This window comes from Nyctereutes procyonoides, unplaced genomic scaffold, assembly GCF_905146905.1.
Source record: "Nyctereutes procyonoides isolate TBG_1078 unplaced genomic scaffold, NYPRO_anot_genome, whole genome shotgun sequence".
Lineage (NCBI taxonomy): Eukaryota > Metazoa > Chordata > Mammalia > Carnivora > Canidae > Nyctereutes > Nyctereutes procyonoides.
The window spans coordinates 32,698,237-32,770,325 of NW_026575024.1; positions in this window are offsets into that span (position 1 = coordinate 32,698,237).

The following is a 72,089-nucleotide window of genomic DNA, read 5'->3' on the forward strand; positions in this document are numbered from 1 at the left end:
ATTGTCGTTATTTTGAAACTGGAAGTGATAGGAGAAGTTTTAAAAATTACAAATGTGTTATTTTTCATATTTTTGAGTGGAATGTTATTTTCCATAGATCTTAGGGACTTTTCTGGAGTTAACCTGAAAGGGACAACACTTAAGGAGATGTTTAGAGGCCATTATTAAACTTCCTGATACCTCTGAGATAATAGCCCATATTTATTGTGATTTAGCAACAAATTTATTTGTAGGAAAATTTTTCTAGCTACCTCAACTTTGGGAATAAAGACAGAAACCCAGAGGGGATCATAAAATTTTTTTGAGCAGCCAAACAGATGTTACAAGTTCTGTAATTGAGTTTTAACAAGAGGATTTTGCAAATTCAAGAAATAGCTAAATGTTGTTTATACATTATCCTTAAGATGGCAGGGAAGAGTTTAATTAAGTATAGAAAGATCACTAACAGAGGTGGAAATCTTTGGTTATGTGGAAAGTGATATTGGATATATGAGATATTGGATATTGGATATATGAGATATTAAACATTATACTGTTTAATGGAGTATAAAAAACAAGTTGGATTTGAAATTGTAGATGATTTTGGAGAGACAACAATTAATGCAGGCCCAGGAGGGTTTTTCTAAAAAGTAATATTGTTAAATAAAAATATATTTGAACATAAGCCTTGAGAATGTCCTCAGCCCTTTGAAGCTTTCGGCTATGTGATACATGTCTTTTACCTCCATTTCATTACCATTTTTGGATCCCATCGTTAAACACATTATTTAGCAGTATAGGTCAAATTCTTTTCAAACAAATGCCACTAAAATGCAAAAAAGATTTCCAGATATCACTAATTTTACATGGCATTACATGCAATAAAATTCCAGAACTATAAAATAACTTCATTAAACCTGAGAGTTTATTGTATAAGAGAATTTGGATTGTGCCCAAGTTATCTGAAGTGTAATACTGTTATCCACCTGGGTTGAGCCTAACTTCCCATGAGCTTTGGCATTGAGGTAGGGGGTCTTGAGCTAATTAGTCACTTTTTGCCAGAGGCCAGGGATTAAATCATGTTTCCTGGAAACTATAATTCTATAGATATGTTTTCAAAGTTTTATACGTTTCAACAGTGTCACTCATCTGCAAAGTTTCATGGTATTTTTTCCATCAGTATTTGACTGCCTGGGTATAAAAGGAAGGAAAGTATATGATTGGATTGATCTAGGGTTTGGAAGTGTAGGAAAAGGACAATCAGTAGGAGCAAAGTCGGAAGAACAAACCAGGTTGATAAGACTGCTTAGGAAAGGAAGCCAAAAAGAGGCTCTTTGAACAGAGGAAAAGGGAAGCTACTAGGACTAGAGGACATCATGAGTGAAGGAAGAAGATGGAAGAATGTGCTCAGAAGAAAGAGTATCTGGAATTAAAATTTCAGAAGTGGAACAATCCTGAAATTCTGGTTATGGTCATGGAAGTAGATTAGCAAGTAGTAGAGATTTTAGTAATGCATGCAGGCAGACAGAGCACCATAGGTATCTGGTAATGGCTGTGTAGTCTAATTGGATGTTGCCAGTTGGCAAGAGCTATGGTGATCTAAGAAGACTGTGATCCAGGTACCAAAGTCTCCAGTTGATGGAGGGAGTATTCTAGGAGCCAGTAGGTATCAGTCCTGTAGACTGGCAGGCAGTGGTGGAATTAGGTGTCATAAGGCTTTGTAGAGAGGGAGTTTGGCAGGCTTGGAAGGTCGCAAGGAACAAGGAGAATGCTGATGTTGAACTTGTCCATGAATGTTGGGAGATTGAATAGTCTTCCATTAATAAAGTTGCAAGGGGGAATGGAGTGAATTTGTGAAAGGGCAGATTTTGCTTAGCAGGGGGACACATGTTGATCTCCAGTTTCCTTAATCTATAAGACTCTTGGGATCTGTTTTCCACATTTGAATTCTCACCACCGTCTATGGCAAAGTGGCCAATGCTACAACCCGCATGAAGAGATCTGGTGGCTTGGTTTTAACACCTTGTTTGAAAGCCAGCAGCCTGAATCGGCAAGCCTCATCCTACCCCGTAATGTCCCACAGCTGTGAATTCTCCAGTTAATTATATGTTGGGTAATGAGGATTGCTTTTATCTGTACTAAATTTCAGTTTTAAGTTTTATTAATGGGCTTTCATTTTGGCACTTGTGGGAAAAGGGCAGTGAAGAGGCCTATTAAATTTTCTCTTAGGTTTTTATATATCTTCCTTCTTTCCAAATAGAATAATAAATATTTGCTTCCTTTCTTCCATAGCATTCTCCCATTGCTTTTAACCCAGATGCCTTGTCCAACATTTCTGAATCCCAGGTATGCCACTCATTAGTTCTTGGGCTTCTCTGTGCCTCAGTTTCCTCATTTGTAAATTGATGATGATAATATTATTTACCTCAGAGTCTTGTTATGAGGTATAAGTGAACTAGTAACATTTGGAAAACAGAACAGGGTCTGGCAGTAATAAGCCAGATGAAAAGTATTTGTTAAATAATAATACTGTGTATATGATTCATTAGTAGTAACACTTGCTGAGAACTTGGCCACAGAAAACAGCAACATAAAGCTATGACTAGTGTTGCCCTCTTTTAAAGACAAAATTCGTCCTTTCCTTGGAGTTCCTCATTGTGGTTCTGCAGACTTGCATATCTCTAGTAGAATCTTGTGAATAGATACATTCTCAGTATCAACTTCATAACTTCCTCTGCTTCTGTCACCATGGGCCACTTATCTCTCTACTGTCTCACACTTGTTCCAGCCAAAGATTAGGAATTTCAATCAGTCTTAGTGTGGATTAGAAAGCCTTCTTCTGCTTTGGTGTGCTATAAGCCTCTCAAGGCTAGTGGTTGGGCCATTAAAGGGCCTGAGTTGAACTTAATTGTTAACCCACTTCCTAACCAAACTTCTAACTCAATTAGCACTTATTTGACTGTCTAAATCTTTGGCTTGAAGCACCCTGCCAGTTTGGGTGGGAGCTTTTGGTATGAAAAGACACCCTTTTCCTGGGAACTCAGCCCGGACAAACCAATTCATTTCACACTTCTTTCCAACCGCCTACAAATGGGAAGCAAATCTTCATCCCAGTTCATCTATTGGGATTGCAGCCAGCAGGCTGATAGATCCCATCAGCCAGTCCATCTCTTAAGTTTCCTGGTCTTTTTAAATATCTATAATGGCTTTTGAATAACACCTTTACTTTAAATAGCCTTTTCATTGGGAGGCTTCTGTGCTTGCTGGCAATTCCTTTGGGGAGAGCAACAATTTTGAAGATGATATTTGTGTCCCTCTTAATGCCATTTTATAACTTGAGCGTTAAAGATTGTTAAGCAAACAAGTAAAGCCTTTGGTTTTGTACTAACATTTTATGACTGGTGAATTCAGTGACCTTCTACTTTGGCTTTGATCTTAATTATTTTAAATATCATAGGGTCTGATTCACAAGGCAGTAACGGCAGCTCATTATTCCTGGCATGATTAGCCTAGGTTAGAAATTAGCTTTGAGGCCCCCGGCACTATGCTCTAATACTTTCTGAAATGGAACACCTGTGTAATGGCTGCACAAATCATTTGGTTAAATCAGTCTCTAATTTAATGAGCTCTGACTTCACATTTGTGTTGTGATCTTTAAGAGTTAAATATGTATGCATAGTTTTGAATTTGCCATGTTGTACAATTATATGCATGCTCAACTTGTGTAACTCATTGCTACTAATTTGTATAAGAAAGATTTGCATAGATAAACATCTGTAAATTGAAAAATCTGCCTTTACTTTAAAAGGAACAAAAAAGAAAACGATAGTAATCTATTTGCACATCAGCCCACTTGCCAGTATCTAAAGAGCAGCAACAGAGTGTCCTTATGATTTATTCTCAGAAACTGGATGAAGTCACAAGTGAATATGAAATTTTTGGTATTTACACCAGAAGTTCAAGATTGTACATGGCCAGTTGCTATTTAGGAGGTTACCCTTTCATTTTGTGGTCTCTGGATCATCACATCACCTGGGAACTTAGAAATCCAGAACCTCAGGCCCCACCCTTGGTCTACTCAGTCAGAGGCTGTGTTTTAATGAGATCCTCAGAAGATTTGTAAGTACAGTGAAGTTTGAGAAACACTAATTAGCTTACTCTCCTTAAGCTGATACTGAATTCTGCCCCCATTGTTGGTATTTAAGGCCACAGTCCTAGAGAGATCAAACAAGACAGTTCTAACAAAAGCTAATATAATGTGGATTTCTAGCAACATCAGAAAATCCTGAATTCAACCAGATCTGGCTCTCACCAGAGCCATCCTACCATCCTTTTCCAAGCCCTCATCACCCTTTGTCTTGGTTATTTGCAAGAGCCTCCTAAGTATTCTTGCTTCCACCTTACCTGTTACTCTGTCTAGCTTCACCACTTGATCATAATCTCTTCTCCATACTGCAGAGTAATTCTTTTAAAACTTGAATTAGATCCATCCTCTCTGCCTAAAACCTTCTATTGGCTCCCTGTGTCACTCAGAGTGAAAGCTACTGTTACATGTAGATACGGTCTGCTCATACATTTTGAGCCAATGAACATACTTAGAGTCATGTGAATTCTTCCTGGAGTGGATAGATATTGGGCATCATATGGTGTTTACTTCTCTGATCAAATTTTAATACAGAGTTATTTTTCACTTCCCTGAATCTTTGAAACCACTAGGGTTTGTGTCACTGAGCTTCCTTCACTGAACAAGGCAAGGGATTGCTATTGGCTGCCCAGTTCTCTTTGCTCAGAATTCTAGGATATCAGGCTATGGGGAGGAAAGGTGGCATATGGAAAGAGAACATGTTGGAGGTGTGGTGACTGGAATTTGGCAGCTGCTCAAAATAGTACCTGGCAAAGCCTTTTGCTCGATAAAATTGTACTTCTTGCCTTCCCTCTTGCTTCCTTTCTCTCTTGCTACATAATTTTTCTTTCTTCTAATTTTCTTCATCCCTTCCCTTTCTTCCTCCCTCTTTCTCTCTTTTTCTTTGTGTTTTCTTCATGTTCCTTTGAGATCTGAAGTATATTGCGAGTTGCTGACTATATTCACTTTTCTTCATATTTCTTTTCTTATTTAGAAGATAATTTAAATTGTTTTTGTTCATATTTCTTTAAATATGTGTGCTAGCACTCAAAGATCTAGAATTTTTCTATAGTAATTTAATGGATCTCCAAAAAGGAAAACCCACACCTTTGCTGTGAATGTTCAACCCCATTTGAGCAATGCTACTCAATTAGTTCACTTGCAAATACCTGTCTGTGGCTGATTTCTTTTTATGGGCCAAAGTTTTTGCAATCAGGTTTCATAAAGATCATTTGAGATTTGTGCAGATGGTATTTTTCATGGATGGCAGCAACAGTATCTCCCATCCCACATGTTCTGGTATCTTGACAAGCTGTCTTTAAGAGGTAAAGTCCACATCCCCTCTCCTTGAACCTGGATGGGCCACTGTCATTGTCTCAATGAATAAAGTAAAATGAAAACAAGTGCTTTGTGACTTCTGAGGCTGGGTTATAAAAATGAGTACTTCAGAACATCTGAGATGTCATGCTGTGAGGACGCTCAAGAAGCCCATGGTGAGGCCACATTGAGAGAAACCATGACCCCTGGCTCCTAGTTCCAGCTAAGCTATTAACCAGTACCCACCATAAACTGAGCTAGCTATGGCAATCAGCCATTTTAAGAATGGCTCCTCCACTTACTGGTTGAATTGCACAGAGCACGGATGACACTTCTCATCAAACCATCTCAAATTTTGTATTCATAAGCATAATAAACAATTGTTACTGTCTTAAATTTCAGGATGACTTATGTGGGAATAGATAACTGATGCAAATATATATGTTGCTTAGCCATTTATTTTTGTATTTAGCCAAAGAGTTTGAAAAACACTTAATGATCCAATAGTACAACCCACTTATTTTATAACCAGTACCACCCATTGAGAATGGCCATTGTCTCACCTTTTCTGAAGCATTTACTTTGTCCCAGAACCATAATTTGAATGCAAAAAATCTCTGGAACTCTGCCCAGGATTAGTTTAATTTTCTAACAACTTAACACATTAGGAAATTATGGGCTACTGTCTTCATGCCTTTTTCAGACTCCTAGGAGCAGTGATGGATGACCCCAAAGAGGCTTTATATCAGGAATGAAAGTAGCAAGTGTGAATTCACGCTCAGTTACAGCCATCATCTAGGAGGCTTTAGCTTTGTCAAGAGGCAGGGAGTGCCTCAAATAAGACATGATACAAAAAGGGAGTATGTCTTCAGGGAGGAGTAAGATCGAGACTAGTAGAACTGAGCTGCTCTTCAGAGAGCCCAAAGAACTTGGATAGCAACTAAGTTGAGAGAAGGGTTTTGTATTTAACGTACAAACCATCTTGACAGTTATTAGTAGCCCATGGCTCCAACCTGCTAGGTATGGGTCTAATGTCGGCAAGTTCTGGGCAGAGGCAGTGCTCAGTGCCAGGTAACTGTAAGCAAAATCCACCCATGTGGAGGTTAAGGCCCTCCCTAGTGTCTTCAGTTCAGCCTTTTTTGGGGGGAGAGGCCAGCCAGGGTCAGGTAGCTTGTCTGAACTGTGGTTCAGAACAGCACTCTCAATTCAAAGGGGAACTGAATCACCAGCCAGTAAGGAAGCCAGACAGAACTGGCTTTCCTCAAGGGGGCTAATTTGTGTTATTTTTGTTTCTCTATTTATTGCATAATATTGTTCAGAATGTTTCTCAGGCTCTAAAAAGCAAGATGGAAAAGTGTATCAGTCTATAACACTGTTATCTGTTTCCTAAGATGGTCATTTGTTTTTCTTAATGTTCTGCTGGTGTCAACATGAGCTCTCAATCACTCATTTATTTGTCCTTGCAAATTGCATAGACTCATCTTAATTATAGATCTGCAAAAAATTTTAGAAGTCATTCCTTAGGTAAATTGGTCTTTCTACCAGTTTGCAGAGGTGGTGGAGGGAAGGAAGCAGGCTAGAAGCAGGTGAGCTGCAAAGAGGATTACCGGGTGATTCTGTGGCAGGAAGAAGCACAGGAAGGGGGCTTGAGAACACCAGGCAAACGCTGAAACATCCTTAAAAGCAATTTGGGACAGTTAAGTTCTCCTATAGAAGACAATAAGAAATGAAAAAAAAAAGTTTATGTATGTGTCTATCTTATTTACCATTGTATCTCCAAAAATTAGGGCAGTGCCTGGCATAAGGTAAATATTCAAAAAATATTTACTGGGAGAAACAAACACACACAAACCCTGCAGCTCCACCAGCACATCTCTGGGATAACCCCAGGCCACTGACCCTAAGTTTTCAGCCCCTACAACCATCTTCCAAAGTCTCTTCTGTTTCTCTCTTTAAAATTATTAATGATAAAGAATAGCAAGAGCCCTTTGGATCAGAAATCCCTGTCAGTATTAGGGAGGAACAAATTCTTTTGACCATCTTCTAATTGATTAATTGGATCTTCCAGATGTATTGAGATGGAGACTACACATTCTAAGACATAAAAACCAAAGTGTTCCCAGCCTCCTGCCTCTTTCATAAAGCCCCTTTTTAATTTTATGCTTTTAATAAAGGTCATAATCAGGCAGTTTTTGGGATCCTTAGCCTTCTTTTGGGGAGGCTTCTTCCTCTAGTGTCAAATGTCCAGAGTAGGGACCTGTTGTCCCCCCCCCCACACTTTAAATAAAGAAAAACAGAAGTTAATTCACTGGAGAGATCTGTGGACATGGCCAGGTTACAGCTTCCCGGGGGCAAGGAAACCTGACCCTCTCTTTAATAAGCAGATGGTTGACCTTGGTGACATCCACTTACCACTTTTCCTTTCTCATTTGAGGCCCTGGGAGGTGGGTTTCCTCTCTTTTCTAAGAGATATATTATGAAATTCTGAACACAGTTTCAGGACAGAGAGTAAGTATTAAAATGAAGCAGAGTTTCATGCTTCAGTTCTTTCACATGTTGTAATATTCATAGATCATCCTATTTAATGAAATGGTCCTGGCCTTGTAGTTCCATATTCCAGTAATAGAAATCAGGCTCATTTTGTTGCAGATTCAGGAAGATTCTAATGTGTGAGAGCTGGTTTTGTGCCTCATGCCACATTGCCTCTGTAGACCTTAGATTTCACCCTCAGCACATTCTGTGCTGTTCCTTAGAGGGTCCCCATAAGATGGAGCTTTTGCCCCCAGTGAAAACAGATCAATTCACCTTGCAATTGGGTATTCCTCTTTCCTTATTTCACCATTCCTACCTCCTATGGGATTGTTTCTCAAATATGCTACCCACACCCAAATCCTTATCTCAGGCTGTACTTTTGAGAGAACTCAAATTAAGACAAACTTTTTTGTGAAGGTGCAGACAATGCTGCAAATTTTATATGAACCACACAGAAAGTGATGTGCTAGTTATCAGCTTTCCCAGAGAAAAAACCTTAATTTGTAGCATTTGCCAATTTCTGTGGTGTAAATGCTCCCGCTGTGGCCAATATCAAGCCACCAGGATGGTAACTGCTAAACCCATAGTGGGATGAGATGTGTGCCATCAGCCCTCCACATGTATGTTGGCTCCAACTCATCACTGCCATAGCCTGGAGCAGTATAATCCACATAACTGATCATCAAGAAATATCAATTGAGACTGAATACTACTAATGTTCTGTTTTCTGTTAGATGCCCTAACTCATTGTAGTGCATATTACATTATTTTAAACATTAAAAATGCACATTTCACCTGCATACCTATATTCGGAATATAAGTCACCAATATTTGGAACTGCCTTTGTGTAATCATGTTGCATAAAGAGCAGTTGCCATCTCACCAGATGGAAACAGGTGGCCTACAGTTGAGACAATTTGAGGACAGTTTAGTGAAAGAGCTTTTTTTTTTCCTTTTTAAAGATTTATTTATTTATTCATGATAGACAGAGAGGGAGAAGCAGGCTCCATGCAGGGAGCCCGACGTGGAACTTGATCCCGAGACTCCAGGATCACGCCCTGGGCCAAAGGCAGGCGCTAAACCACTGAGCCACCCAGGGATCCCGTGAAAGAGCTTTTAACAAAGGAATAGGCAAGGATTAGAGAAAATGAGATTTTATGTAGTGCGCTTGGATTTGTGTTATTAATCCTAGGTCTGAAAGGGCAGAGAAGGTATGGTTATCAGAACTGGGGACAGAGAGGGCTGTGTGGCAAGAGACAACCGACAGGAATTGAAGGTTTGCAAAAAACATAGCCAGCCCACAGTAACTTACCAGGAGGTTGCAGGGATTATTATTTAGGCAGCTCTGTCCTCCTTTCCAGTCTCCTACTTACGCAACCCACTGGCAAAACCATCTCTGCCCTTGAGAAGCTTATAGTCTGGTTCTAGTAGGGCTTGTACATTCATTTGAGCCTCAGGCACAAGAACACATTTTCACAAAATGAACTAATTGAGGCCATAAATAATTAGGTTACCATAACATTAGGCTGCAGTATGAAATAGTAATAGTACTTGGGCTGTTTGGAATGGACAGGGGAAGTAGAATCAAATGCATTGCTGATCTGTTTGCTGGGAAAGCTGTACTTTAACTAATGAAAGTACCACAATTGAAATTGGAAGAGTGGAAATTTATGAGGCAAGTATGCCAGGGAACATTCTGAAGGAAATCCAAGGGAAAGGTGTCTAGACAATATTAAGGAGTGGCTGGACAACGCCGTCAGCTGGTGACACAAATAACTATCTGTAAAGTTAGCAGCTCAAAATGGTTGCCATAGATACTCCTGGAATGGAACAATAGGGTTTCTAGCAATGCTTTTCTGCCAACATACTAAAATGTTTTAAGGAAATCTCCTTGATTTTATTTTTTAATTCTTGACTACTGACCTCTCCATATGGAAAGCCGCAGGTTTTAGAATATGGGCCCAGGAACACTATTCTACTCTGACCTAGATTTTGACCTCATTTTCCTTTTTAATCTTTGGTCAACAGGTTTCATAGAAATTATAAAATCCAAGACTTGGATTTTGATCTTTAGCATTGCTTTCTATTAGTCAGAATGTAGGTGTAGGGTGAGGTGGAAGAAGAGGGGCTTTCAGTAATATTCAAACAAATCAGTTCTGGTGACCCTCAACTTACAGTCACTGGATTCTTGGCAGCTGAAATTTCTATTTGAGTTTCAATCAGTGTTGCTTGTAGGATATACAACTTCCTGAAACTTGAATGACTCATGCCAAGTTGTCATACCATGCAGCCCTCCCTTTCTGAGACCACAGCTTTGGTAAGACACATTTCTTGGAGGCACTAGGAATGTGATTTAACCTCATCTTTATAACAGAGAACAAAGTGGATGGTGATGTGCTGAACAAAAGAGCAGAGAGTTTATCAGGATGTTTTTGGTTATAATTAAGTGATGAGCCAACCCAAACTGGCTTTTACAATATAGAGTCGTATTGGTTTTCACATTTGTAAAGTTTATAAGCTTCAGTCCTGGTTTGTTTTTGGTTTGTTGTTCAAGAGTTCAAGATCCTTTATTTAAGGAGTTTCTCATTTCAGCCCTCTTCTCTGGGTTGTTTTTGTGTTCATAGTACCAAAAGAGCTATTGTGCATTACATCCACGCCTTCATCACTCAGAGCTTAAGGTCATGGTTCCAGAATCCTCAGGGAGTTCCCAGAAGTCACTATGATTAGTTTGATTTAAGTCATACACCCACCTCAGATCAATCCTGTGGTCAGAGCAAAGGAGAGATATCTTCTTCACATACAATCTGTGCCCCTGGAACCATATTCACATAAGGGAAGGCATGGAATGGGTGGTAGAGAGATCAACATGGCACTCATTGTAAAAAGTGAATGTGGGATAGAAAGGAGAAGAGTGGCCCAAAGGGGAGTTTGACAATAACAGGGTAATTTTATTCTGCACCTGGTTTAGGCAATACAGAAACTATGTGAATTAGAGGCAGTATCACTGAAATTAGTTAAAGTGGCTGTATCAAACAATAAGAAAAATTTTAGTTCCGTTACCTATAAGTGATGTGGTTTTGGGTAATTGATTTCTTTTATTTACAGTTTTTTCAACTGTAATATATGGGTGATAATTACTATTGTGTGGGGTTGTATTGATAATTAACTAAGATAGTTTTTGTAAAAGTCTCTACTATAGGATCTTGCATAAAATAGGCACAAATTATATGGTAGAATTAGTGACCCAAATGATAACAATAATTTATTGGTACTATATTTATTGTATCCTATACAGTCCCAAGGTGATGATTACTATATTTTAGAGTTGTTTTGGTGATTATAAAAGATAATACCCCCAAAAGATTTAGAATGCATGGGAAGATCATTAATAGTTAATATTATGTAACATGTAATCAGTGCCTTGCTGGGTTATACTTTCAATTACATTGTCAATGGTGTCTCTTAGCAACTTATTCTCATAAGCTACTTTTATAAACTCAGGGGTTTTAGGTAGTAGGTCAGATGAAAGCTGTACATTATGGCAGCATTTAGTGTATTTATATTTTTGAATTGTCTTACCTTGCAACACTCAAAAAATTGTAACATTTCTCATATCCTGTTCTTCCATATTCACTACTACCTGTTGGTTATTTATCTCTGATACTTGTATTGTTTAATTCCTATGGCAGTCTTATTTTTAGTTCTGTTGTTTTTCTTCAGAAGTTTTTTATATTCAGTGGTTAATTTCATTCTTACAATCCATATGATTTTTCTTCTCATCTTTCCTAAGCATGTTTTTTTTTAAATGAATGTTTGCATTGACACAATTTTGAATTTTTTTTAATTTTTTTTTATTTATTTATGATAGTCACAGAGAGAGAGAGAGAGGCAGAGACACAGGCAGAGGGAGAAGCAGGCTCCATGCACCGGGAGCCCGATGTGGGATTCGATCCCGGGTCTCCAGGACCGCGCCCTGGGCCAAAGGCAGGCGCCAAACCGCTGCGCCACCCAGGGATCCCGTTCCTAAGCATGTTTTACATGATTTTTCTGTTTTCTTTTCTAACTCTCAACCGTTTTAATACATCCTAAAACATTTAACCTTTGCTTATGTCTCAGAAACATATATAATTATTCAATAAAGTAAATAAATGATTAGAAACCCATAGTAGTCTTAAAAATGTTTTGTGCTATTGTAAATTTTAAATAAGACATGAGTTACTTTTAGACAGTATTAGAAATTCTACCTTTTAAAGATTAAATAAATAAATTTTCAGAAATGCAAACAGTTCTTATTAAATGCCATTACCTGTCTCCTTTAAGCATTGACATTTATCAACTAACAGACTTGTCTTATCAAGCAACCACAGTATACTTGGACATGCTTTTGCTGACATCTTCATGTGAAAATCCCTGCTACTGAATCTTAAGGACACATGCATACATGGACACATATTCTCCTTATAGGTTGTAGACCAGATGAGAAATGATTTGCATTAAGAGATTCATGATACAACGCATTTACTTTTTTTGGAATGTGATCACCGATTAAATGAAACTTTGGGGGGCTTAGTGCTATTAGGAAGTAATAAAGAATGCCAACTAAGTTCTTTGCACTAAGTTCTTTGTACCTTTTAGATAAACGTATGCTTTACAAAGCATGAAAATTTAATTCCAAGATGAAGCCATTAAAAGAAGAAAAAAAAAATCCTAGTGCTGATGAAATGGTGGCCCCAGTAAGCACAGGGATTTTAAACATGACTAACCACAAATTATTTACAACCAAAACAAAGAGGATAGCAGAAAGGCATTCCCTGATTAATGCCTCCAAACTCATGGTGTTGGACCAGATTTTTCTCTAAAAAGTCTACTGTAAAAAATTCTTGGAGACTCTACTTTCAATGATACATTTGATGAAGGGTGCCCTTTTGTGGCAGCAGGGTGGAGGGTGGTATGGTTGGGTTTTGGTGAGAAGGATCCTCTTTTTGCTCTAATCTATTTCAGTAAAATTAGAGCACTATAGTAAGGAAAGAGTAAATAAAATGAAAATAATAAAGTAATTGAAATAAAATTAAAATTATCTTTATATAGCATATTATAATTATATATTATATGAATTACAATTTCATGTCTTCAAACTTGGAATTGCTTTGTTTAATCAATTTAGATGCATCTTAGAGTGCATTATGCTTAGAGCATAGAAGTATGATATTTATGGTTATTGGCATTTAGAATTTGGCATCAGACCCTTACTTCACTAGAGTTTCATTGGAAAATAAATTATGACTTACAGGCTTGCCCTATTGGCTACCATTTTAAGGAATGTAATGTGCCTTGGGTAACAGGATTATATTTATTCATTCACATCCACTGCTATCAGCTATGTTAACTGATTTAGAAATTTTAAGGAGAAGTTTTGTTTCTATGCAGTTGACATAAATTAAAATGGTAGGTTTGTGGAAATCTTAGGTAGTTTCTTCCATTTGCCAATGAGTTGAGTAGAAAGACTACTGAAAGATCCTGATATTTTTGTTGTTGTTGTGTGACTCTGAACAAGTTGCTTTGCCTCTCTGAATCTTTCACTTCTTATGTAAAATGAGAGGATTTGAAGCAGATTATCTTTAAAGTGTCATTCTATTTCAAATCTTAATCTCCTACAGGGTGAATTAGCAAAGTGGAAGTTACTCATTGGTAGCACATTAATATGGGAAAAGTAACTAACATGGGACTCAACTGTTTACTTCTTGTCTTAATCCAGTGCTTGGAAATGTAGTTCACTTGATTTGTAGGTAATTGCTGACCATAAGCAGCACAGCTCAAGTGAGCCTACATGGAATTAGAAGACAGGAAGCGCTTGGTTTTTTTCTCATTTGAGCTTTCTCCATGTAGAATAATATTTCCCGTGTCTCCTTGTGGACTAGTTATTATCACTAGGGACAGGAAACCCAATTAGTTGAACTCAGAAACCTTCCTCATCTTCATAAACTTTCATTTCTAGCTCAAGAATAACCACGTTAGGTGTTTGACTGAAATTTTACAAGTGCCTTTAGAGTTTTAGAACTTTTCTTTAATGTTAACCTCAGCTTTCATTTATATATGTATATATAAAATGCATATATATGCATATATATATTTTTTAATTTTTTTTAATTTTTATTTATTTATGATAGTCACAGAGAGAGAAAGAGAGAGAGGCAGAGACACAGGCAGAGGGAGAAGCAGGCTCCATGCACCAGGAGCCCGATGTGGGATTCGATCCCCGGTCTCCAGGATCGCGCCCTGGGCCAAAGGCAGGCGCCAAACCGCTGCGCCACCCAGGGATCCCTATATGCATATATATACAACACTATACACACACACACATATATGTGTGTGTGTAATTTGGCTTATACATCTTATATGTATAAATTATTCTCATGGAAATCCTACTCTCAATTTGTAATTTTCCCAGAACATTCCTAGGATTTTCCCACCTACTTTTCTCTGTCTCAGTCTTGACTATTTCCCCCTTTATGTTGTCTGCATTTATTTTATTTAGGCGTGTTCACTCATTTTTCAGTTTTTCCCATTAGAAAAGAGTTTCTGTGAAGATAGGACCATTTCTCATTATTTTTATCTACCCAGTGTCTAACACTTAAAAGAAGAACAATAAATACTGAATAAATAAATGACATAAAGTTTATTGTGTGCAGTATTCCAGGGAAACACTGTATTAAGGATTATCTAATATTCTCCAATCATTTTGAGGGGGATTAAGATCTCCTTTTTGACAAATGAAGGAGCTAAAGATATAGAATAAACAGAAGTAGATTAAACTCTCCTCTAAAAAAGTTATTAGCTTGAATATTTAAACAAGGATATAACAGCAATAAAAACAACCAAGTTAGTCCTATAACTTATGAGAGACAAAGCAAAAATTATGGAACAGAATGAAACTGAGGGATGAAAAAACATCCACCGGAAACTACCAGAAAAAAATGGACAAACCTACAATTATAAAGAGATATTTTTACACTTCTCTCAGAAGCTGGCAAATCAAGCCAACAGAAGATGATCATGGATACAAAATTCTCAACAGTTACAAGATTGATATTAAGCTTACCTTCCAACTTGGCTTTTGCTTCTCCTCTGTTACTCTTTTTCTTTAAAAAGATTTTATAAGGGTTCCCTGCATGACGCCTGCTTGTCCCTCTGCCTGTGTCTCTGCCTCTCTCTCTCTCTGTGTCACTCATGAATAAATAAATAATCTTTCAAAAATAAAATAGAAAAATAAAAAGATTTTATTGAAGTATACTTACGTAGAGTAAGATGCATAGATCTTAATTGTATTGCGTGATGTACTTTGACCGATGTACACACACACAACCGTCATCCCAATTAATATTAGAGCATTTCCATTACCAATAGAGTTCCCGAACCCCACCCTCCAGAGGCAACCCTGATCTGATTTGTATCACCAAAGATGAGTTTTTTCTGTTATTGAACTTCATATAAGTGAACCCATATAGTGTGTCCTTTTACCAGTTTGGCTTCTTTCACTGCTCATGGTGCTTTTCAGATTCATTTATATTGTTGCATGCATCCGTAGTTTTTTCAATTTTATGGCTAAGTAAGACTAGTATGGACTTACCATAGTTTGTTCCCTCACTTGTTGATCTATATTTAGATTGTTTCTAGACCTTGGGTATCATCAGTAACATGTCTATGAACATGGAAATAAAAGTCTTTAAAAAAATAAAAATAAAATAAAAGTCTTTTTTGTAGACATTTGGTTTCATTTCTTCTGGGTAAGTACCAAGGGGAGGAGTTACCAGATCACATGACAAGTGTAAGTTAAACCAAAAATCTGTCAAACTGGTTTACAAAGTGATTATATTATTTTATATTCTGATACCAGCAGACGCCAATGTATGAGCATTTCATTTTTCGACATTCTCACCAACTTTGTTTTAATCATTACAGTGAGTATGAAGTGTGTAAAGTAGTATCTCAATGTAGTTTTTTTTTTAAAGATTTTATTTATTTATTCATGAGAGACACACAGAGAGAGGCAGAGACATAGGCAGAGGGAGAAGCAGGTACCCTGCAGAAAGCCCGGCAGGACTCGATCCTCGGACCCCGGGATCACGACCTGAGCAGATGCTCAACCACTAAGCCACCCAGGCATCCCTCAGTGCAGTTTTAACTTATATTTCCCTGATGGTGACTGATTTTGAGGATGTTTCTGTATGCTAATTCAAGCATCGTATCAAGATTCAAATCTTTTGCCCCTTTAAAAAAGTTTTTTTTTATTAAGTAGCATATGATTTTTATATATTTTTGATATAAGTCCATAGCAGACAGAGTGACTTCCCAAAAATGCCCATGCCCCAATCTTTAGATTCTATGCATATATTACATTATATAGTGAAAGGGATTTTACAGACAGAATTAAGGGTAGGGACCTGAAAGAAGATTATTTGGGTGGGCCCAGTCTCATCACCTATGCCCATACAAGAAGGGAACTTTCTCTGGTTGGAGGCAGAAGACATGAGACAGAAAGAAAAGTCGGAGAGATTGGAAGGATGAGAATTATTTGGTCCACCAATGCTGGCTTAAAGATAGAGGGGATAATGTGACAAAGAAATAGGCAGCCTTAAGGAGCTAAAAGAGCCTCCTGGGTGACAGCCAGTAAGGAAATGAGGACCTCGGCTTAAAAGTCTCAAGGAACTGAATGCTGCCAACAACCTGAATGAGTTTGGAAGTTGATTCTCCCCAAGAGCCTCCAGTAAGAGTTCTGGATGGCTGACACCTTGATTTGGGCCATGGGAGACCCAGAGCAGAGGAACCAGTCCAGCCCACCTGGACTTCCAACCTACAGAGCTGTGAGATAATAAATTTATGTTGCTTTAAATCATCAATTTTGTGGTAATTTGTTAAAGCAGCAATAGAAAACTAATGCAAGAGTCAAGCCATTGGTCAGATAAATGCATTGTAGATATTCTCTTGGCAGTCCTTGTGGCTTTTCATTTTTCTCATGGTGTCTTTTGATGACTAGCAGTCTTAAATTCAGGTGAAGTCCAGTTGTGTGTATTTTTCTTTCATCTTCAGTGCTCCCTGTTTTGTTCCTTGGAACTTACCTCTTATGTTAGATCTCCTCTTCCAAGATATTTTGTACTTTTTCAAAGTTGTTAAGGTTTGTCCTGTAGCTGCCAGTATTGCTCAAGAAAAACTAAAATGTGTCAGATCACTGGTTAACCAGGGATCCTAAACATCACCCCCAGATTTATGTGCCAAGTTCTCCTGTATACAGAATCATTCATCCTTATGTCATGAAATTGATTTTGATCTATTTTTCCCCAAACCATTATCTTCTCTCATAATTTTATAATGGGTTGTTTCAACTCTGACAGAAAATAAATCCTCAACATATATTTTCCTTAGTTACCACTGAGTCTTAAAAAGTGGCATGTACTCTACTGGGAACATGATATATCTGTGATCTTCCTAATAACCCTGTAAGGTAGTGTTATTGACACCACTTTAAAAAATAATACCACAGCTTAGTATTTAAAAAAAAAACCATGAACATTCTAAAAATTTACTGCCCAGACTTTTGCCATTTTTCAGTTCTGAAACCCACTAGGATATTTAATATATGTCCATAAATTTCTCTTCAGAGTAGAAAGAAATTTATCAGTTTTTATTCTTTATTTTTTAAAGACTTTATTTATTCATGAGAGACACACAGAGAGAGGCAGAGACACAGGCAGAAGGAGAAGCAGGCTCCCTGCGGGGAGCCCGATATGGGACTCAATCCCAGGACCCTGGGATCATGACCTGAGCCAAAGGCAGACTCTCAACCGCTAAGCCATTGAGGCACACAGTTTCTATTCTTTAAATAACATAATTATAATAAACATTTTTTAATTCTAAGATATTTCTGTTTAAATAGTTAAGCAGAAAAATGATAGGGAAAATTTAATGAGGAGAAGGATCTTAGCATGGTCTTAAAGTATCTCCACTTTAGATAAGGAGCAAAATTTAAGTGTGTAATAGAGCAATCAGTTAATACCTTGACACAGTGACAAAAAATAAGATTGTAAATGTGGAAAAAAATGGACATTGTATGCCCTCCAGGTGTGATACCCTGAAAAAAACATGTGATACTCTAACTGGGAATGCATGAACTGAATATGAACAGGGAATATCAGACAAATCCCAAGTAAGGAACATACACTTTTTTTTAAAGGACCATAGTCTTCAAAAATGTCATCATATAAAATATAGACTGAAGAATATTCCCAGATTAAAGCAGACTAAAAGAGACATGTACTTAGCTGTGTATACACTTAGGTGTGCAAAAGCCAGATTTATACATCTCTTTCGGCATGCACATTCAGTTATTTCATTTTGGTAGCTAGAAATTGGTTATGGTGAGAGTATTTACATCACAGAAATGACATGTTACAAATGAGGGTAGTTACCACTAGAGCACTGGTTGGTAAACATTTACCAGCATGCCACTGGAGACTTGACAACCAAGCCCAGTATGTGATCCTGGACTAGATTTTGAACTGGAAGGAAAAATACACTATAAAGGATGTTACTGGGAATACAGATGGTAGAAAAAGAAGAGTATTGCATCACTGTTAAGGTACTGAAGTTGGTAACTGTGGTTATGTAAGAGAATAGTTTTATATTCTTAGGAAATACACATTAAAGTATTAGGAGTAAAGGGTCATAATGTATACAACTTATTACACTGATGTATTTTAGAAAAAAAATGTATATATAAAAAGCATGTAGGGCACCTGAGTGGCTCTGTTGGTTAGGCAGCCCACTCTTTTTTTATTAATAATAAATTTATTTTTTATTGGTGTTCAATTTGCCAACATACAGAATAACACCCAGTGCTCATCCTGTCAAGTGCCCCCCTTAGTGCCCTCTCACCCATTCACCCCCACCCTCCGCCCTCTTCCCCTTCCACCACCCCTAGTTCGTTTTCCAGAGTTAGGAGTCTTTATGTTCTGTCTCCCTTTCTGATATTTCCTACCCATTTCTTCTCCCTTCCCTTCTATTCCCTTTCACTATTATTTATATTCCCCAAATGAATGAGAACATATAATGTTTGTCCTTCTCCGATTGACTTATTTCACTCAGCATAATACCCTCCAGTTCCATCCATGTCGAAGCAAATGGTGGGTACCTGTCATTTCTAATGGCGGAGTAATATTCCACTGTATACATAAACCACATCTTCTTTATCCATTCAACTTTCGATGGACACCGAGGCTCCTTCCACAGTTTGGCTATTGTGGACATTGCTGCTAGAAACATTGGGGTGCAGGTGTTCCGGCATTTCACTGCATCTGTATCTTTGGGGTAAATCCCCAGCAGTGCAATTGCTGGGTCATAGGGCAGGTCTGTTTTTAACTCTTTGAGGAACCTCCACACAGTTTTCCAGAGTGGCTGCACCAGTTCACATTCCCACCAACAGTGTAAGAGTGTTCCCTTTTCTCTGCATCCTCTCCAACATTTGTTGTTTCCTGCCTTGTTAATTTTCCCCATTCTCACTGGTGTGAGGTGGTATCTCATTGTGGTTTTGATTTGTATTTCCCTGATGGCAAGTGATGCAGAGCATTTTCTCATGTGCATGTTGGCCATGTCTATGTCTTCCTCTGTGAGATTTCTGTTCATGTCTTTTGCCCATTTCATGATTGGATTGTTTGTTTCTTTGGTGTTGAGTTTAATAAGTTCTTTATAGATCTTGGAAACTAGCCCTTTATCTGATAGGTCATTTGCAAATATCTTCTCCCATTCTGTAGGTTGCCTTTTAGTTTTGTTGACTGTATCCTTTGCTGTGCAAAAGCTTCTTATCTTGATGAAGTCCCAATAGTTCATTCTTACTTGTTTCTTTTGCCTTCGTGGATGTATCTTGCAAGAAGTTATTGTGGCCGAGTTCAAAAAGGGTGTTGCCTGTGTTCTCCTCTAGGATTTTGATGGAATCTTGTCTCACATTTAGATCTTTCATCCATTTTGAGTTTATCTTTGTGTATGCCCACTCTTGATTTTGACTCAGCTTGTGATCTCATGGCCCTAGGACTGGACCCCATATCTGGCTCCACACTCAGCAGGGAGTCTGCTTTAGGATTCTCTCTCTCTCTCTCTAAAATAAATAGTTTTTTAAAAGAGTATTATATAAAATCAACAAATAAAGCAAAGATACAAATATACAATATATAAACTAAATGAAGATTATATAGGTTATTGTTTTGCTTTTCTCTCAAGTTTTCTGTAAGCTTAAACTTTTTAAAAATAATAGTTAAAAATATCCTAAAAGGTAAAAACAAAAAAACAAAAAACAAAACAAAAACTCCCCTATGAGAATAAGTTTTAAAAAAGCAGAAGACTTGAATATGTATTTTGTTTTGTGACATCTCTTTTATAAGACTAGGCATTATTCTCCTCAGCCATACACGGAAAAAGGGAATTTTACCACCTGGAAATTTTACCTCCCTTGGTAAATTGCTTATTTTGGAAAGTTTAAGATGTACCCTGGCTGTTGTGGTTTTGCTGTATCAGTGCCACTTGGATCAAAGATTGCTCAGAGTCTCACCTGCATTGGGCAAACACTGTTACATGAAACTCAATCCAGTCCATTCATTCTCTTGAAATCTTTATAAAGAAGTTGCAGGGGAAATGCATAGATAATTACTGTTTATGCTCTAGGACCAAATTTACCCCTTTCAGTGGGTTTGAAGAAGATGGTAATGAGCTTCTTTTGTGGCCCTGCCATTCACCAGAAGACAGCTCTTTTAAGCTGAAGGCTGATTTAATTCTTTCTCACTGAAGAGCATTGCAGCAAGGTTGCTACAGAAATTTTATTTTTGTTATTTTTTTAAGTAACAGTATTACATACAAATGTTTAAAAAAATCAAACTATGCTAGAAAGGTACCAGATGAAAAATACCAATTACATCCATTCCCTGCACCCCCATAGTCATTATGAACTATTTCTTATATATTTCTGGGGGAAGAGAATATGTACACGTACTTACATGCATGTTCTTTAAAAATATACAAATGATTCCTTATTGTATACAGTATCTTACATTTTTTTCTCTGGATGTTATATTTTTCCCACCTCTAATAATATTATACTGAACTGTATGAAATTGTTGTTTTGACCTAATATCTCAGGATATTTTTTAAATTATAAATATATGTTGTCTATTCATATAAATGAATATATGTAGATAGGTACTTCTGTGACTGTATTTTTGATAAATTCTTTTACTGGGAGAATTCTAGGTAAGAGAGAATGTTCATTTTTAATCTCAATTTTGTCAAATTTTTCTCTAAAAATGTACCACTTACAGGGACCCTATTAGTATAGAACACTGCCTCAATACCACTATAACTTAGGGATTTTAAGTTTTGCTTATCTTAGTTTTAAAAATTTAGTTTTTATTTTTTGATTGACTTTGAGCAGCTTCTTATAGCTTTATTTGCTTTTAGTATTTTTTTTTACAAAAGTTGCCTTTTTGTATCTTTTAAGGGTCATTGTTTGACTCATTTCTATTGATTTGTAGATACACTGTGTAAGTTCAAGAAAGTAGCTTTGTCATATGTTCTGCAAACATTGAAGGTGAGTGAGGAGCATGAGTAAAATGTTAACATGGCAAAATTAATGCTGAGATTATTTCATAGCTTACATACAGAATTTTCTTTTCTTTTTTGCAATTTTATTTCATTTTTTAATTTAATAAAAATTTTGTTAATTTTTAAAACAATTTTTGAGTATCAGGTTTAACATTTCTTATATGTCTTCTCTATTTTATGTCTGACTTAGAATGACCTTTCCTTCTCCAAAATCATTAAAATTTTATCCCTATTTTCTTCTAAATTCCTAGGACTTGTTCACCTTCAAAGAAGCATGTGTCCCTGCTTTTCCAGGAAAGTTCTGATTATAAATATTCCATTTTAGTATCAGACTATACCACCAGAATTAAATTGAGAAAAAAAATGTAACAACCTCCAGTAATTCTTTACTACGACATAGCTAAGTTACGGTCTGCATTAATTAAGCATCTCTTAAAACTTTGTACTTGTTCCCCCAGCTCTTGCCTGATTCATGCTCCCAAAAGGACTTTACAGTCATTTTTTTTTTTTTTTTTTTGGAATGTGACACTTAGGAGTAAGAATGTAGCTGGAATCCCACCTGTAAGTGAATTTGTATTCTGATGCAAAGGAATGTTTTCTGAAAGCCAGGCTTTCCTTGGACATCGCAGACTTGCAGAGTTGAGACCTAGCTCATTCTGGAAGCTAGAGGTATGAGTGACTTGGAATTACAGGTTAAGGAAGGAGTTAGAGCCTCTTCCTAATATAGGTTCCCATCTGAAAGATGGCTCCGATACTTGTTCCACATAAGCCAAAACAAAACAAAACAAAACACAAAACAAAAATGGAAAGAAAGAAAGAAGAAAGAAAAAGAAAGAAAGGAAAAAGAAAGAAAGAAAGAAAGAAAGAAAGAAAGAAAGAAAGAAGAAAGAAAGAAAGAAAGAAAGAAAGAAAGAAAGAAAGAAAGAAAGAAAGAAAGAAAGAATCCAGGTAACAGGACCTTCTCTGGGGCAAACAAAAGTTAAGACAACAACATTGAGGGGTTTGTTGTTTTTGTGTGTATTGTTTGTTGCTGGCTTGTTTTTTTCCAGTTCATTGGACTTAGGCAGCTCAACCTTCATTTAAGGAAAGGTTCGTGGGTGTCTTGTGGGCTTCACTCCATATACCTCTGCTCTGCATCTATGACTTGTGAAAACAAGCATGTGGGATGCTAATTCAGTCTTTGGTTTCTTTTTCGTATCAAATACTGCCAACTTGGCCTTAAATGTGTGCCAGATGTGCTATGGTTTTATGATGTGATACTGTTAGGAAGTCTGGGTTAAGTATGGATGTGAGCTGGCTTTTGTTCCTGGAGTGGTTCCTGTCACCGATGGCTACAGCACAAGCTTGGAAGCCCAATAGCTTTGCTAGGCATCTTGGCGAGAGGTGCCTGGCAGCAAATGGTCATCAAATCCCTGGAGACAACTGCAGGTTCTCTGGTTGGTTCTCTCCTCTCTGATGGCTAGATTTCTGAGTTTTGTGAGAACTTGCAGATTGCTTGCCTGAAGGAGGGAGGCTGAAGCTTTGCCAGAGTGCAGCACACACTGTGGAAGGATTGTCACAAATACCCTAGGGTAACCTCCTGATGTGCACACCTAGGGCACTGTTGCCTTTCCAACTAATATTTTAAAGGTATTGTCATTGCTATTGAGTCTGAACACTAGAATATATTTAACTTTTGAGTAAGAATTGAAAATAAAATGAGAGAGAGAGAGATACCAGTGAGGGAAAAAAATAACTAGAAAGTTTAAGGCAAGAAAGAGATGATCTGAATGGAAATGGGTTCTTTTGGAGACTGCAATATATGGACAGTTTTCCCAGGTCTATGTTTACCTTTTTACAAAAAACCTATCCGAAACATTATAAATGCATATTTTTATAATTTATATTTATTCCTTTTTCATTCTATTTCTTGCAATCAGACAAAACTCTGGTTATAGTTTGGTGCTTTGTTTTTGATTTTGACAAAACTTGATCTCTCTCATGCATAACTACAATGAAAGACATACCACCAAGTGATGTTAAAATTTGTACACTTTAGAAAAACTAAGCCGTCTTGTATCAGTGAAATTCCCACATTTTTAAATCTTGAAAATCCAGGTTCTGTTGGTCATTGGGAAGACTTGAATATTTTATTTCTGAAATCTGTTTGCTTACTCTGAAAGTGTTTAGGGTAAATTAGGTTGTACCAGAATATTTAGTGGCTCTGATAATAGTAATTACAGACAGGAGAAAATCATAGAGGAAAGCATTGATGTATCTTAGACATTATTTCCCTAATAAGGTATTTACAAAATGCAGGGCAATGAAAGGGATTTTTACATTGAATCAAAATGAAGTACCAAAGACCAATTTGTTTTCAGGATGTGGCAGGCAGCGACTCCCATTTCCTGTAATAGGGTCATAACCTCTTGCTAACAGCCTACCTTCTCTCACACATTGTGGCTCCAAAAAGATTTATGACTCTTGCTGTCCAGAATCGTATTTAGTAAAGGGAGCTTGTACTCGTAAGAGTGGAGTAGAGGTAAAGAAGATAGTCTATTTCCTTTATTTCCTTCACTTTTTCAGACTTGTCTTATGGCAGAGCTGTCTAATAGAACTTGCTGATGGAAATGTTCTAAATCTGCACTAATATGGTAGCCAGTGGCCACATGTGGCTTTTGAGCTTTTGAAATGTGGCTAGCATAGCAAAATAACTGCATTTTAAATCTTATGAAAATTTAATTAGTTTAAATTTAGATAGGTACATGTGACGAGAGCCTATTGCTTTGGACAGTGCAGCCCTAGACTAGAGCTTAAATAATTTTCCCAGGGACAATTGACTTGGACAAAGCAACACTAATCATTTCTTCCTAAATAACAGCACAAGTGAAAAAAAATCAAGTAAATATTTACATTTTTCAGAATTTAGCTTAGGCAAGATTTCATAGGACCCTAGTTCCCCCAAATGGCTTTAGGGAAAAGTTATTAATTATATAAAAAGAGAAGCTCCAATGCCAGTTTCTAAAATTTTCAAACAAAAATGGACAATTTGATAAATAGATCTATTATTTAGGTCTTAGGGATTTTCTTCCTCTCTGAAGCACATTTAAATTGTTCTGATGTGATCTTATATCAGGTTGAGTATTAACTTGGAAGTCTCTTATATTATCCCAGATTATCTCATTAGAAATCTTATGTGACAAGATGTACAAAAGAACCATCTTTGTTTCAATGTTTTGGTACTTTGTTTTCTTTTAAATCATGAAGAGGTGCATGAAATTACACTCAGAAAAATATTCTGCAATGGACTTTGCTTCACAACTCTGGGAGGAACTAAATTTTTGTTTATGTGTGATCCAAGATGATCAATATCATCCCAAATGGTGAATCACCCAAAGTGACCTTTCTATTTCCAAGTGAGTTATTCTCAAACATGTAAACTAGTAGTCACCAGGGAGCATGATCTGTGTTATGATTTTCCTGTAAGGGACATATTAAAATAAAAGGTGATACTGAGGCATGAAGATTCAGAGATGTGAAACATCTGTAAGCAAATTTACATTTAGTTTGACTTCCTGGGAACCACCTTTATTCATTAACCTCTTTTGTCATAGGAAAATGCTCTTCTTTCTTGTGAAATCATTGTACAAATACCATTTCCTGTGTGCGTGCGTGTGTGTGTGTGTGTACAAAAGCACTGGAGTTGGTATGTGACTTCTTAGCTGTGTGACAAGTTTCTTCACTCTTCAGTTTCCAGGCCTCTGTTTAATCATCATTTTACATATATATTTGAAACATTAAATTTACTAAACAAATTTAAGATCATCCTCTTAAATATTCTTTGAGGATTAATAATGCAGTAGGAATACTTGACAAGGTCATTTATCACAGAATTTTAGATGTTAGATGCTGGTTGGAATTTGAGTGTAAGTAGTTTGAAAGGTGCAGGAATCGGTGGTATGGGAGTGGGAAAGTGACAGGGGAAAAAAAGCGACTATGTGGCAAAGTCATGAGCAGGTACCCACTGTGAGCAGCTTTAACTCATTACCTCTTGAACATCTAGGAAAATGTATAGAACATATCTTAGGGTGGGTTGTCCCTTCTGAAACTGTTATATCTCTCCACCAACTCTTGTTCATTCCTGCTTGAGCATTGCTCCCCAGGTCTGTTCATCGCCAAGCACTACAATTAATGGGCAACTAATGAGCAGAGTGGTCTTCTGTGGCTTTGGAAAATGCCTGCAAACATAGAGATGAGAATACTGGCAGTTGGAAATAAGAAGGTGTACAATGAGTTAATAAACCTAGGGATATAGGTGGAGCAACAGCATCCTTTGCTACGTGGGAGGAAAGGGGTCCATAAAGTTCAAAGAAGAGTCTTCTTGGGCTTCTTAAGAACAGTCCCTGGTGTGTACCATACTTGAGATAAGCTCTGTCATCCATCCTGGGGTAACCTTGGACAAACAGCTTGATATTCCTCTTCTGTGTAATTCAGCTTGTTAGGGATACAGGGGCTCAGGTCCCAATCCAGAACTAATAAGTCAGAATCTTCATTTTAGCAAGACCCCAAGGAGATTTATACCTACATTGAATCTTGAGAAGTAGTAGGCTAGGATTATTGTTTCATATGCTTCTTTCCTTTGTTGTGGGCAGGTAGAGGAAATTCTCAGATGAAATGGCTACATAGCTAAAGCTTAAGTAAGTGTGGCAAAGGTAGTTTGCTTCTTATAGTTTCCACCTCTGCAGCCTCAGAGAGAGTAACCTTCTTGATCAATCAGCTGACTCATCCACCTGGAGGCAAGAGAGTGTGTTCTTTCCTAAGACCTCATTCAACTTGGTAATTCTACTGTTCTAAGAGCAGATGATGAAGGGAGCAACCAGACATGTAGAAGATGTGTTAGCTTGGGAGGGTCTTTGTTCATTCGAAACTTGATTTTCATCACAACTTGTTGACAGAAACTGTGAAGTTTGAAAAAAGCTAAATGGCAGGATACAAAAATAAATCTACATTATTAATTCAGTAATGTAAGAATAATTTTTAAAAGTAGATAAAAAATTTAATTCAATTGTTGGGATTAGGAAAACTAGGGGTAAACATTTTTAGTTAGCAGCTTTTATTGTATATGCATTTATTAATGGTGAAATTATTCATTGTTTCATTATTTTAACAAACTCTTATTGAACAACAATCCCTTATAAAGCATAATCTTTAGATCTGAAATAATAGGGTAAATGGGCAAGTATGCAGTAGTCTGGTAAGAGAGACAGATGAAAACTATAACATAAGGTCATAACCCACTAGAAACATATGGTCATTGTGCTTTGAGAGATGATTATGATTTCTGGAAACCTCAAATAAAAATATTAGGAAGTTAAACTTTTCTATACAATGTATGACTTAATAGGAAAAGATCCTACTAAATTCTAGACAGTACTTGATGCTTTAGCAAGGCTTGATAACAATGGCAAACTATGGCCATGTTGAGCCTACACTTTGTTTCTGTAAATAAAGTTTAATTGGAACATAGGCAGATTAATTTGTTTATGTATTGTCTCTGGCTGCTTTTATGTTACAGTGACAAGTAATTGTGATTGACTCCATATGGCCTAAAAGCCTAAAATATTTAGTATTTTACTCTTCACAGAAAAATTTTGCTGACCCTTGCTTTATAAACGTAACTATACTAGAAGGTCACCATAATAAACCCTTACTAGAGATCAACTCCCCAGGAGTCATCAAGAAGAGAGCCTAAGAAGGAGGAAACTCTGTCTGCAGCTGGGCATTTTAAAGACACTAGTTCTTCATTGCCTGCCTCCTTCTTTGCATGATCTAGGCTCCTACTCATTACTGCTACACACCCAGAACCTCACAGAAAGAGCTCTCTTCTTGTGTATATACAAGAGTGGTGGCTATAACTTAGGGTTGTGAGATCCCAAGTGATCAACTATTTCATTTCACCCATTCTTAATTTTTTACTGTAGAGTAATAAAAAACTGGCTGTGTTTGCTCACACATATTATGCTGTTTCATATCTCTGTGGCCTGATCAGGCTATTTTAATCCATTTATCTATTCACCTAGTAACCCCAGTGTGCTACACACTCTAAAGAAAGCCAGTAGTTATTGATTCCTTACCATGCTCTAGGCACTGTGTTAAGTACTTTACTTGTTGGCTCATTTAATTGGGGGAACTACCCTGCGAGATACATAGTATAAGAATCTATACTTTTTAGATAAGGAAATCAAGGCACAAAGTTTAAGAAACTTTCCCAAAGTCATACAGGTAATGGGTGAACAACCTTCCGGTTTCAGGTCACACTACTAATATTGCCTCATCAACTTCCTTCCAGATGTATATCCTTCCCAGATACAGTATGTCATTCATTCCAGGCCCTAAAAATATGAAGACGTGTTATATGTTCTTTCTATTCTAATAGAAGGCACAGTGAGTGAGAAAGATAAAGAGATACATATGATCAAAAATGTAAAGTGTGAGGGACACCTGGCTGGCTCAGTGGTTGAGCGTCTTTAGCTCAGGGCATGATCCTGGAGACCCAGAATCAAGTCCCACATCAGGCTCCCTGCATAGAGCCTGCTTCTCCCTTTGCCTTTGTCTCTTCCTCTCTCTTTCTGTGTCTCTCATGAATAAATAAAGTCTTTAAAAAATGTAAAATGTGACAACAGATCTGGAGAAAGGAAAATTTTCAGTAGTTTTTGAGTTTTCTGGATGGTTAAGAACTGATTAAAGGGAGTTGGGGGTAGGGAGAAAGACATGTAAGACTGAGAGAACCTTAAGAGCACATAACAGAGATAAGAAACACCTTGCAAGGAATAAGAAGTTCTATATTGCCAAAATGTAGAGTGTATTGCAAGGAGAAGTGGGAAGCAAAACATCAGTATCAGTAGGGATAATTTCCAGAGGGTGCTGTAGGCCTCATTTTGATAATTGTAGCTAGTGAAGAGCCAAGAAGAGCTGTAGGTAACAGAGTTGCATGTCTTATTTGCATTCCAGACAAATCACACTAGAAGCTGGATAGATGATGAATTTGAGGAAGGAGACCAGTCAGGGGGCTGCTGTGGTTGGTGCAGGTGAGAAATGATGAAGAACTGAGTGAGCAGCAATGAAGCTGTGGTTGTGGTGATGAGAAGGAGGAGAGTAACTGGAAACTATTCATGAGTCAATGTCAACAGGACTTGGGGATTGACTAAATGTGAGATACAGTGGGAGTAAGAAGGACGACAGAAAAATAGGATTCAGTATTCTACTTTGGGTGCCTGTGCAGCCAACAACTGTGCCTGTGAACTGCGGGGGATAAACCAAATTGAGGGAACAATGATGGACTAGAAGTGCACTTGGAGATATATCCTCAGGAAATTGCCCAGAATGTTGTCAGATACATAAATTGAGATTATTGAAGATATCTGTCTGGGCAAGAAAAAGAGATTTAAGAAGAATCATCATTCTGGCAAGTTACCCATATATGGGCAGTGATGAACAAAAATCATCAACTTGTAAAATAAGTAAAAAATAACAGGAGCCTATGGAGAATACAGGGAAGGAATAGGGTGGATGAATAAAAGTATAGCATTATGGCAAGGAAAGAAGTAGTTTCCAGAAGGTCACCATGGTAAACAGAAGGTAGAAGAGACTGAGACTCCTGTAGGCATTGTATTACCATGATAAGCATCTAGGCCCGCTCTTGACAGTTCCTTCCTCTCTTTGACTCCTTTCCATGACTCCTGCATATTCTCCTACTCATTCTTCAAAATTCTTCATTCTTCAGTTTGGTGACGTTGCTTCCTTAGAGGCAGGGAAACTTTCCTAACTCAATGCTCCACTCATCTGAACTACAGAGGTGCTTCTCTTTTTGACCCTGTTTGGTCTAGTGCTGACTTAAGTCATTGCACAGGCAGTACTTTACATGCCTACTTCTCGCTCTGTGCTGCAAGCTTTTTTTAAAAAAAAAATATTTTATTTATTTATTTATGAGAGGCACAGAGACAGAGGCAGAGACACAGGCAGAGGGAGAAGCAGGATCCCCGAGGGGAGCCCAATGCAGGACTCAATTCCAGGACCCTGGGATCATGACTTGAGACGAAGATAGGCACTCAACCACTGAGCCACCCAGGTGTTCCTGTATTGCAAGCTTTTCAAGGTCACTGTGGTAGACTGATTTGCACTAAGGACACCACTTTTTCATGCTTCTCTTTATCCACTCCCTTTGACTGTGCCCTCTCATTGGACTTGACTGTGTCCAGTGGAATTTGGGCCAGTGGAATAGTAACAAGTTTAATGTAAGCAGAGATTTGAAAAGTACTGTGTGTTTTTATTTCCTCTCTTAGAATCTTGCTACCACAGGGTGACAAGTCTAGGCTAACCTACTAGAGGAAAAGAGATTTCTTGGAGCAGAACCAAAGCCATCCTATACCATTCAGGCCAATGGCTGAATTCACAAACACTAAGATTTGGGGTGATTTGTTACACAGCAATGCCCAACATGATTAGAAATCATGTCTTATACATCTTTTTTACTCTAACACATATTATTAAACATGTAGTGAGTGATCCATAAAATATATGTTGTCCTGAAAAGTATAGAAGAAATGGAATGAAAATTCCAATCTGTTGCGAAGTACTTTTCCTCTCCTTTCACTCTACCAAACATCATGAGTGTGCCCCAACTTTCTCTCTTGTTTTTACCTCTGAGATCTTAGGAGCTAAGACTGTAGGGGTGGCTGTGGGAATTCCAGCATGCACAGTGTGGTTTGAAATCCACAGACAAGGGAGCATGGCTTCCTTCCTTGGCCTGCTGCCCCATGCGCGGTGAGCAGAGCAGCCAAGCCAAAGTGGCAGCCGTGGTGTGGGAGCCCAGCTCTGCTGCCATAAATTAGCCAGGGGCAGGAAGGAGCAGTGAGAGTCAGCGGTTTCAACTACCTAGTAGTTCATTTTTGTTCTTGTTTTTCAGTTAGCAATCTGTAAAATTTATTGCAAAATTAAGCTCCCTGCTCCAGAGTCAATAATATTCCTGGTGCCAGGTGGTGTAATAATTCACAAAAAGGGCAGGAGTTGGAGAGAATGAGACTGATTTAGGAAGTAGACTTCCAAGCCCGATTTGCTGCTGCCTACTCCCTGCTGCTAAAGGTCAGGTAAGTAGAGGGCTAAGATTACAGCCTCATAATATCCTTGGAGGGCTAGAATTTCTATTGGGTTTGAAATTTAAAACAAAAACTGTTTCTTTTGCATGATGGATTCCTTTTATCCTTCCCACCTCTGTTTCCATTTTAGCATAAAAATAGAAACATTCAATTTCATATTTTGTTTCTGGCATCACAAGGAAGAGGTACTGTAGAAAACTTGGCCTTGTGCAAGCTTCCTATAGTGCTTTCTAATACCCTAACATCAGTTTCTCAAACTGGAGGGGCCACTGGAGATTGCTGTATTCCAACATCTTCACTTACAAATGCAAACACCAAGTTTTGGTATAATTAGTGACTATTCACATCCTGCCTACCTACCTACCTAGGATTAGAACCTAGATCTGATCTCTAGGTCGTACAGCAGCTGCTTCACTGGACCTTCTGCTACTGAAGGAATTTCAGTCGGTCACTTTAGCTTTTCTTGATCATATCTACTATGTTCAAAAAATACTCTTCATTTCATATTTTTAAAAATATTTTATTTATTTACTCATGAGAGACACACACAGAGAGGCAGAAATATAAGCAAAGGGAGAAGCAGGCTCCCTGCAGGGATCCTGATGCAGGACTCGATCCTAGGACCCTGGGATCATGACCTGAGCCAAAGGCAGATGCTCAACCACTGAGCCACTGAGGCAGTCATTTCCTATTCTCTCTTTTTTTCTTTTCTTTTCTTTTTTTTTTTTTTTTACGAAATGATCACCACAATATGTCTAGTTATTATTATTGTAAGTTATTATTATTAAGCCTCTTATTTCTCAAAGACTCTAAATTATGTATCTGATTATCTAAAAGGACTAAAAAGCCACATTTTCATTCCAGCTGCAAGGCACAAGATATTATCATTAATTTACTTTTAATTATCTTTACAAATTTGCTTTCAATTATCTTTACAAAGTAACTCCCTGAAAGACAATCATGGAAATATTGTATTTGGTTATTTCTCATGGTTTCTTTCTTGAAATGCCTACAAAATCATCTTTTCACTCTAGGGTACAAGTTTAGTATTTCTTGGGAGACATTTAGTAGTTGGCCATTATACTCTACAAATTAAGTGTATATGTGTTTCTTGTTCAACATCACCATTAGCTCTTTTAGAAAATTTTTCTATCAAATATTCAGTTCTTTTTTATTGGTGTTGGAGCTTTTGCCACTGCTGAGGGCTGGCTATAATGCTTAGATTAGAAGGAATTGCTTTGATGTTTTTCAAAGTTAAGAAAGTCTCTGAGTATCCCTTGACTGCAGGTAAAGAATGTGCCTCTCTGGACAGGTACCAATTAGAGCTAATTATATATGACCTGATTGATCCATGGAGCCCTTAGAGTTTCTAATTGAATTTGCTATGTCTTCAAAAAAATGAAGATTTGGTTTAGTTGCGAGTTATGGATTGGAGGACCTGGCTGCATTCTCTGACTACAATGACACTGTCAATACAATGATCTAAAGGGGGCTGTGCAAATCCACCCTTATCATGGAATTCTTCCTCTCTTACCCTGGTAAATCAGAGATGGTTTAGGAGAACTGGCTCCTGACATCTGAGAGGGAATACTAGTTCCACTTTTTAAGAGCTGTTACTTTTTTTTTCAGTTACTTGCATGGGGGTAAGAGTGGGAGGGGTAAGAGTGCTGTGAAATTTTTGTAACCTGACCAGGAGCCTGGCTTTAAGCCCCACCAAGACCTTGAAACTCAGCCTAAGCTGATTGAAACTCTTGAGTCTTTTCAAGTGTACTAATTGTGTTACCATGTCGATAGAAACCATGAAAAATGAATATTTTAAAAGTCTCCAGGTTGGGGTGCATTATACTTCTGAGATGATTAAATATCTGCTCTATTCTGAGATTTGGATCAAATCTCAATTGAATGAATGGTTGGAAAACGAATTAAATATGCATAGGTAAGTAGTCAATAAAGTGGATACACACCTGGTGACATTTATTCTGATCTAGTTAAAATTAAATGTCTGAAATGGGTATCATCTTTTCAATTCTGTCTACCAGAATGTTCAATAAAATAACAATGTTTTTTAAAGAAAATTGTGGATATGATATTTATTGCATATCTCAAGTTGTTTCAAAACAGGAATTCTTATTCAAACTTTCTTAAAATTGCTTTCTTTTTTGTTGTGTGTATGTATAAACACATAGTGAACATTCTGTGATTCTCCATGAAAAGTAAAATTACATGTAAGTATATTATCTCCCCTTGCAAAATAATATTTAAAATTTCATGCTCAGTTGTCTTCCTTACCTCACATACATAGGCATGTTTCATTCATTCATCTGCCAACTCCCTAGACATTAAGTTTCAGTGTCAGCCTTTTAGAATTCATGTTACACAATGAAAAGCAAAAAGAAAAAAGGAAGCGTTTCCTGGACTAGCCATTTCCGCATCAATTTGCATAACAATAAATTGTCTACAATTGACTGTACATGGAGCAGATATACAGGCAGTATATAATGTTGTGGTGAAAGGTATGTACTTTGAAACTGCCTGAGCTCAAATTCCTGCTCTGCCACTTATTAGCTATATGACCTAGGGCAAGTTATTTAAACTGTTTGAGCCCCAGTTGGCTCATCTACAAAGTGGGATAATAATTCCACCTATCTCAAGGGATGTGGATGAAACAAATCAAACTAAGTGAAGTCTTTAAAATAGTGCCTCAGTGCTATGACACTTATATATACAGTATACATCTTGGGAATATTTGTGAATTCAGGTAGTCTTGAAGTAAATTGAAGCAAGACTGATTTAATTAAAGTACTCCAATTTGAGGTCGTTTGGTATCCACATGCCACTTTTCCCTTGAAATCAAGGATGTTTTGCTTGTAGCTCAGAGCCCTTCTGCTTGTAAAACACACATCATGAAACCCCAGAGTATTGGTTTGGAGATTTTAAAAATGTTTTTTTCCCAGCTGTTTCTCAGGCTTATCAAAATTTCGTTATTGTTATTGTCACAAAGGAGAAGAAAAACTGTTGTATTTGTTGGAATAATTTTAATTAGGAATGAATGGAAATCAGCTGGTTTTAGCTGACTTGCCTCTCTGGCATCTGATCACCATACAAACCCTTAAAATAGTAAAATGCTGTTTTTCTGGAGTTCTTCTCATTGGGAAAATTTTAAAAGACCCTCTTGTAAGCTCATTTGAAAAGCTCATGGTACTCAGGGCGATGAGGTTTTCCTGATGCAGAGATTTGTTTCAGGTTGTGCCATAAATCAACAAATGTGCTGCTTTTTCAGGTCCTCTTTATGATCCTGATGGGGGCTGAGCCATTCTTTAACTTGAAGCTTGAATAAGGTATAAAAGAAAGGAAAGGAAAGAAAGAAAAAAAGGAAAGAAAGGAAAAACTAAGTCCTTAGATTTTAAGGAAACCCATCTACCTACTCAGGCTCTCCTCTCTAATCTTTCTCTATGATGAACTTTGATAAAGGTATCTCTCTGTCAAGCAACAGGGTGAATAAATTCACAGGTTTCTGTGTCATGGGACTTTTATTCCACCATATTGCAAAGTACATGAATGGTTTCCTAGCTCTTTATTGATGTATAAACATTTGTTAAAAAATTATTTATTTATTTTTTTATTTGAGAGAGGCAGTGCACAAAAGAGAGAGAGTGGAGGGAGGGGCAGAGGGAGAGACTCTTTAAGCAGACCCCCTACTGAGTGTGGAGCCTAACAACACAGGGCTGGATCTCCTGGCCCATAAGATCATGACCTAAGCCAAAACCAAGGGTCAAATGCTTAACCAGCTGAGCCACTCAGGTAGCCTAATGTGTGAACTTTTAATTTTTGACCTAAAACTTTGTTTTTCTTCTGGTATGGCTCATGGCTCCATCTGTTGCCTCCAATTTGAACCTTTCCCTTCTAAATTCAGGTATAATTGTTCTATCTTATTTCTATAGCCTTTAGTAGTTTAATCAGTTTATTGGATAGAAACACTGAGAATACTTGGAGCATATGACTAAAAAATTCAGAATAAGAGCCTCTTAAGCTTTGTTTGCTTTTCCTTCTATAACATAAAACTAGAACCTTCTCATCAAGAAGGTGTCAAAACATCATTAGGTATGAGATAGCCAGTCACTAATAATGATAGTTCAGGAAGAAACCATTTATATGTATAAGAAAAGAAAAGAAAAGGAATAAAGTATAAGGAGAAAGCATTTTGAAAGAGTTTATAATGTCTTCCCCCAACAGATGTCCTTTCCTAAATTTCTGTGTTTTCTATCTGACTGTTCTATGGGTCATTCTTTCTTGGAAGCTAAAGAAAAACTTCCTGCTGGCCATTGACTTATCAGAGAATATACCATTGCACTGCTTGAATCTTGATTTCCTGACAGCTGCCCCAACCTAAAGAGCCAAAATGATCTGTGTGTGGGACACATTTGCACAACGTCCTCTGGCCTTGTGCTTTAACACTGATAGGTCATAAGTGGAGTGACTCTATAATTTATCAAGGCCAGAGCATTTTTGAAAGTGAAAAGAAGAGCTAGTAATAATTGTCCAGGAAAGCACAACCTGGGATTATTTTACACAAATTTGGCTGAATTATGAAGAAGTACTGGGCAGTAAATACAAACATTCAAAAGAAAGGGGGAAAATCAAGGTAGGAATTCTTCTCTTGTTGTAATCTTGAGAAACTGTACTGTGTATTGTGACTCTATTAACTCACAGACTAGTACCTATATTAGATAAATGTATGCTTTTATGGATGAGAAAACCAGGGCTCTAGGAAACACTTGTTTGCCCAAGGCCACAGTATATTATATGTTGGGGTAGTATTGACTTTAGAGGGGTTAGACATCATGAAAGGATCTATCCAAATGAATGAATGAATGAATAATATGATTAGAAGTCCAGCCCATCTCATTCATGAGATGAAAAGAATCCTGTGTATATTACCATCTGGGTTTTCAGAAATCCTCCAATTTGAAAAATATTTTTAGCTCATTTAGACTTCCTACACCTATTTTACTTTTATAACATCATAAAGATGATAGCAAGTTTCAGCAAGTAAGAAAGCTTAGGATCATTGCAGTGGATAATTTCTCCAAATGGGAAAATACATATAGCTTTCCAGTCATATATCTGACTAGTTGAAAACAGTTCTTACACTTTTATTTAGTAATTTTATTTCTTTCTTTTCCATTTTCTTAATTGAAGTTTGATTTCCAACATATAACACCCAGTGCTCATCCCATTAAGTGCCCTCCTCAGTGCCTGTCACCTAGTTACCATATCCCCCTGCCCTCCTCCCCTTCCACTACCCTTTGTTCATTTCCCAGAGTTAGGAGTCTGTCATGTTTTGTCACCATCTATAATTTTTCTCACTCATTTTCTCTGCTTTCCCTTATGATCCATCTCACTATTAGTACTTTTATTTCTAATAATATATTTTATGGATATAAACCTGAGTCTTTGTACTCTTTGCATGGGCTGGGTGTTGGAACCCAGGGTAGCAGTTGAGACTTTCAGCTGGAGGCTTTCTTCAGCCAATGATAAGCTCCAGACATGACTCAGGTAGCTCTGTGACCTTGAGCAAGTTACTTTATCTTCTCTGGTTCTCTACTTTTTTATAGAAAAATGAGGATTAATAATAACCACTTTGTTTACTGTGCACAGTTATTGTAGGAATCAACGAAGTGCCATCGTGTCTCAAAGCACCTCAAAAATATAAAACATGGAACAGAAGAGATGTTATTGTGAGCTCTATAACCCTGAATGAATTTTGCTTTCCAGTTTGACTGTCTGTGAGTACCTAATCTGTTTAAAGGAGTTCCTTCAGTGGAAAGGTTCATAAAGGCAGGCCGTGCTGAACACATTTCTTCTCTGTACTTTCTGGGAGAGACTATCTTTAGAAGAGTAAATATGGTGGTGGTGACTATCCATCATATGCTGGGTGTGGTAAACTGATTCTAAAATGGCCCCTAATTATCCTTACCTCTTAGACTTCATGCCTATATGTAATTCCCTTTCCTTGAATGTAGGCAAGAACTGTGATTTCTTCCAAACTGAGAAAATATGGCGAAGACGATATTTTGTCATTCATGTGATTATGTTATACTAGATTGTAACTCCCTCCATTGACTCTTCCTTGCTGGCTTAATGACATTAGCTGCCATGTTGGAGAAGGCCACAGAGAAAGGAACTGAGGATAGCCATTAATAGCAAGAAACTGAGGCCTTCAGTCTGATAACCCATAGGTAACTGAATTTTGCCGTCATCCATGTGAGTTTGGAAGCAGATCCTTCCCCAGTTAAACCTCAACCCTAGCTGCCACCTTGATTGTAGCCTTGTGGAGGATCCAGTTAAGCCATAGATTTCTGACCGACAGAAACTGAGATGGATACCACATGTTATTTTAAGCTGCTGATTTTGGGATCCCTGGGTGGTGCAGCGTTTGGCGCCTGCCTTTGGCCCAGGGCGCGATCCTGGAGACCCAGGATCGAATCCCACGTCGGGCTCCCGGTGCATGGAGCCTACTTCTCCCTCTGCCTGTGTCTCTGCCTCTCTCTCTGTGACTATCATAACTAAATAAAAAAAATTAAAAAAAAAGCTGCTGATTTTGTGATAATATGGTTATATCGTCATAGATAATTTAAGACACTGGGTAATGGTAATACACTTTCAAAGGGATATATTCCTGAATTATTTCCCAGAAAATAATTTCTCTCAAAATTGGCATTTTATAAACTAAGCCAGTTATTCATTCACTAAAATTGTGCCCATATCACTGACTACCATATAAGAGGGTTCACCAAGACTTTTGGGGAAAGGTACATTGATCTCAAACTTGGGAGTGAATTCTATCTATCTGTAGTACTTATTCACTATGTAACTCTGAGAAAGCCACATATTCATTTTGGGCTATATCTTCTTTTTATTTATAGTGAGAAATAAGATGATGCATGTAAGGTTTATGACATAGTGGTCCTCAGTGGATTCCAGTTTTTCTCATTTCTTTCAAAGGTTGAATGGATTTAATCGAACTGGCACACTCAAGAGATAATAGCAGAAGAAGAGCATTCATTCATGAAACAGAAACAGACTTCAAGGACGATATTGCCCTTATTGCATTGTGATTAAATTAACCAAGTTAGCTGGACATTGGCTAACCTGGTTTTGTCTACTAATGCAAGTTTTGCTAACAAAACTGATAAATGGTTTGGAAGTAAAATTCCAGGTGTTATTCAGGCTTCTGAAAGGTCTAGAGGGATATACCATGTTAGTGACTCCAATGTGCATGTTGTCTGCATAGAAAATGTTTTTTTTTCATTTAATGAATATTTATTGAGTACTTACTATGTAACAGGAATTCTCTGTGATATTAGGACTTTAATTTTATCTGGATATGTGGTTATATAACTCTTCATTAAAGGTCAACAAATTTAAATTTTCAGAGACAGGCTTTCACAAGCCCCTATTATATGAGATGATTTTTTAAAAGTCAGGATTGTTGTGGTATTTATATAGAATGGTATACTATGCAGCAGTAAGAACAAACCAGTGACAGGTGCGACAACCTGGATGAATCTCAACATTATTATGCTGAGTGAAAGAAGGCAGACAAAAGATGGTATGTATTGCATGATTCCATTCATACAAAATTCCACAAGGTGCAAACTAACTGATAGTAGTTACCTGGGAATGAAGAGGGGAGAGAGATGGTTTGACCCAGACTTGAAGGAAGTTTGGAAGTGGCACAAATATTTGGTATCTTGACTAATTTTGGTGATGGCTTCATAGATGTATAGATATGTCAGAATTCTTCAGAATGTACATGTTATTTATAGTTTATCAATGACATCCTAATTAATTTGTAAAAAATTTTCTAGATCATTTGAAGAGTTAGGGAAATAACGTTTATTAAGTTAGCTGATAGATAATTTATATCTAATCTCATTGAATGCCTAGCTTTATAGTAGAATTTTAGTGCAGTCTAGGACAAGGAAGGAAAATACAATATCTCTTTTTGACTACAGATTAAATCAACTGCTAAAGGATTTGTTGTGAACACAGTGTGCAAAGGCATCAAAAATATGAAACATTGTTTCTGGGAAATATATATATGTGTATATATATGCACACACACATATATGATATATATATATATTAATTTTTTAAAATCTATTTATGATAGTCAGAGAGAGAGAGAGAGAGAGAGAGAGGCAGAGACACAGGCATTGGGAGAAGCAGGCTCCATGCACCGGGAGCCCAACGTGGGACCCGATCCCGGGCCCCCAGGATCGCGCCCTGGGTCAAAGGCAGGCGCTAAACCGCTGCGCCACCCAGGGATCCCTATTTTTTTATTTTAGAGAGAGAGCAAGAGATTGAGAGAGCACCCTGGGGGGGTGGAGGGCAGAGGGTGAGGGAGAGAGAGAATCTCAAGCAGACTCCCCGCTGAGCATGGAGCCTGACACAGTGTTCCATCTTACCACCCTGAGATCATGACCTGAGCCAAAATCAAGAGTTGGTTGTTCAACAGACTGAGCCACCCAGGCACCCTGGGAACGAATATTCTTTATGAACATATGACATCTTTCTCTTGATTCAAACAAATTAAATGTCTACCATCAGAATAGGCTGGTAACTGAGTTACAGAAACATGCATGGTGATGTCATAGAATCTGTAGTAATTATAAATTAATTTTAAATATTTTTATTGTCCATGATTCCTCTTGGGGATTTGTAAAAATAAAACAAAATACTTTTAATGCTTTATTCAGGTAAGTCTTTGAACATAACTTTTGAATTTATAGTTGGGATTAGATAGATACATGAACATCTAAGTGGACTGATAAACATAATAACCTAGCAAAGGCAGAGCAGACATTAAAATTTTAAATATTCTTCATGCACATGTTTTGAAATATATTTTTATTTCTACTTTTGCATTACTTGCTTTCCTTTAGGTTGAAGATGTATAGCATTTCATAGAAATCTTTTTCTGAGAGAGGAAATAACCCATCTGATTTGACTACTTGACCTCAGAAAAGATATCACTTAAGCAACGCAGAAATAATTATTGTTCATTATCTTTGCCATTCAGAATGACTTATTTTTTCCCTCCTGTTTTTCTTTTCTGATTTCCATATATTTTTTCCTGTTATAGAATATCTCAGGATTATCTTCCAATTCAGTTGACTGATTTTCTGCAATAGCCAATCTGTTCTTCCCTGTTTCCAATGACTTTTGATTAGACAGGTTTTAAATTTTTATATATTTACTTTATTTTTTAAAAGATTGTGTTTATTTATTATTGGGGGAGAGAGAGAGAGAGAGAGCAAAGGGAGCGGCAAAAGGAGAGGGAGAAGCAGACTCCCTGCTGAGGCTAATCCCAGGACCCTGGGACCTTGACTGAGCCACTCAGTTGCCCCAGACAGTTTTATTTCTCATCCTGAAGAAGGCGCTCTACTGTGTTCAGAGTTAACACCTTTTCATAGTTGATTCTTGTCTTATGGATATGTTACTCTCGGAGACAAAATTAGGTTTTAGACTCAAGACCTTTAAGATCTTCTTCCTTTCTTATACTGTTTTACAAAGTATTAATTATTCTCCTTTCTTAGGTTCATCCCTTTCCATTTAGGTTTGATTTATTTATTCTCAAGCTGTTCTATGAACATATCACAACTTATTTCTCCATTTTACTACTGTTGGACCTTTGAATTTCTTCTAGTTTAGGTATTTTACAATAATGCTATTATGGCTATTCTTTTAATGTTTATTCTGGTTCATATAAACTAGACTATCCTGGATATAAAAAAAAAGGACTAGAATTGTGGAGTCATGTATATGCAAATCTTCTGCTATACTTGATGATGCCCAGCTATTTTCCAAAGCAATTGTACCGATTTACAGTCACATCAGTAATGTGTATCTTCGGTTGACAGACTTTGCAGCAGACACTGTTGGTTCCCCACCTATATACTCTGACAGTCAACCATTTTCATACACAGCCAAATCCAGGGATTTGAACTGCAAATACTTGCAACTCTGCTTGAAGGCTTTTTTTTACCTCCAAAGCTGCTTAACTCACAAATGGAGCAGCCTGGAAATGTCCAGGAGTTAATATTCTCCTCACCCATCCCTAGAAGCTACCCTCAACAAGTCCTAACCAGAATGGTGTATAATAACTCCAGTTTCCTCTTCTCACTACTGGGATAATTCTCAGATGTATTTGCCACCTTTTGTTTTTCAGGGGGTATTTCTCATAGTGATAGATTGCTCAGTGATACTTTTTTTTTTTTTGGTTTTCTTCTCTTCCCTATCTCTCTTCTCTACTTGTATATTAAAGTTTCCTAGGATCATCTCCCAAATAAACTGCACTTGCATCCTGTACTGACACTTCTCAACATTTATGGAATGAGCTTCGCCTCCCGTCTTTTCACACAGCCATGTAGTCTTATTCTAAACACTTCTTACACTACATTATCTTTCATGAGGAATGTAAGCTCCGTGAGGGAAGGGACTTATGTGGCCTTCACAGCTTTATTATTAGTATCTAGCAAATTTCTCATATTTAGAAGGTGCTCAGTATTTCCTAGAGGAATGATTGCTTCCAAAAGTACCAAGAAGCTAAAAGAACCATGATGAAAAATAAAACATTGAAAGGTGACAGTGACTATAGGAGGTGAGAATCCTGGAGTAGCTTGGAGAACATCTTTGAGGAGAAATATTTGACCTCAGTGAAGTGTAGGAGTTCTTGTGCAGATATCTGGGGAGAGAGCATTCCAGAAGATGAGAAGAGCATGTGCAAAGGACCTGAAATGGAAACATGCTTGACACATTTGAGGATAAGCTTATAGGCCTCTGTGGCTAAAGCAAAATAAGGAGAGAGTGATAGGAAATGAGTCAAGGGAAGTAGCCAGTGATAAATATAAAGTGATAAATGAATGAATAAATAAATGTATAGGGTAAATGTCTGAAAAAATATATAATGGGAAGCAGCAGATACAGTGAAAGGGTAACAGATTTAAGTTAGACTTAGATCTTGTGAATAAATTTCTTAATTTGTAATACAGGAATATTAATATTTAACATAGAGGGGTAAAGGATGAAAAGAGGAGCAGTGAGCAAATTACCTAGTCGGAATAGTCTCTCAATAGAACTCAGTAGTAGTAGGAGAAGAAGCAATAATATAAGTAGTCGGTAGTTATTCTAGTGCAGTTAGTATTAAAATACTATGGTAATTATGGTAGAAATAATTAATTTTCCCAAGCAAGGGGAAGGTCAAAGACAGCTACCAAAAGCAACTAGTATTTGAGCTTAGTCATAAAGAATACAAGGAAATTATGAAAGTAAATCCATCAAAAAAGAAGATTGGCTTTCTGAAGATTAAATTTTGTTCATTATAAATAACTAAAGTCATTTCTGTTTTCCTAATTGGATACTGGACTGAATCACTTTGATTCCATTAGCAAGTCTGAGATGTGTCATATATACTTCCTTCAGTTAGTTTAAGTTGGAATATGTTACTTTTTTAAAAAAATATTTTATTTGTTTGAGAGAGGAACTGAGTGCATAAGTGGGGGGAGGGGCAGAGAGTGAGGGAGAAGCTGACTCCCCCCCTGAGCTGGGAGCCCAACACAGGGCTTGATCCCAGGACCCTGACATCATGACCTGTGCCAAAGTCAGACATTTAACAAGCTGAACAAAGCTGAACATACAGGCACCCCTGGAATCTATTACTTTAAACATAACAACCCAGTTAGAGCATAGAGTTTACAATAGAAACTCCAGAATAGAAATCCATAAACAAAGTACATTATAGTAAGCCCTGTAAAAACAAAATCAGGAAGTGTAAAAATATATTTGATAACATTGAACCCAAATATTTCATATAAATTGCTCAGAAAATTAGGAATCTCTCTTTCCTGCTCAACTTTTTACCTGTCTGCCTAGCATTATATTCACTCTAGTTCTTGAATCCTCAAAGCATTACCTCTGCATTGCACACATGTTATTAATGTTATTAAGGAGAGCTGGGTGTTGTCTGCTGATTCTGAATGTTTACTTGCTCTTTGGGGCTTGTGGTTGACTGACAAGTACATGACAAGGAGTGTAGAATCAAAACCACTTGAGGCTTAGGTAGAAGAGACAAGCTGATGAATATGGATAAGTTAACATTTGGGGAATTTATGTATCATAAAACCTGTGGTGTTTGGAAGACATCACTATTTTAGATATTTAAAAAATCCTGCATCCATCCTTATCTATTGCTTGCAGAATCCAAATTAACATATCAGTAAAAGAATTAGTTGTGCAGTTGATGGAAGAGCCAAGAAGCCAAACATAGGATATTGAGATAACCCAGATAATTGCAACAGCAGGAAGCCATTACCACCCCAATGGCTGGGAGAACAAAGAAGGGGATGATATTACCAGAACCAAGGCACCAGGTTCACTCAGTAGAAGCTAGGGCTATGGTGGACTTGCTTGATAGGGGCTGGAGTGATGGAGCAGATAGAGCCATTGTCAGAGATGTTACCTGTGGCAGGAGTAGTGGGCATGGGCAGGGAGAGGTATCCTGGTTTCTGTCACATTCCTACCCCATTCTTCTACCAGTGTTGTCCATTGTCTGAACCCAGGAGGAAAAGTACTGATATGGATGCCTAGGAAATGGAGTTCCTATAGGTTAGCCCTATTGTGGTACAGAACAGAGCAGAAAAAGAGCAGAAAAAGATTTGAAGACAAGCTTAGGACCAGTACCCAAGGAATAGTTGAACCTTAAAGTTCAACTTGAAGACAAGCTTAGGACCAGTACCTTAAATAGTTGAACCCAAGGAATAGTTCAAGGACCTTAAAAAGGGGGATCTTACTTCTATTAACTCTTGTTATAAGTAACTTTCAGCCCCCAATTCTGAGTCACTGTGCCTCAGTCTGGTTTTTCTTTTTTTTTTTTTTAAACATTTTATTTTATTTATTTTTTTTAAATTTTATTTATTTATGATAGTCACAGAGAGAGAGAGAGGCAGAGACACAGGCAGAGGGAGAAGCAGGCTCCATTCACTGGGAGCCCGACGTGGGATTCGATCCCGGGTCTCCAGGATCGCGCCCTGGGCCAAAGGCAGGCGCCAAACCGCTGCGCCACCCAGGGATCCCCAGTCTGGTTTTTCAAGGGAGAGAATCAAATTTGTTTCAAGTCTTCACTCCTATCCAATCATCCATGGTCTAAGAGGATTAGCTAATAGAAATGTGGCAGACTGGTACCTAATCCCTATCAATTTTGTTTCTGAGAAGGGTGGCTCAAGGGCTGGGAATACAGTGTATATTTTGCCTGACTACTAGATTTAAGTTACCTGCTACCTTCTTCAGGGTTTTTGAATTTGTATTTTTTATATGTATTTTTTTATTGGAGTTCGATTTGCCAACATATAATATAATACCCAGTGCTCATCCCGTCAAGTGCCCCCCTCAGTGCCCGTCACCCAGTCACCCCATGCCCCTGCCCACCTCCCTTTCCACTACATCTTGTTCTTTTCCCAGAGTTAGGAGTCTCTCATGTTTTGTCACCCTCTCTGATATTGCCGACTCGTTTGATTTTGTATTCTTAAGAGAGATTGGCCTATTCTGGACTGTATTTGTCAGGTTTGGATGTCAGTATTATACTAGTAATATATTGTTAATTGGCTAGTTTTGAGTATTTTTGGATTAGAGGATATAGTAAAGGAATTATCTTTTCCTATAATTGTTTATTGGAACTCAGCTATAAAATAATTAATCTGAATCTCATTTTAGAAACAAGTGTTGAATAACTCCTCAATTTTATTCTATTGCTGGTCCTTCATTTGCCAACATTTTTACCTTCCCCCCAAATATAAATATTTTTAAGTTTTACACATGGCTGTGTGCATTCTTTTTTAAATTAAAAAAATATTCTGTCTCTGTAATATCTGTTTTCTTTTTAAAAAGATTTTATTTATTTATTCATAAGAGACACAGAGAGAGAGGCAGAGACATAGGCAGAGGGAGAAGCAGGCTCTATGCAGGGAGCCCAATGTGGGATTTGATCCCAGGACTCCAGGGTCACACCCTGAGCCAAAGGCAGATGCTCAACCACTGAGCCACCCAGGCATCCCTGTAATGTCTGTTTCATTTCTTCAAGGTTTAAAATTTATAGAGAGTTCTTAGAGTTAATAAGAAATCAAGTCTACATTTTTTTTCTACTTTCTAGCTCACTAAAATTTATGTACTGAGTTTTTCCTATTGCCTACGCATTTGTTTTACTTTGTTTATTTTGCAACTCAAAAATTTGCAGGGTCATGCTTGTGTATCAGTTAGTTTGTCTTCACTGACACACAGTTTCAATTTGTTTGCTGATTCCCCCCAACACCTGTGCATGTTAAATGCTTTTTATGATTGCTTTTTTTTTTTAATTTCACCAGTTTTCCTTTCAAGAATACACTTAAATTGTTGGTTGAATCATCATTCCTTCATTTTTCTTTTTTTTCTTGCCTTCCACATTGAGATAAAATGTGCAGATTTGTCCTCCCTTATGCGTGACCCAATAGTCCCAGTTCACCCTGGATTGACAGGTTCCTCTAGTTGCACTTTCAGCGCTACGACTGGGGAAGTCCTGGGCGACTGGAGATAATCTGGTTACCTTGACTTCATATCACTGACTCAGTCTTTCACAGTATCAGTCTTTACTCCTTTTAGCCTATGGGTTTTAATTACATTATTTTTATTTATTTACTTATCCATTTATTTATTCAATCAATCATTTATTCATTTAATTTTAAATTCACTATAGTTGAAATACACTATTATATTAGTTTCGGATCTAGAATACAGTGATTCCGCAGTTCCATACATCACCCCATGCTCATCACAAGTGTACTTTTAATCTCCACCTGTTTCACCCCCCACCTACCTTCTCTGGTAATCATCAGTTCTCTATAGTTAAGAGTCTGTTTTATTTTATTTTATTTTTGTTCTTAAATTCCACATGTGAATGAAATCATGATATATGTGGCTTGTTTCACTTAGCATTATAACTCTCTAGGTCCATCAATGTTGTTGCAAATGGCAAGATTTCATTTTTTTATGGCTGAGTTATTCCATTATATTATCCATTTATCTATTGATAGACACTTGGTCTGCTTCCATAATTTGGCTATTATAAATAAAGCTGCAATAAACATAGGAGTGCATCTATCTTTGTGAATTGGTGTTTTTGTGTTCTTGGGTCAATAGCCAGAAGTGGGATTACTGGATCATATGGTAATTCTATTTTTAATTTTTTGAGAAACCCCCATACTGTTTTTCACAGTGACTGCACTGGTTTGCATTCCCACCAACAGTGCATGAAGGTTCCTTTTTCTCCTCATCCTTGCCAACACTCGTTTCTTGTGTTTTTGATTTTAGCCATTCTGACAAGGGTGAGATGATATCATTATAGTTTTGATTTGTATTTTCCTGGTGATAAGTGATGTTGAGCATCTTTTCATGTGTCTGTTGGCCATCTCTATGTCTTCTTTGGAGAAACGTCTGTTCATTTCTTCTGCCCATTTTTAATTAATTATGTTATTAAAAATACTGCTTTGTTCTGATGGTTCCTTACCTCAGTGTTCTTCCTTTCCATCATATCCTGTGCTCTTTGACTTTTCTCTGTTGAATTCTTTTGTCTTCTGCTCATTTTTTAGCAGCTTTTTCTTCCAGCTAGTAGAGATGCCACCAGTTTTCTTTAAATGCTGTTTTTGTTCCTATAGTAAGTAGTTCTCAGAGATGGTATCTTGAAATTGTAGCCTGTTGTTGCCTTTCTATGAGTATGAATCATGCAAATATCATTTTAGTTAAATATTCAAACGTCCATAAGATTCAGTACAAATTCTGTCATGTGGTACATTTCTTAGACCTTGTTTATTCCTTTTATTTGTCCTTGATAAGTGCAATTAATTAGTGTTTCCTTTCACCAAAGATAAGGAACATGAATTTAACCTTGACTATTTGGGTGCTATCCATTCTCAGATCCAAAGGTAGAGAACAAACAGACTGACATGCACATGGTATAGGCTAAGCAATTCTGCTTCCTCTTCTAATAGTCTAGGCTCTGCTGTACTGTTCTGTATGTTCCATGATGACAAAAGGAATTGTGATGCCAGCATGTGGTCCTTCCTGTGCCTCTAATAACTTACTTTTTTGAATTACCTTTTTGCCTTCCTTTTTTGTCTTCTCCTTCTATACCAAGGTTTTTATTTTTTATTTTTTAATTTAAAGATTTTACTTATTTACTTGAGAGAGAGAGAGAGGGAGCAAGAGCATGAGTAGAGGAAGGGCTGGGGGAAAAGTAGACTCCCCAAGGTGCAGGTAGCCGGACATGGGACTTGATTCTGGGACTCCAGGATCATAATCTGAGCCCAAGGCAGACACTTAACTGACTGAGCCACCCACGGACCCTCAAGTTTTCTTTTATAGCAACTTCTGTTTTGTTTGCTGAGAACCAGATATCAATGCAGAAATGCAATGCTTGTACTAAACGTAGTCTAGCTTTCCTTTGTACTAGCAGCAGTGTAACAACAATAATAACAGCAACATTCACTGAGTACTTGCTATGTGTTAGACATGTGGTAAATGCCTTAGATAGTGTGTCACTTTATTCATTGAGTAGCCCCACCTTTCTTGTGAATAAGAAAATCTCATGTATCTCTAAGGAAAGATGGTAAAACAGTAAAATAATTTATTCCTGCCTTTTTCTTTTTCTGGGTATGTAGATCACTTATTCTATTCATCTAAACCAATTCCATCAACATTCTAGTTAGTGACAGTTTCTTCTACCAGCTTGCTTAACAGTTTTCATTATCAAGATTTTCGAGAGTTGTAGTATTTTCATCTGTCTTTTCGAGTATTTTCCTGAGAAATTTAAAAATTATTCTTTAGTAACTTGCAAATATATAACTTTATTTTGTTTATAAATTGGATCCTGGGGGATCCCTGGGTGGCGCAGCGGTTTGGCGCCTGCCTTTGCCCAGGGCGCGATCCTGGAGACCCGGATCGAATCCCACGTCGGACTCCCGTGCATGGAGCCTGCTTCTCCCTCTGCCTATGTCTCTACCTCTCTCTCTCTCTCTCTCTCTCTCTCTCTCTCTCTCTATCATAAATAAAAAAATTAAAAAAATAAATAAATTGGATCCTAAGAGCCTTTAACAGATGGAAATATTATGATATTTTTATTGCGAGTAGTACAACATATAACTTATAAATAATAAGCGGTTTACTGGATCATGTTAAGGTCAAAATTAGGATGGATGTCAGGTGCAGTTTAACGATGGTTCTGTTTTTAGTGATTCTTTTGGCTTTTCCCTCATGTATGTTTATTCCTTGTTCTCAGACTTGCTCCACTAATATTGGCAAATTTGTGTATTAAATTCTGAACATTAAGTCATGCAGAAAGAAAAGGTTGTTCTGTCAAATCCTTCAAAAAATGTCCTAAGCTGTGTTCTACTTCTACAACTCCTGAATTACTCTTTGTTTCTGGGGTGGATCACCCAGGTTTACCCTGGGACTGTAACTACCATCAGTCATTCCCAAACTCCTTGGTTGCTACCCACATAAGGTCAGGGGAGGGGATTGGCCCTGGGAATACAAGTTCATGTTTACATAGTCATCTACATTCTCTGAAAAGTGGGAATAGTTATAATGGCCAACGCTGTGCCTCCTCATTCTGAAACAAATATCCGATAGGTGATTTCCACTTTTGAAAACTTGTACTAAAATATTGAACAGGTATATTGTTCTTTGTTTTGGAAAACTCTTGCTTCTTTGACTTTGAGTGTTCAGTTCTTGCTGTCTGTGAAGTCCCACCTCTTCAAAGACCCTTTTTTAAAATCTAAATCATATAATGAAATCAATCATATTGCTCTTATTTTCTGTATTTCTTCCTTCTACAGTTAAGATATTTATTATCTATCTCTTCAGACTGTTATTTTACAAACAAGACATGATTTCTCACAATATTTCAACAGTAAAGCTTTACATGACTATTTGGTGTGTTTTCCCTATCTTTCCTATTAAATTAAAAGTGCATAGTACATAGGAAATGAGTCTGATGGACTCTCGCCCTCTCACCTCGGCACCTTTTGTGTTTTGCACACAGCCTATGCTAAATAGAAACTCATTAAATAAATAAAAATATTCCACTGGAATGGAAAAATTTGCTTCAACACAATCACTACCTACATAAGAGTCTCCTATCTGCTCTCTCATCTCCATCCAGATTACATACTCAACCTTATCTCTTCCCTCTAATTACACCCCCTCTTGACCTGTAAATGATGGGAATACCTTCCTGACCTTTGCTGAACTGGTTTTAAGTTTCTCTCCTGTTTGCAAATCTAGTGCATTGAATTTTTTTCTCTGTAAGCTTTTGGAAGACTGTGTCAAAGTCTATATTTTTTGAGTTATAATAGACCAAACGTGATATTAAGCCCAATTTGGTTCATAAAAATTGGTTTATGATTATATGGTTATTTATTATTTATATGGTGTGATTATATAGTGTGGCTCTGAACAGTCACATAAAATGGAAGTACATAATATCAAGGAATGCACCTTAAAAAAACTGCATTAATTTGAACCTTATGTAAAAGAACAGAAATACAGAGGGTACTAAATTAGGGGGAATTTAAATGCACTTTAATATTTTGAAGGGAAAAACCAATTCTAACTTTTTTTATACACTGTAAATGTATATATCTTTGCCGTTATTGAATGAAGACAAACAAAATTTATAGTCAGGCATGAATATTTTTACATACCTAGAAGTTAGCTGACTCTTCCATCTCATTCCTGAAACTAACCTTCTATTTCAAATTGGAAAGACCTATGTATTTTTACTGAAGTTTCTAAATAGTTCAGAATGATAAATAGCATTTTTTGAGATAGATTTAATCTTTTAAGTTTTACTCCCATAGCAGCAACACTGTTGATTTGCAGTTGTTAACACTTCTCTCCCTTTGCCCAACAGACCTCCTAAATTATTCTGGTGTATTTTATTAGTAAGGAGGGCTATAATATGAAGTGTACTATCTCCTCTTTTATTTCCCTTCAGGGCAAAATATAGTGAAAGAAAATTAAATTATATAAAGGAGATAAATTAGAACTAAGTAAAAACTTCGAATATTTAGATGAATGAGAATCTCCAATAGTTTAAGTGTCCAAAGGAGATATTAGGATTCTGAATTTAAGAGAGCTGAATTCTTTTAAATTCTGAAGTGCTAACAATTTTTATCCCAAACCAGAGGAAACTATTTAAATAGAAGTTGAATAATCCTCAGCTTTGGCACTGTCTCTAAATGTTGTGTGGAAATTAATTGACGCTATATTTTTTACTTTAGATTCTATGGATGTGAATTTTTTTTAAATCAGCTAATTTCTATAAAAACTGCATTGAAAGCTAAACAGGATTGATTACCTCGTAGAACAGATAGCTCACATGCAAATGAAACAGACAAGCTGTCCAGTTGTAAGGACAGTGTTACTACAGTGTCCACTGAACATGGACAGTTGATGCTTAGCATCAAGGAATGACGTGATTATGGAAATGCAATTTATGGCAGATGTGCTCTTCTGAGACTAACCTAAAAAAATATTGAGTCCAACTAAACTCCTTCTACCCTCTAAAATCGTATTAGCTAGACAAAGTCCAGGGCACACTCCATGTACAATGTGGAAATTTTTTTTTTAAATTTTATTTATTTATGATAGTCACACACAGAGAGAGAGAGGCAGAGACACAGGCAGAGGGAGAAGCAGGCTCCATGCACCGGGAGCCCGACGTGGGATTCGATCCCGGGTCTCCAGGATCGCGCCCTGGGTCAAAGGCAGGCGCCAAACCACCGCGCCACCCAGGGATCCCTACAATGTGGAAATTAATTCCACTTTAGTTTCAAGCCACAAAATGAATTCCCAAACTTGGTCATTGCAAATGTTAATTTAAAACAATGAAATGTGCAAATCTATCTCTGTTGTTGTTGTTTTTTTTCTTGGAGCTTAAAATTTATCATATGGATCAGTACAGTTCATATAGATTTAACAGTTAAGTGATACCTTCATATGATCACCTATCAGTAAGCTGATTCCATGGGTGCTCTGTATGTGGAATATGTACTGTTGTCTAAAGAATGCCCTTTATCAACTGGAGAGATTGCCTTCTGAATTTAATGAGTTGTAGTGGGAGAAAAAAAAAAACCCACAGTTTTAATAAAGGAAAGGAAGTCTGTTAACAATATTAGCAATGAACAACATTTATCTAACATTTACTTGCTCCAACCATTGTGCTTTACATGGATTAGTCCTCACAGCCAGTAGACACCCCATTTTGTGGTAGAGGAAACTGCATCATAGATTATCCAAGTCTACAGGACTAGTATAGAGCCAGAGTCTCTGACCTAAGAGCCATTTCCTTACATACAGGTGTTCCAGTAAATGCTGCCTTATTTCTGAGAAGTGGAGTGGACACTAATTTACACAAGGGCAGAAAACCCAGCTGGGGTTCATTGGAAATTAAAATATAGATCTGGAAAGCAATTGGGAGCCCAGTCTGTCATCATACCAGATATCTCTCTCCAGCTCTATTTTACTTTGCTCAGTAGGTTTTCTCTGCTTTTAAATTTCCACATGGTTCAGCATTAGCTAACAACAGTTGATGTGTTTCTTAATTAAAATTCTCAAGAGACATACTCCAGTTGATTCAGTTTATCTCTCATAAGTTGCTCAACAGACAATGACTTCTCTTGTTAAGATGTTCAGTCTTGATCCATAGATGAGAGAGGGCAAGAGACATATGGACTAGACTAGAGCAGCCATGGACCTGGCGAAGGATAGAGACATTGCAGGCATACTGCCATCCCTTTCTCCTCAGGCCATTGGCATTGGCCTTCAGTCAGTTCCGGATGCCTTGGTTCTCTATGGCTTATGTTTGCCCTCATCAACTATATAAGGACCAGAGCCAAGGAAGGAGCTGCCTAAGCCCCCAGTTCATTTCTCTGTGTATGATGAGGGCTCATTAAATGTTACACTGTCTGGAACCACAGTCACTTTAATTTAATTAGTCTTGGCAGGAAAGAAGTCATGTTCCCATTATTTGGTTCTTTATGTTTGGGTGAGAGAGCTGGCTCTAGAAGGTGAACGGGAAGTAGAAAGGATACCTCTTAAACCTTTCACTGAGATAAGAAATTTCTTGCTGGGTTTATACCTGGAGATTCCAAAGGATTCAAGTAATTGCAGTGAAATATCTTTTCCTCTTATTGTATTCCCTGCCCCCTTATGGAGGCCTCTACTCCCCTTCATGCTTATGCACTATCCTCTCAGGGGGAATCCCTCAGGGTGGCTTAGACTTCTTCCTTTGTCTTTGTCCTTCCTCGCAGAAATGTTTTCCAGTTATCAATAGTTCTCTGCTATTCTAGAACCACCATCGTCTCAAAGGTGTGAGCTTAAAAACTGTTCACTTTTTTAAAAGATTTTATTTATTTATTTATGAGAGAGAGAGAGAGAGACAGAGAGAGACAGAGACACAGGCAGAGGGAGAAGCAGGCTCTATGCAGGGAGCCCGATGTGGGACCTGATCCCGGGTCTCCAGGATCAGGCCCTGGGTTGAAGGCAGTGCTAAACTGCTGAGCCACCGGGCTGCCCCAAACTGTTCACTTTTGTTGGCATCATGGTGAAGTCATTCCTGTGTAGTTTTAGATTTCCCAAAGTACAGCATTATTGTGTTATGATTCTGAAAATTAGCCTCTATATCTTCATCCTGGTATGTAGCTGTGCTGGCAGAAAAATCCTGGTAACATTATAGATCCTTAACATTCTTAATACATAGTTGAGGAAATTATGGAGTAACTTCTTTGTCACCTTTGGTTAGCTTTCTTAAGTTGGCTTTAGGATTTGTTGGCTTGGCCTCTGAAGAATTGGGAAAGTTTGACCTTGCCTACAATTAACTTTCTTAGTGCATGGAGTTTAAAGCCAGACCCCCACTGCTCACTGCAGCCCCCTCAGCCTGCTCTTGTATCAGCGGAGGCACCATTTTTTTGCCGGAAAAGCCAACTTTTGACATAGCAAGGTCAGAGCTAGGATCCCAGGAAGCAAGTTTGACTGCACATGGTCCTTGTAATTTCAAAGCAAAGCAATGTAAGGAGACAGCTTAGTAGTTGTTTTATTTTCTCTTGAGTGGACTTATGTTGTCAGTGGCAGAAAGCCATGAACCACGAAGATAAAATAATGCTAACCAGAGTGCTAAGTAAAGAAAACAAAGATGGCTCCACAATTAGTAGCATTATATATGTTAGTGCTAAGTAACAACAGATGTGTGGACAGGGAGTGAAGCATTCCTTGCAATCCATCAGAAACCAAAGTCCTCTGACATCACAAACCATTATGGTTATCTTGGGCTCGGAGGAATGATGGCTGAGTCCATTGAGTTGGCAAAGTAAGGATGCTCTTGAGGGTGTTTCAATCTACCTGTGTCATCCTTACCATGCTGCACACTTGTGCTGAGTTAACAGGGCGATGTGTGCTGTAAAATCCGGTTCTGTAAAGACATGCACCAGCCATGAGTCATTAGCAAGCATGCGGAGCTAATTGGCAAAATACTCATAAAAGATTTTGAAGGTGGGTTAATTACAATTCATTACACTGTAAACTGTCCCCAGGCTATTGTTAAAAAATGCAGGAGTTTCAGGGCCCATTATTTTATGATTCATTTTGCCATGTTGTGAAAAACAGACTCTAAATCAAACTACATTTATTATAGGTCAGACCACAAAATCTTTATTGGTTTTTCCAACATTCCACCCTCGTTATATGAATTCATATGGACTGCACATTTCTGTCAATTGGCAAGAAAGCATGAAATAAAATTTATGATATTTTCTTACTTTATCCTCAGTGCAGCCTTAAAAATCACAAGATCTAATTGCTTCCCCTATTTCTCCAAGTTCATGAGAAAAATAAGTATTTCAAAATCAGCCCTAAAGTTCTGATGATTGGAATCAACTGAAGGATAATGAAGCTGGTCTTCTAAAGGAAACATTTTTTTTTCAAAGATTTTATGTATTTATTCATGAGAGACACAGAGAGAGGCAGAGACATAGGCAGAGAGAGAAGCAGGCTCCTTGCAGGGAACCCCACATGGGACTCGATCCTGGGTCTCCAGGATCATGCCCTGGGCCAAAGGCAGGCGCCAAACCGCTGAGCCAATCAGGCGTCCCTAAAGGAAACCTTTTAAAGTGTAACCTAAGAAGCATCATCCAGTTGAATTTATTAAAGCTGTTTTCCCTCCACACCTAGAAAAGTGACTGGAATGCAGTTTTTATTTGGAGGATAATTTGAAGTTCATTGGCATTCTAAGCGTTAATCTTGTTCTCCTCATCCCTACCTTCAGAAGTATCTTTTTTTAAACAAACAAACAAACAAACAACACAAAATAAGACTGCACTTACTTCTCTAAAAACTGTGATACAGTTGTACACCTCCTGTTATTACCACAGACAGACTTGGTCAGAATCATGTAAGGTCTCATAAGTAGTCATTCTGTACCATTATATGTAATTGTTTGTTGATTAATGCTTTCAATTATGCCGATTTTCACTGTGTGACCCAAACCACCTTGACAGCGACAGGCTGGTATACTCATTACTGGGGATGAGCAAGGAACAAAATGCTAGGTTCATTTCTAGCCCTCAAGAGCTCAGCAACTCATTTGAACCTTATCTGAACTATCAAAAAGTTTCGACTCTGCAAAAACTCATGTTTGAGGAAGGGCAGGGAATGTGTGGTGCGAGGAAGGCTTGGGGGTGGAGTGTGGGGGGGTGTTGTTGGAAATTGTGCAAGAATGAGTTTCCTTGTGAGTGATCTGGTACTTCCTGATTCTGGCTGGGCCAGAAATACCACAAAAGCCTTTCTTGAAACTTCCAAGATCTTTGGAAAGCCTTCCTCCAAGCAGTTCGCCACTTCTGCATGCCTGGGTTTGGGCCAGAGCTGGAGACAGAAGTATGTGCAAGAGGAAACAGTTTATTAGAAAGTTACCTGGATACTTGAGAGTTGTCAAAAGAGGTTTGCCTCTATGGAGTAAAACCTGAATGATCGGCCAGGGTCAATGATTTTAACCACTCCCATTTTTTATAGAAAGATGGTGCTTAGAAGTCAACATCAGAAATTGCTAGAGTGACCTGCTTTTTTTACGGAGGGAGTCAGGATATTCAGAGGAGCCATGTGACTGAACCTATACAGATGTGGACCAGAGTGAAGTTGGAGATAAGTGGAGAGTAAGGGGAAAGAAGGAGTGAGCTGAACAGATTTCCAAAGGCTTAAGTTCTGTCTTTGTTATGCTACCAGTGGTATGATCCTGAGCAAGTCATCTCACTTCTCTGACCCTCTGTGGAATATTTAAACCACAAAATACTAAATTAAACATTTCTGTGGGATGAGAGTGCTAAAAAGCGGTGATTTAGAAGCAAGACCTGGCTTCATGAGAACATGTCACATAGAGAAGAGAAAGAATGGCTTCCAGAGAAGGCTGGTGAATAAGGAGAAAACTTTGAATGAAAATGTAAAGAACCTGATGAACAATGTTTATTTTGAATTGGGTAACAGGCTGGTAATTACTTAAAAACTTGGAGAGGAAGTAAAGTTGTTTGATACAGTTTTTAAAGAAGTCATAATAATCTAAAGTTTTGTGAAATAAACAAAACAACCTGAAGAGGCATGGAAGAATGAAGTGCCCCAAAGAGGGAGACACTGGGACAAATTAGTTTTCTGAACCATGCTTGTGGGACATAAGGCAAGAAACATGGACTACCCTAACTTTCCCAACCAGAGTGATCACCAGTTTATCTATTGAGAGTAAGTTTTTGTTTAAAGAAAATTTTCCAAGGTTAAAAAGAAGCTTGCGAAGGCTGAACTTGCAAGAAATCAAGAAAACTAGTGGTATGTTTATGAGTTCATTTACTGTGACTCTCTTAAAAGATAAAATTTTAGGGCCTGAGTGGGTAGAGTTCTGAAGTGGCTATCCTGTATAAAATACTAATGAAATTTGCAATGTGGCCATTCTCACTGAGAGGTAACTAACTTTGGAACTAGAAATCTCTGACCTGGGATCCCCAAAGGAAAGGGACCAGCCATCTTACAGGGACTGACTCTCCAGTTTAGTCATAGTCTCTTGACTAAGGGTTGCTCAGTGTGCAAGGGGGAAAGTCAAGAACCAGGATTCATGTCTTTTCCACCTGTCCTAGAGTGAGACTGACCTCCAGAGGAATCTGATTATAGTGGAGAGGTTAGGGAAAGGCAACTGTAATCAGTAGCTCAAAGGTATAAACATGGAAAAGAAAGAACATCTAGGAAGACAGGAACTAACAAATGCAAATGGCTGATAGAGAGTCATTGGTACCAATCAGTGCAAAATTGGTGTGGTAGGGAGCAATATTAACACTGGAGTCGGGCCAACAAGACTTCCTGTATTGACTTGGTAACTGCAGGCTGGGAACTGGTGAGAAGGGATCTCTGGGTATAGCACCACTGACATCAGGATGCTTCTCCCAGGCATGGAGATCATTTTGATTTAAGCATTAAGTGAAATAAGATCATCTTCTTTTTTTTCTCTTCTGCCCAAAGAGCCTTGCCAGTTGCAGCTTCAAAATTGTTTTCTCGGTAACCTTTTACTCTGAGGCATAAAGGCTTCAGCCAGTGCTTGATCTTGCTCCTGTGGGGATGCCTCAGCTGAACAGACCAGAGAGACCTGTATATTTGCGAGTTAAGTGCAGAAAGAAGCTGGCTCCTAACTTGTCCAAGGGAGCCACGCAGAGCAGAGCTGATGATTGCCCTGGCCAGTGGAAACAAGAGCCAGGCACCTGTCAAATGCTGCATTGCTCACTTTCCAATGCCTTGCTTCCCAGCGTGCCTGCTAGGAGAATGGCAGGTCACACCACTACCTTCTCCCTCTATGGAAAGCCAGCTGCCAGCATCCCCTTAGATTCCTTCTCCAGCAGATATTTTGATCCTTAAGCAAGTTTATCTCCACACCACCCTCACTCTACCTTTTGATAGGAAAAAAAATAGCCAAAAAAGGAAAATGATGATACCTTTTCTTCTTAAATGAGGTATTTAAATGCAACATGCCCATTCTTTTGCTTTGAGAAGAAAGGGGGAGGGGGGAGATGGTATCAACTCTGTGTGTGTATGTGTGTGTGTGTTTGTGTGTGTGTGTGTGTGTGTGTGAGGTGTGGTGAGGGAAGGGATTTGAATGTGTATATATATCTCTTATATCTGTTTTGAGAAACTTGGAATATGTATCTGAAAGGACTGGCCCTCTTCTTTCCTCAGTCCTAAGTTAAAATATTAGTAAATGCTTTGTAGATTCTTTCACTTCTGGTTGGTATCAGATAGTCTGGCCTTCCCGGTTTCAGGAAATGCTGCCCACTGGATTGGCCTTTTGGCTTAGGACACAGGCACTGGCTTGGGCATCAAAAGAACTAAGTTCAAGATCAACTCTCTTGATAACTCACCTGGGCCTCCAACGAGCTTTTTTCCGTTGCTGGGCTTCAGTGCCCGCATTTATAAAATGAGAAGGTTAGACATCACCTCCAAAATGCTGTGATTTTCATGAATTTGGCTATACTTAACTTTGTGGCACCAGTGGCCCTAATCTGAAACTTATGAACCAAGTAAACCTATTTCAACTTAGTTTCTTTCTTTACACAGGAAATAAACAGAACATAGTGTTGCAGACAGGCCAGGGAATAGGCCTTGTTTTCAGAAGAGAGCCTTGAGATGACAGCGGCGTGCATGCGGGCACATTCCTCCACTATAACCACAAGGAGCCTGCATATATTTGTTGTTGTTTTTAATTGCAAACTTTTCTAACAATCTGCCCTTTAGAAATGATTGCCCCTCTCTGAGGATCAGATCACAGCCTAGGCAGTTCTCAGGGAAAATTAAATGAAGAATGTTGAGCCTGGAATCTATGATTAGGGTGCCTGGCTAAGTAAAGATGATCATGTACTTTCCCAAATGGGTCAGCTGTGGCCCCGGATATCCACAGTAGAGCTGCAAATGATTCACACTGGCTTGATAGCTTCGCTAATGCTAGATTTACAGCTGGATTTAGGGCTAAATGTTGAAGGTAAATCTAAAAGAGCAGAAAGAGGCTAGGGAGGGAATTGGGAATCACGGGAATTTCCATCAAAGCTTTTCAGAAGCAGGAATCCATTTTACATTTGTCGATGACTGTGGTTTGCTAGGATCAAGATCAAAGGAATCACCGTGGGCAGAGCCATGACAAATGCGAGGCTCAGTCTGGTGAAACCTAGCATTAGCCCCTCTCTTAGGCTGCCGTCTAGACTGGAAGTGGGTGCTCGTGCCAGACCGGGCTGAGTATATAGTTAGGGTGCTCCTTCATGACCGGGCAAAGGAGGTGTAAAAGCTCTTCTTGATCCCCACAGGGAAGTTACAGCCAGGGCCAGCCCTCTGAGGCCCAACATGGCCATAGCTCCAATCAGAAGAGTACTTTTGTAAGAAAATGGGGGACATGAAGTAAGGATAGAGCTAAGAAGTTGACAAAGATTGCAGAACTTCTGTTAATAAAATCCAACTGCCTTAAACTATGCATCTCCTTCTCCCTCCCTTATAGCCTTGGAGACTGCTTTGAAACTCTGCTAAGAAGTTACTCACTTGCAGGCCCAGAGACATTTGAACTGATACTAACAAAGAACAGCTACTGGAAACTTTTTTGTTTTTGTTTTTTTGACGGTCCATATGGTTTTATAGAGCTCCAGTTAATGTTCTAAGACAATTCAAGTAGCTGACGAAGGAATATTCAAGTAGCTAATAAAGCAATGGATAATGACATGACACTTTCCACACTGTCTGCATCATAACATGTCAGCATTGACCAGTGTTTAAATCTTTATTTGCCTTTTGAGAATACTGGCATAGAAAAAAATACCAATGACACCTTCCATACATTATCTCTTGTGACATTTACATTGACCTGGCATTCTGACAAGTATGAGGTGATATCTCATGGTGATATTGGTTTGTAATTCCCTGATGTTGAGTGATATTGGCATCTTTTCATGTGTCGGCCATTTGTATGTCTTCTTCAAAAAATAAGTTTATTCAGGCTCTCTCTTCATTTTTAAATAGGATTTTTTGTATTTTTGGTGCTAAATTCTTTATTTTGGAAAACAAAAACACTAATTTGAAAATATAACTGTATCCCTGTGTTTATTGCAGCATTATTTAATGTAGCCAAGATATGAAAGCAGCCCAAGTGTTCATAAATGAATGGATAAAGAAGATGTGGTTACACACACACACACACACACACACACACTGGAATCTTATTCAGCCATGAGAAAGAATGAAATCTTGTCATTTGCAAACACATGGATGTCTCTAGAGGGTATAATGCTAAGTGAAATAAGTTAGAGAAAGACTACTATGTGATTTCACTTATATGTGGAATTTAAGAAACAAAACATAAAGAAAAAATGACAAAAAACCAGACTCTTAAATACAGAGGACAAACTGGTAGTTGCCAGTGGGGAAGTAGGAGGGGGGATGGATGAAATACATAAAAAGGATTAAGAGGATACTTGATGAGTACTGAGTAATGTAAAGAATTGTTGAATCACTATATTGTCCACCTGAAACTAATATAATACTGTTAATTATACTTTGGTTAAAAAAACAAACAAACAAAGAAACAAATAAATGTCAGGAATCAAGGTTTCAATTCTGCTTCTGGTAATAATTTCAGTGTCATTCAGAGCAAACCTCCCTTTCATTTTCTATGAACTTATCTTTAAATTGGGAGTGCTAAGGTGGAAGATGAGGATAACAGTGATTAACTCCCAAAATAATTATGCCCATTATGGTATAGTCACAAGAAAGAATAATTTGCAGCCTGGAAAAATGACAGGAATAAATATAATATAAAAATGACCATGAGGTAATACTAAATAAAGTGCCAAACACAAGATTGTTTGTATACTGAGTTCATAGTTTTACAAGGGGAAAAGGAAAAAGAAACAAAGCAAATGTTAGCTAAGGTAATAGTAGAATAATTATTTAAGTATTTCCATATTTTCTATGATATGATTAGCTGTATTATTTTTTACATATCTAAATATAAATGAATCTGTGAAGTGAAAAAGAGATACCCCCCAAATTCCTATCCAAAGGGATTTGCCACTTACTACAGTCTTGAGCAAGTTATCAATTCTGCGCTTCAGTTTCCTTACCTGTAAGAGGACCATACAAATCTTCACATACAGTATTAAGTTCTTACTTTGTGTCAGACAGTTATCCTGAGCATTTCACTTTTATTAACACATCACATCCTCATTATAACTCAAGAAGTAGGTCAGATTATTATCTATGTTTTATCAATCAGAAAACTGAGACATAGACAAGTTAAATTAGGTCATCCAACTATGGGTGGAGGATTTCTTAGCAAGTCAGGAGAGAATAATTCCAAAGCCCACGGTGGGACCACTGTGTCAGACTACTTCAAGGGATGGTTATGAATTGAATTTTATTTCGTTGAAAAGCCCTTTTTGTAGAACTGGTACATCACAGGTACTACATAGACCTAGTTCTTTCCAGTAAGGCTCAAAAGTACATCTGTTAAATTACAAAGCTGAAGACAGAACAACTGGGTGCTAAAGACATTAGTGTAAATTCATTGGGGTTAGTCAACTTGGGTTAGTTATCACAAAGAGATAATTTTCGGAATCACATGGCTAAATTTAGAAATGCATGTTTTTGTCTAAAGCATAGTCATCCTGAACATGTTTTAATATTGTTTAATATTCCTGATTTTTTCACAAATATCTAGGACTCAAAGAAAACCTGAGCCCACCCTATGTAGAACATATTTTAAAATCTTTTACTTCTCCAGTAATCTCTTTCCCAAGATTGGTGTGGTAGGTGACAGGGAGATGGTAATATATTTAGAAAACTGAATCCACATAGTTCTGATGACTTTCCTTGGAAAATGTTGTTTTATGTGAGCTATTTGATGTCCCTAAAATCTCAAACACTCTTTTAACCATGAGTTATATAAGCTTGCTCAATGACTTAGGCATTTAATACGTAGAAGTTACATGTTGCCATGCTGACTCTTAACACTAAAAGGTTTAAGTTTAAGTGAAATCTCCAAATCCAGTTAGGAATGAGTTTCAGCTACTTATGTTTTTCTTATATGAATGGCTTATGCAGCAGGTGAATAGGCATCATCCTCCACTGAATTAGACATCTTGATATTTAAGTTTTGTATGAGGACTTTTTCCAACTGACAAAGTTGTGGACCTTTGTGAACCTGTGAACTCTGGAAATGGAGTGGATTCTTTATTAATTAAACACTACACTTCCTCCCTTAGAAAATCCTAGGATTAGGTTATATTATTCTCAATTCAAGTGCAAAATTACTACTGCTATCCTTTTGAAAATAACTACTATGTTATACATCTTTCATTTAAAAGGAAGCCAGAGAATGCATAGGTGGCTCAGTCCATTGAGCGTCCAGTTCTTAGTTTCAGCTCAGGTCATGATCTCAGAGTCCTGAGATCAGGCTCCACACTCAGTATGGAGTCCGCTCCAGACTCTCTCTCCTTCTCCCTTCCCCTGGCTATCTCTCTCTCTCTCTCTAAAATAATTAAATAAAATTTTAAATATAAATGAATGAATGAATGGAAACCAGAAACTCAACAGCAAAGTAGGAGGTGGGTTGATTGTTCACCAGAGTGTCTCCCATGGTGCAAGTCCATGATTTAATAATTCCTACGTTTAAGGCTACCCTGCAATCTCTTTTATGGGTTTTTAACTAGAGAACAAGAGTATAGGTGCCCGACTACATAATAAATGTGTTTTGGATAACATGGATGGTGTTCCACATTTTGGTGGGAAGGAGAAAACCTTTATTAAAGGTTAGGAGTGGAGGCCATGACTGGTAGAAGTCTTGTTAACTAGATATTGCCCTTTTAGTTTCCCTTTACTTCCTTGCTCTAGCTTCCCTCCCTTTAGGTTGAACCTCCCATGAATTTTATGACTCATCCAGTTCATTTTCTATCTAAAAGATTAAAGCAGGGGTTGGCACCCTCTTGGGACCAGCCTGCTAATGTTCATTTACTCACTGGAATTTAAGGTTAATAACCCTCCTCCTCCCTCAGACCTCTCTGGCTGTAGAACCTTGATGCCAGCCTGGGGCAAGGGAAGGAAGAAAAGGAAAGAATAGAGGGGAAGATAATTGTTCATGGGCTTGTTAATATTTTTCTGTGGAGGATTCTGACACTTGGAAAAGGTGCAATGATTTTCAGATCACTCCTTAGAGAAGGTAATTTTGGAAAAAGAAAGGATTTGTAGTTTTGAAGCATCCATGCCTTAAGAAATAGAGAAAGGGTGGGGCAGCTGATTGGCTCAATCCGTTAAGCATCTGACTCTTGATTTTGGCTCAGGTCATGTTCTCAGGGCTGTGGGATTGAGCCCTGCTTCGGGCTCTGGGCTGGGTGTGGAGACTGCTTGGATTTCTTTTTCTCCCTCTCCCTCCGTCCCTCCCCACTCCTTCTCTAGAGAGAGAGAGAGTGAGAGCGAGAGCGAGCGAGAGAGAGAGCAAAAAAACAAAACAAAACAAAAACAAAAACAAAAAACCAACCCCAAACTAGTGAAAATCAGGAGCAGCTTGAAGAACAGACCTAGACAAAACAGTGCATCAGGAAAGAGGATTAGGGGCCTGTTTCTCTCTCTTTCTCTACTCCTTTTCCTCCTCTTTATTATAAGTTCTCATTGAATAAATGAATATGTGGATAATGACCTAGAAAATGAGTAAATTTTTGAATGAATAAATGAATCAATCAATCATAGATCAGTGTTTCCTAAACCCAACTAATCCTCAGAATCAACTGGAAGCACTTTTTATAATACAAATCCTTGGGATGTCCCCCTGAAATTCTGATTCATTAAGTCACAAATGGGGCCCAGGGATCTGTATTTTTCAGCTGCTTCCCAAATGATTCCAATGATCAGCCATGTTTGGGAACTGAAGGCCTAGAGTCCAGTTGTAATCTAGATTGTTTCTCTTCATTCCCACTCTGAATGAAGGCCTCACACTAATTGTCCCCATACTGAATTTATTTATTTATTTAATTTTTTTTATTGGATTTCAATTTGCCACCATATAGCCAGATGCAGTGAAATGCCAGGACACCGGCACCCCGATGTTTCTAGCAGCACTGTCCACAATAGCCAAACTGTGGAAGGAGCCTCAGTGTCCATCGAAAGATGAATGGATAAAGATGTGGTTTATGTATACAATGGAATATTACTCAGCCATTAGAAACGACAAATACCCACCATTTGCTTTGGCATGGGTGGACCTGGAGGGTATTATGCTGAGTGAAATAAGTCAATTGGAAAAGGACAAACATTACATGGTCCCATACTGAATTTAGTTGCAGATTAATTGATCAATTGTTATTCCCTTCTTGGCCAAACCAGTGGATTCCCCTGCCTGCCATCCTTATATGTTGCCATTGAAACTTAGGGATATTTTGCAAGAATTTGTCTTAGAAGCTTTTATTTTTATTGAGTTTTTAATTTTAACTCCAATAGTTAACATACAATGTTCTATTAGCCTCAGGTCTATAATATAGTGATTAGATAATTCTATACATTACTCAGTGCTCATCACAACAAGGGTACTCTTTTTTTTAAATAGTTTTTTTTAAAATTTTTATTTATTTATGATAGTCAGAGAGAGAGAGAGAGAGAGAGAGAGGCAGAGACACAGGCAGAGAGAGAAGCAGGCTCCACGCACCAGAAGCCCGATGTGGGATTCGATCCTGGGTCTCCAGGATCGCGCCCTGGGCCAAAGGCAGGCGCCAAACCGCTGCACCACCCAGGGATCCCCAACAAGGGTACTCTTTAATCCCCATCACCTATTTCACCCATTTCTCCCCACTGACTTTCCCTCTCATAACCATCAATCTTAGAAGCTTTTAAATTAGAATAATCAGAAGATTCCCCATCCTGTTCCATCCTTATTTTCTGGAATTGTCCATTCACAAACAAGCCAAGATTCCTCTTACTTAGTTTACTTGTTCGTTTTTTTTTTTTTTTATCAGAAATGAGGATGCTTCTGAAATCCATGGGTTTTAGAAATGCCTGAGCTCATCTCTCTTTCCTTGCTTAGTCACTTGTATTTATTCAATAAATATGTATTGAACATCTCTAGTTTGCTGGGAACACAGAAGATACAGAGATGACAGATATCATCCCTTTTCTTAAGGAATTTATAGGCTAATTGCTAAGTTGCATAAGAAAATGATTATTCTACAATCTAGGAAAGTAAAATTATGTATATGTTAGGAAGGTTGGAGTATATGTTGGTTTAGGAGGATAAGTGTTGATGAACAAAACCAAACCAAGATTTAGATAATTAGGAAGGACTAAAGCATGTGTCCACAGTTATAGAGATGATTCCCTTAAAACCTTTGAGAACTGAATGCAGAGCTGCATATATATTGGAGGGGATGGTGGTGAACATGACATTGGAGATGTAGATCGAGACCATATTATGAGGTACCTTGAATGTCTTCCTAAAATTTTGGATTGTAGACTGAAGTAGTGGGAATCTCATAAGGGACTTGAGCATGAGATGGGCACAAAAGATATATACGTTTGAAGAAATGCTCTCGTTGCAGGGGCTTGCCTGACCTGAAATTTGTTACACTGGAAGCTTCAGGACTATCAGGGAAATGACAAGGACCTAAAGAAGTCACTCTCAGGAGATCTAAAGAGAGGGGACAGCGGGAAAAAATGAAGTGGTAGAAATAATCACTAAATCTTGGCAATATTTGGGTATGTTTGTATTTGGCATGGGTAGCAGTGACAAAGTAGGGGGATGTTGGAATGGCTCTCGTGCTAGAGCATGGTGGTGTGATTCACAGAACCAGTTGTTTAACTGATTTTTATTCAATTTTCTGTGGTATCTAGGGAAAAGACTGAGAGCATCACAATGTGAGGACCCAAATCCAAGCACTTGAGTGAGTGGCTTTTCTTTTCCTTTTTTATTTTTATTTTTTCTTATCAAGGCTGAAAAATCTTCTAAGCACACATGAAAGAAACAGCAGGGCCAAGACTACTTTGAACTTACTGCACATGATTCCTTTCATATAAGACATGCTTGACAAACATTAATTAAGTCTCCAAGCACCTCTTTGAAGTAATGTAGGAAACATGTACAGGTGGGTAAACTGAGGCCCCGGGAACTGGAAGCAAAGCCTGAGGACATACTAGGGCAGGTGCAGCATTTGAAAAGACCCTCACATGAGGCCCTTGTTTCTCTGATGAGGCCAGACGTAGGTGCTTCTTTCCAGGCAGAGGTCTTCCAGCAAGTTCTCTAAACCAGGCAGGATGAGGCAGGCTGATTAATTTACTCCAGTGGCCACATTCTCTGACCTCAGACTGGCAGCCCTGGGCCTCATAGTACACCCTGTCTACTTATAATTCAGACCCATTATCTCCTTCCTGAAATCTCTAGCTATCTTGTAGCCCTTTGGATGTTTGCTTTGTCTTGTAACTTGCTAATGGTCATGAGAGTCAGAAAGTGAGGGCCAAAAGAAGTCATGTGAGTCATTTTTGTACCTGCATTCCTGCTTTTAGCTTTCTCTCTCTCTCTCTCTCTCTCTCTCTCTCTTTTTTTTTTTTTTTACAGGTTGGCCTTTTTGATTTAGAGTACAGGGCGTTACAGAGTAGGAGTGGGCACATGGAAGAGTAGAGCTGTGATGCAGGCCTGTCAGCAGCAGCCTTGGCCAAGCTTATGAGGAGCTCTGCAGCTAAAATGGCCCTTCAGAGTTATCCCAAGTGATGATGGCTGAGACTTTGTACTTCCACAATGACCAGTCATTGGACATGGTGCCCTGGGGTGGCTGCTGCTGAACCAGCCGCTGAAGAAGCTGAGAGCTGAAGGCTGTGCACAGTTCATGTTAAGAACCTCATCTTCTGCTTGCTAAACTAGATGCATCCAAAAACATGAGCCTTGATCAGTTCTATCTGCTAAGTATTGATGCTACCCAGATAGTTATTCTGTCTACCCATCTATCTATTGGGCCTATGGCATCTATGATGACAGAAATGATCTTAGGTGATATTATGGTAAAAGAATAAGTTCCTGTGGTCAGGAATCTCTCAATGTAGTGAGGGAAACACGAAATAAATAGACAAACAGAAACAGAATAAGCTCAGATACAGCTAAATGCTTCAGGAAATAGAAGAATCAGAGAGGAAATACCAAAAAATAAACATATGCACATATGTTATTGAAGAGAACAAGATAGGAAGGACTTCTGCTCTCCTCCAGTGGCATAAAAGGTCTTCTTCATGATAATCCAACAAGGTATACAGATCACCAGCAATTTAGGGGGTTACAGAGAGACATGCTTGAAATTTATGGCAAGTAGTTGAAAACTTATTTTTATAGTGCAGTAGACCTTTTTGGCAAAGGGAATGAATTAAAAATAATCACTCAGAGAAAATAACATATTTTTAAACAGGAGGATTTGGAGTTGGTAGAATTGTAAACAGTGAGTTTTCTGCATAATACATCAGTAACATGAGGAGAATATTTCTTCACTGGCTCTTTTTATTTCTAATGTATTCTTCTGAATCCATTGTCCTTTTTTTTATCTTATTAGGAGTTTTAAATTTTTTTCCAGAAGCATTTCTCAAAGAAATCTTTGACTACAAACATAATCAGTTGCCTTACTGAATGTAATGGTCCCTTGAAAATCCCATTCCAGTTAAAATTTCTAAGGAATCCATTCAGAGATGAGAAGCATCTATGGATTTTGTTCACTAGTTTGGTTAACCATTGGTTTTCCATTTTATTTACTACAGTTTCCTCTTTCTGTATGATTTAGCTCTCTAAAACATTTGGGCGGTTTGCATGAAAGGGGCTATATCATAAATGCTTTTAAGGTCTATATGATTTATACATACAGCACTCATGATTCATGTCTCAAATGGCCATGTTGGTGGATTTTTTTTATTAAATTCTTGATTTATGTGAAATAGATAAATACAAGGATCATTCAGAACAAGGGTGTCTGTGTCTGGGGGTGGAGAGGGGAAGGACGGGAGGGATTTGGATGCATGAATAACTCCCTATTGGTCCTAATGGGATTTGCACAAGGAAGACTCCTGTATTCCAAGATACAATCTTTCTTCATCCTAACATGTGGTTAGGTATATGTTATTGAGATCATAACTTTAATTTCCGAGCAATGTTAAATAGATATGTGTTTTAGATGTCCCCTTTAAAGAATGAAACATGAAAGAATATTTTTTTTTATTTTCCCTCTCCCCATGTTATATATGACAGATTACCCTGACATTCTAAAATGTCTTATCTATCTGATTTTTAAATCCCTTGAAGGCTGGACGTTCATCTTTTTTTATTTTTTTTTGTATTATGAACAATTTCCTATGTTTAATCAGTATTTACCATCATAATAGCAGCAAAGGGAACCAAGAATGCTACTTAACAATGGGAGAATTTCATAAAAGACGATACTTAAATCAGGTTTCCTGTAATAGTAATAAAACATTTTCAAGCACACTCTCAGCTAAAGAAAGGAACTTTTACCCTGTTCAAAGCTGGAGTTGTGTGAAAAGTGTGCATGTGCATGTTTCGAATAACCAAACCAATAAGTCCTATTTCTTTTCTTATTATAATCAAGGGAACAAGCATTCTAATAAAATTGTGTTCAACAGTTCCTCTATAAACTCCTTCCCTCATCCTAGCTCCACCTGGTATAATATAAAATGTAATATACTTTGGAGGCGTTTTTAATAAAACTTTTTCAGATGACTCTATGTGGCAACACAATTCATTTATAGTTTCCTATAAGTTCACCTTTATAGAGGTTTTAGTCTTTCCTATCTCATGGGGTGAAAGAGTCACTTTTTCTTTTTCATAACCAACATGTATTTCCTTTGATTTAATATCTCCATTTCTTACTGTTTCACATATAAGAAAAGGTTGGGGACAGGGGGGCAATTAGCTTGCCTTTACCCCTGTGATATTAAGTTTGATATTTTATATGAATCCCACCTTGCCCTGATACTTTTTATTTTAAGGCCCTATATTAACTCCATTATTTATAAAGATGGAGAAAGAGGAGGGAGGAGCTAATTCATGATTTGTTCTTATTAAAATAACTGCATAATTATTCTGTGTTATCCTCAGGGTCAAAATAGTGTTATTCATTCAGAATAACTTTTTATGTAGATAAGATGATTCAGAGGATGGTGAAAATTTGGAATGGCTTCATGGCAAGAGAGACTTGCATGAGTCATGATGCAAGCATGGGGATAAGGAGTATCCATCATTAAGAAGGATCATTCTACCAATGGCTGAAATTCAACTGCAAACATTCTGAGGTTCACTCCCTTCTATTTTTTAAGGGCATGGTATAGTCCAGTAGAGGGGAAATTAGTTTTCTAGGAAGGCTCATTCCTTCTTAGACATTCCACCAGTTCTTCTTTTAGCCTCTCCCTCAGCCCAGAGTTAGTAGAGCTGGCTTTGTATGGAGGTACCATTGGATCTGTTTGACTCATGACCATGTTTTACTGGTCATCTTAATATTCTGATTCTTGGCCGTATGTACACTTGTAGGTGATAGCCAGCAGAGTGGAAAGCTGAGAAGCAACTCACTGTATATTGAAGAATTTCCCGAAGCTTAGAAACTGGAGACAGTAGATACCTCCACAACACTGGCTATATGGTTTAGGGGGCTCAGTGCAAAATGAAACAGCAGCGTCTTTTGTGAAAAAAAATTAAGAGGGATTTAAAAATGGTGAGAGTAGAGCCTTAAACCAAGTATGGGACCTTTTAAATATGGGTCCCCAGGTTTCTACACAGGTTGCTTCCAAGAAAGAATCCCTGCCTGCTTTCAGATATTTCTAGATATGAGAGTAAAAGTCAGGAATTTTGGCTAAATATCTATTTAAGGAGAAATTAGACACCAAATTCCCACTTCTACTCCACAGAATTGGACTGCTGTCCCTCTCCCTCCCAAACAAAGTCCTGAACGTGAGCTTTCAGGATATAGACTTCGTATCCCACTAGTTTGCTGCATGTAATTGAATCGGTAAAATTATTTCCCTAAGCCCTAGACTCCTCATTTTTTTTAATTTTTTAAATTTTGTTTTATTTATTATAGTCTCACAGAGAGAGAGAGAGAGAGAGAGAGAGAGAGAGAGAGAGAGGCAGAGACATAGGCAGAGGGAGAAGCAGGCTCCATGCACCAGGAGCCCGATGTGGGATTTGATCCCGGGTCTCCAGGATCACGCCCTGGGCCAAAGGCAGGCGCCAAACCGCTGCGCCACCCAGGGTTCCCTAGACTCCTCATTTTTAATATTATAGTTTAAAATAGATTTCTAAGGTTTTTCAAAAACTTTATTTTTTTTTAATTTTTTTATTATTTATTTATGATAGTCACAGAGAGAGAGAGAGAGAGAGAAAGAGAGAGAGGCAGAGACACAGGCAGAGGGAGAAGCAGGCTCCATGCACTGGGAGCCCGATGTGGGATTCGATCCCGGGTCTCCAGGATCGCGCCCTGGGCCAAAGGCAGGCGCCAAACCGCTGCGCCACCCAGGGATCCCAAAAACTTTAATAATAAAACCATTCAAAAGCAAGACAAAATTTTCAAAAGCAATCATTGTGGGGTTTGAAGAAGGCTTTTGGAAATTTGGGGGCAAGAAGAGATTCTTGGAATAACTGATGATTAACATCTTTCTCTAAGGATAGCTGTGATTTTGTTCAAAAGGTAGTGTGTTGAAGTAGAGCATGGCAGTTTGGAACACTCTGAGATGAGTGATGGCTCTGTCTCCTACTAGCTGTATGATCTTGGGCAAGCATCTTACTTTACTGAACTTCTTATAAAATGTGATCAGTGGTAAGTACTTGTATCAGAGGACTGTTCATGACTTCAAAAGATAGCCCATGAATGGGTACTTCTTAGGGTACCTTGCACATAGTAAGCATTCAATGAATATAATTGGATGTGGATTGCAAATGTGATGATGATGAGAGAAGCCATAGTTGTTAAAAAGGTGGGAGCTGAAATGAAACCAATCTGTGCTGCAATCCTCTTGTCACCATGACCTGTGAGAATTTGGCCAAGTAACTGAACCTCTTGGTGCCTGTATCAGTCAGATATCACTGAGTAATAAACCAGTCCAGAATTCAGTGACTTAAAATATATGTCATTTTTGTGACTGACTACACAGGAGTCAGTTGAGCTAGCCTGGGCAGCTGTGTTTCAAGTTGAAGATTTAGTTGGCTGGCCTACTTTTTGGCATTTGAGCTCAGGTCTGCTTTCCATATTTGCTATCCCCTTGGAATTAGCAGTCTGGCTGGAGCATTCTATTTTCATGTTAATGGTGGAAGCATAAGAGTAAAAGTTCCCTATGTAAATCCGTTTCAAGGTTCTGCTCACTTATGTCTATGAACATCCCATTGGCCAGATCAAGCACATGGCTGAGCCTAAAAACAATGGGCAGGGAAACATATTTCACTCTGGTAGTGGAAACAACGTATATGGCCAAGGGTGTGAATACAGAGAGGGATAAGATCTGGGGCCAGTAATTCAATTTCCTTAAACGTAATATGGGGTTAATAAAATGACCTCTCTCATAGACTTGTTTTGAGGATTAAATGAGATAATCCATATAAAGTGTTTAGCACAATGCAGATACATAATTAACACTTAATAAATGTCAGCTATGTTTGTAATGATGACTGAACACTCTAAGACCCAAATATAATGAACGATTTTAGATGTGAAAGGCATATGTGGTTAGGGTAGTTGGAAAAGATTTGTAATGATGTTTTTAGCTAGACCTTAGAAGAAAAAAAGAGAGAAGGGTGTTCCTGGATGCGGAAGAACAAAAGCAAAAAGCCTAAAGGCAAAACAATGTGGACTTATGATGTTCATTGTGTTTAGGATTTTAGGTGAATTAAGCACCTTTCACTTCCATAATTTTTCTTTTAAAATCCTTGAGGTAAATTGTCATCCACAGTCCTGCTGTTTGTTTGGAAAGAGAACAGAGCATGTGTATATAATAAAACAGCTGTAAACCTGTGTTCTCTGCTTGGAACTTCCTCAAGCATTTCCCTTCCCTGAGCAGGTGCTGCTTCCCATGGGTCTGCTTCCATTCTGATGGAAGGCTTGTCCATAGGAATCCAGGATGCTAGAAATTATGAAATACTCCTTGAGGGCTCAGTCTTACATTGGAGTCTTTGAGAGTGTCTATTGCTTATATGAGAGGTTCTGGGAAGGGCCTGGAGTCTCTGTGGATTCTGTTCATGAATGGTCAGAATTTGAGGCAGAAGACCCTGTGAGCAATTATTAATATTGCAAGCTGTTTTATTCAAACTTCTTTCGTATGTCATGCTCAGTCCTCCCAGTTCCACCATCCTGCTACTTGGATTGCACTGAGTTGTACTGATGAACTAACAAGGGCAGAAAGCCTGCTGCTCATACAGCCCAAGTTGTCCAGGCCTATTAGCATCCCCCTCAGTAGCTACAGCCTGAAGAAAGGGCTTTCCTCCCCATGTAGGTAACATATGTGTACTCTGAGGGTGTTCTTTTCCTTGGAAAAATCACACATAAGAGTAAAGTCAAGCATAGAGCTGGAGCTTGGAACTCTTTCAGCTATGACTATTGTCCTCAGTGCTCTGTTCATCTCACTCCACCCTACTGTAAGAAGCATGGTTTGAAAACCTCTCTTCAACTGCCTTACAGCTTTTGACTCTAGCAGTATAAATCAATTTTTAGAAGTCACTATGCAAAAAAACATCTTTTATGGTTATTCCAACCGATATTGGTGCTCTCCAAGGTTGTTGTGCCCTTACACACTACTGAAGAGATGCAAATGAAAGGAGATGATGATGACAGCCAGCAGTTATTTAATAAATATTAAGTGTAACAGATAATGCGGTGTGCTGGCTAGATACCCCCTCCAGGACCAAGGCACTCATTCCCCCATTTTCTGGGACTTCTAGCTGCTAACATCTCTCAGCTATGTATTTCTCTGGTCTTTTTGCCCTCAGATAGAGAGGAACACTTCTCTTGGGTGCAGCCCACATCCATGACTGACATCAGTGGAAAACAGACAGCCTTTTTTGCCTCAAACTCAGGACTCTTTCCGCTTTAGAGCTACCCTTGGGGTTTGCTAGGGCTTTTGTGGCACCTTAACCCTTTGCTCAGTCCTGTGTCCCTCACTCCTCCACATGTTTTAATACTGAGAACACTCTGCAATGAACTTCTTTACAC